This window comes from Rousettus aegyptiacus, unplaced genomic scaffold (assembly GCF_014176215.1).
Source record: "Rousettus aegyptiacus isolate mRouAeg1 unplaced genomic scaffold, mRouAeg1.p scaffold_m13_p_7, whole genome shotgun sequence".
NCBI lineage: Eukaryota > Metazoa > Chordata > Mammalia > Chiroptera > Pteropodidae > Rousettus > Rousettus aegyptiacus.
In genome coordinates, this window is record NW_023416310.1 from 55,114,152 (window position 1) to 55,186,240 (window position 72,089).

At 33.6% G+C, this 72,089-nt stretch overlaps 1 protein-coding gene and 2 pseudogenes across 1 annotated transcript; all 3 read left to right on the top strand.

Moving 5' to 3' along the window:
* Positions 1-17,888: 17,888 nt before the first annotated feature.
* Positions 17,889-18,007, top strand: LOC118606070 (annotated as a pseudogene).
* Positions 18,008-38,308: 20,301 nt separating this feature from the next.
* LOC107506439 (60S ribosomal protein L29-like) lies at positions 38,309-38,659 on the top strand. The gene has a single exon (XM_016137127.2). It carries the CDS (start codon positions 38,309-38,311, stop codon positions 38,657-38,659), a length of 351 nt encoding a protein of 116 aa, XP_015992613.2.
* Positions 38,660-62,623: 23,964 nt separating this feature from the next.
* LOC107506447 lies at positions 62,624-63,122 on the top strand (annotated as a pseudogene).
* Positions 63,123-72,089: the final 8,967 nt, after the last annotated feature.

Genomic DNA, 72,089 nt, shown 5'->3' on the forward strand with positions numbered 1-72,089 from the left:
TTAAAAATAAAAGATGTTGTTATATATTTTCAAAGCATAATCTTGCCTATTAGCATGAAGATCCCCACTTGCCACACAACCAAAAACTGTGGAGATTATCTGCTTAGGTATGCATAGATAAATTTATCTGCATAGAATGCACATGCAAAATTTATTTTTCAGTTTGTTATTGCATTGTGCTATTGAAAGTATATAAAAATTCTAATCCTCAGGTAGTTATCTATAAATTTTATAAACTCTGGTATCATGATAATTTGTCATTAAATAGCTCAGAAGATTTTCTTCCCAGTCAAGTGGTTTTGTAACTTAAAATTACAAAAATCAATAACCTACTATTTCTCTGATCAGATTATAGTCTTTAAGACAATAGAAATTATAAAAGCAGTAATTAACATACACAATGGTATGATATACTTTTTAAAAGACATATTAATTCAAAGTGTAAATCAGAAATAATAAGTATCAACATTTGAAACCCTCATTTATATTGGTTGTTAAGCTGAGACTACAAGATCTGCTATCTTATTAATTGGTGACTATTTAGTAACTGAAAATCATTAATAAAAACCCACGAAATACAGCCTTTAATTTTACAAACAATGTCTCTGAGAAGGGGCTAATATCCAAAAACTAAAAAGAATTCATACAACTCAACAACAACAAAAAGCAGTAATCCAATTAAAAAATGTACAGAGGACCTGAACAGATACTTCTCCCAAAAAGACATCCCAACAACCATATGAAAAAATGCTCAACTTCACTCTTATTAGAGAAGTGCAAATCAAAACCACAATGAGATACCAATTCACATGTATAAGGATGGTTATAATCAACAAGACAAGTAATAACAAGCATTGGAAACATTGTGGGCAGAGCAAAACCCTCATACGCTACCAGTGGGAATGTAAATTGGTATAGCCGCCATGGAAAATATATGGCATTTCCTTTAAAAATTAAAAAGAGAATTACCTTATGACCCAGCAATCCCTCTTCTGGGCATCTACCCCCAAATTTGAAAACACTTATCCTTAAAAATATACACACCCCAATGTTCCTTGCAGCATCATTCATGGTGACCAAGACATGGAAACAACCAAAGTATCCTTTGAGAGATGATTAGATAAAGAAGATGTGGTACATATATACAATGAGATATTACTCAGACATAAGAAAAGATGAAATACTGCCATTTGCAACAACATGGATGGATCTTGAAGTTACCATGCTAAGAAAAATAAGTTAAATGGGAAAAACTGAGAAACATATGACTTCACTTACATATGGATAGAAAACTGAAAGCAACAAATGAACAAGACAAACAAAAACTCAGACACAGAAAACAGCTCAGTGATTACCAGAGGGAAAGAGGGGAGAGGGAGGTAGATAAGGGTAAAGAGGGTCAAATAATTGGTGACAAAAGGAAATTCGACTTTGAGTGTTGAACTCACTGAACACAATATACATATGACATATCATTGACTTGTATACTTGAAACCAATATAATTTTAGTAACCAATGTCACCCAATAAGTTTAATTAAAAAATAGTTTGTCATATAGTTATTTATATCTTCTATATCTAAATTATCTTTGCTTTAACTTTTCAGACATAATTATGCCAATGAAATTATTTCTCACCATAATATTAAAATTTAACTAAACATTTTATCTATCATTTAATTTAATACTTTAAATTTATATTATTGAATTATCTGTGATATGTTTTGTTGTATGATATGATACAGGTCTCTTGCTGTTATTTATATTTATTTGTTTGTTTGTTTGTTTATATTTGTCCCAAGTGACATCATTAATAAACTTTTTTCTGTTTTATTTGTCTATATTATGTTAGGACTTAAAGTTTTAATAAATATAACTTCAAAATAAATTTCCACATGTGATGTTTCTTTTGGTAGAGCTTTCCAGATTATTGTCATATATATTTAGTCAGAGGAAACTAAAATAATTTTAAATCATTTTATAAAGGCATAATCATGTTTCTAAGCACTAGTGAATTACTTAGATACTTGATTTTGGTTTGTTTGTTTGTTTTTCTGTGCATTTGGAAAATAAGTACTCTTGTTAACTTGTGAAGTATTTGAGTTTTATTATCACCCATTAAAAACTATATAAAAAATTCTTCTTCTATTTTCCTTCAGATGACAATATGGGAAAAGTTTATAACCAAAGTTATTTTAATATGTCTTAAATCATATTTTTATTTTCCTGATAAAATGTTTATCATAAACTCAGATCGGAATTAAAATAAGTTTAAAGTAAAACAGCCACTTAGTCTAACAGTATTTTTGGTTGATTACAAAATAATGTAGGATGTATACTCTCTAGTTATAAATATCAGGTAAAGTTAGTTCTTACGTTTTTACTACATTTTTTCTCCCTTTTATAGCATTATAAAATGTAGACCAAATAACTAATTTTATATTTAATACCTAATCTTCCATTGTAGCAATCATTATCAGAAATCAGGCACCTACTAGGTCTCCTCTATCATTAAGAGTTGTATTCACACAGTAAATCCTCAGTAAATATCTGCCTAATGTGAATTCATGCTTAGGTTGAAATCTTATTGAATGAAAATAAAATACTTCAGAAGCTTCATACAAATGTAGTTTTAGTGTTTGCCAATGTTTTTTTTCTTCTAGAAACTAAAGATATTTCTTAGTCTTTGCACAAAAGAAATTTTCATAGAAAAATGTGGAGATATTAAAACACATTTATAGATAATTCATGTTTATTTAAAACATATTATAGTTACTTCTGCATGAATATAAAGTACCCATAATCTTGAATTATCTCTGAAATATATTCTTAAATACAAATTGGTGGAAAAAGAGAAAATATCATTAATTAGGTCTCTTCTAGTTTTTTCTTTAGTAACTAATATTTAGCATTAAAAAACTGTGTGCAAAAGAATTCAATTGAAATTTTTAATATTTTGACTCATCAAAATTGGTCCTACAATATTTGCAAGTCATAAAACTCATGGGCAGTTTTGAAATGCACTAGAAGGGAATATATGCAAGCTTTAAGTCAATGGATTAATTTGATAATTATCCTGTGGACTCTTCAGGTATATAGTTGAAGAGCTATTATCCAAAATAGCTTGATTCAATTTCTAAGCTCCTTTCTCCTCCTAAAGCCACAATTAATTTTGTGAGAAATTTCGATATTCAATGATCAATGATTTTCCAATCACTTATCAACTATTTATCTAGAATATTTTGTTCAATTGCCCTTTGTGATTCTTGAACTAACAAGGTGAAATAATAGTCCATGTCAAATTAGCTCTTAAAATGGTCAGATAAGACAAAAATAATAAATAAGGGTTTTTGAGAGCCACTTTGTCTAGTCTTTTCTTCTCAGCAGCAGAATAAACCATTATAATTCAATTTCCCTTAATTATCCTTGACCTTGATTTCCTCTTTAATCAATACTCAGCTGAATAATCTTTGTGGCCACAAATGTATCTTTTGGATCATCTTATCAATAAATGCAAGGCTTAATAAATATTAAAATGTATAAATGTCTTATTTTTAGAGTTTTTATATTATTTGTTATTATTTTATTTTAATTCTGAATTATTTTTAAGTTGTAAAAATTTATGTTCATTGGTGACGAGGCAAATGGATTTTTTTTCTAAACCTGTCTACATGAAAACAGTATGTATGAGGCTCAGAAAAAATACTCCCTGCCCCAGATTGAACTCGGGCTGCCCTCAATTCGTGATTTCAAAGGCGTACTATTTCTACTGATTTTTTTTCTCCCCTGAGCTGACTAATCTATTTTCTTTGCCATGGATCCTCACTTCCCCTGGTTAGTGTTCATCATACTTCATTTTCTCCTATTGCTTTGTCTCTTGAAAGTCTTCTTGCTATTTATTCTTTTACTTTCTAGTGCCAGTTTAAAGTTTCCATCATTTTTTCTTCTACCGGAAAACTTCATCTCAGTACAATCATTTGATAAAAAAGATTAACAGCCAGGTGTCCAAATATGAGAGATCTAGAGCTGAATTTGCTATTTAAACGACTATGCTGCTTTGTCAAGAAAATGTTCTCTCAGATTCTGTTTCTTTTCTACCTAGTGACAATACTTGTTACTCTTTTCCCAGCTCCTCAGACTCCTGGGAGGAACGATTGCATAGAGTATTCAAAAAACTATGGGCTTTTTGAATGAGAAAATCCAACTTTCAAATATCTGTTCTATTGTGCATAATTCAGATTTAATTTTTTAAAAGTGATTTTTCTGAAAAGGTAAAATTGTGACTGGCATGCAGATATAAAACTGAACACACTTTAAAACTTTTATTCTTCTCATTAATGAGGAAACCAGGAAGAATTTAAACATATGCTATGTTTGTGAATGTGTATTTGTGATGTGTGTATATGCAGACCAGTAATATAAAATGATTATGTAAGTGGAAGCAAAGATGGTTTTTCCACAGGGCAAAAATCAAGGGAAACTTTGCTCTACAGAACAAGATTTTGCACATCTATCAGTTAACTACAGCAGCACAAAGTATTATATGGTGGCTCAAAGACAATGAAAGGGTAACACCAGAAAACCTGAAGAAATGTCTTCTAGACAAAGCATAGTTTTCCACCGAAGTATACTTTTGTTCTAGAGGTGATTTTAAGCTGGTTATTTATTTATGCCTTAACTTCCTCATCTGCAAATTGTGGATTCATTATGGGAACTACATATGGGGTAATGTCCACATAGTGCTTGCTATATAGCTGAAGCTCAATGAGCAGTAATTCCTTCTCTTCCCTTGTATAAATCCAGGTTACAGTATCATAGAATTGTATGAAATGCAAAGTTAAAGATTATATAAACTTTTTCCTCACACTTTGAGATGTTTGAGACTTGCAAGAATTAAAGTGATGTGACTAGATCTTTTGGCCATCTCTAGTCGAACTTTAAGTTGTGGTCTATATATCTGATATGAATTACTTTTTAGCATGGTGAGACATTAATAATTATTTATAAGCAGGAGGGATTATTTGTATCATGTGTTACATTTATGACTTATTTTGTGCTTTCAAGTTTTTGACAATTAAGAAATCGATATTTCCTTAATGACTAGGGTGATGTTAGATGATGGGTTTCTATATAACTAATTGTGATTTGTCATTGTTGAAATTAATTTTGTTACTTCGGGGAACATATTCAGGTCCCAAGGGAAATGCATTTCATTTTTAATAACTGATTTTGAATATGGAAGGTAAACTCTGAAGTGAAATATTACTGTATCCATTTCCAATTTCCCCACACAGTGTTTCATCAATATTACAATGTTGTTGGTGCTCTTACAGCAAATTTCCATTTTCTTTGGTCTATATTCTTAGAGAATGCTTTGAAAATTTCCAATTTTACCTACCCACATCGATCCTTGAAAATAATTTGCCTGGGTGAATATTTTTTGCATATACTTTAGAATCTAGGAAACCATTAAGACTGTATCATAAGACAAGTAGTTGTACTACTTTAGGTGATTTGGATCATAAATACATCACTGGCAGTATTAAATATCATACATGCTTGCTATAAAAGCTCCATGGTCAATAAATTACATATAGGCAGTATTAATAGCGAACATTGGTCTTATTGTTTACAGTTTGACAGTATTCCCCTGAAGACTACTTGTACTTGTTTCAAAGATACCACACTCTGGCATGCAGAATTGGATGAATAAAATATATTTGACAGTGTTAAACTTTGCCAGGGTGATGATTATGGAAAATAATCAAGATTAAGAAATCTCCCCACCTTTTGTTTTCTAGAAATGGCTACTTCAAAGAAACATCCTTCCTCATAGGACTTTGATAAACTCATGTACGTCTCCCTTTGTTTCCTATTACAAAACCAGACAGAAAACCTTTTTTTTTCATTCTTTGCCTTATAAATCGTTAGCCGAACTGCTTGTCCCCACTGAGCAACAGGAACAATATGTTTATTAACCAAACTTAGGTTAAGATAGTCTTCTTTTCTCAAGTCCCCGAATTTTGATCCATCTTCATCAGCTTGAGCCATCACACAGTCCCTCTTGAAAATAAGCTGTCCTTAGGAGAAAATTTTTGCTGGTCAACTGTCTGATCATATTACACTTTCATTCTATTTTCATATACATGGGTCTTTGTATCCTTGCTTAATAAGAGAAAATTACTTTTCATTCTATGTTTGAGATGCTTGCAGATCTTGTGGTCAGAGCATTTTCTCTACTATAATAGTTCCTTTTATCCTTTTTATAATAATTCTTTTTTGAATAAAGTAGCTCCTTAATTTTTTTTTTTTTTTGGTTTGTTCAACAGTCTATTACATACCTAGGAGATAAATTTGGGTTGGTCTTCCACTGTATCATTCATGCCTTTCATGCCTATGTTCTCCTCACTCCTATCATCTTTGGGTATTATTATCCTTAATCTGATTAGGCTGGTACCTTTTCTATGCAATTCAAGTAGTCCAGGAAGGTGATTCCTATTTAAAACTTTTTTCCACTGTCTTGTTTAGTATCTGAAGTAAAATGAGCAATAGAAGAGTATCTGAATACCTTAATTGAGTCTTGATTCTGTCACTTTAATTCGTTTTGCCTTGGGACAAGTTTATTGATTTGATTGATCCTTAATTATCTTATCTAAACAAGATCATGTTAATATTATTATGTTTACCTTAGATGGTCTGATTATATATATATATATATATATATATATATTTAAAAAGGTTAGTATATAAAAGTGTTTAATCATTTATAAATCACTATACAGATGCAATCAGTTATTACTTTAGTTCCAATCATCCTTATTAAGATCAATAATTCTGGATAGGGTATGTCCTTCAGTGGCTTCTTTTGCAGTTGTATTACAGCATTTTCTTTATTTCTTTAGTTTATTTATGTATTCCTATGGATTTTTGACTAGCTACTAAATGATCGCCTCATTTATAGAGTACGGTGAAAGCCATTCAAGGATAGCAGGTCCAAGATTTCCACGGTAAGGGCAAATTCCTCTTGGGCCTTAGCAAAATAACCCTATTTTTCAAAGAAAAAAAGCATCAAATCAATAAAACTTGAGAGAGCCTGAGATTAGGAAGCTAGGAAGTCTGCATTGACTAAATGTTTCTTTATTGAGAGATGAGGGTATAGCAAGCCCTATCACCAACATTTGGAAGACTAACCAGGTGAATGGGAGTGAGATTATGTCAGAGGCCATTAGCTTTCTCTGAATATTCCATGTGCAGTGATATTGAGGCTACTAATTCTGGTCAAGTTTATGTGAAAGCTATGTTTGTGTTTTTTCAAAGCCAGAGCATTTAGGCTTTCTCTGGTTTCTCTATCCTTATCTTTCCCTTCCACAGTAATCTAGAAAGCCACATGAGCCAGATACATCATCCTCGTTACTATTAATGAAAATGTTCTATATATGGGGCTTGGAAATGCTTTGATATCACAGTATACACTGGCCTAGCTTTATCTGGAAGAAGAGGACAGATTAATATTTAAATATTTTAAATAGAGTAGCTTCCAATAATAATGGCGACATTAATACTAAAGCCTGACATAAAAAAGAACAAGAATAAAGAAAATACCTACTAAATGATAACCAGTATGATGATGTTGATGTTGATGATGATTAAGAATCAGGGAGTATGCACTTGGATATCTAAATATGGAGCTCAGAAGTCTGCATCTGATATTTGAAAGACTAACTGGAGAAATAAAGAAAAACTTGCTGCCATCTAAGATCATGGGTACATGGGTAAGAGATCAAAAGCCAACTGCTTCCTCCTAACTCTCCCCATAATAACTGGATACCAACTAGTGTGTTTAGTAGCAATGACTTCCAGAGGAACCAATTTGCACGGTTGGTCCTTTCTGCATAATTTCCTATATGTTTTTAAAAAATGTTATTCTACTCCTAAGTGAAATAGGATAGGTTAAACATTATAAGACTGAAGTTCTAGGTCTGGTGCTGGCATTTATCTAGTCTCATGTCTGGTCTTAATTTATCCGTTAAGGTCTCAGTTAACTAATTAAAGAATTAGAATTATTGATTTCTTCTCAGAAATATGACTCTAATTTTAAACTAGGAAATTTACTGGTTTATTTCAGAACATAATATTATAAAACTTCAAAAAAATAGGTCAGAGGGAGGTTCACTTCTAAAATAAAATATTTCAGATATACCTGCAGATCTGATAACTACAACATATGTGGACTCCCTTGCAAACAATAAAAAGATCTATAAATAATTATTTCTTTTTAGTGTAGCTTACAAATGTTCTATAAAAAATAAACATCAATTAACTGCCGAATTGAACAGCATCCTGTATGTGTCTATATTAAAATCAAAAGCCTTTCCATATGTACAGTACTTGACAGGAGGAACAATACTAACCAATTTCTGGATAATAGAGAATATCCATAATCAATTTTTTCTCTACAACCGTACTTGACAAGCCAATAATATTATAAATCCTTCCACACCACTCATTATACTTTAACTGAAATGCTGGTAAAGTAGAGCGCTAAACTCAAAATTTAAGAAGAGGTTACATTTTTGCATTTAACTGGATGCTTTTCTTTATATCATAATTAATAGGGACTAGAGGTTCTAAGGTCTATTAATGTTATGACATGTTGATCAGCTACAAGAGCAAAGGTTAACATTGTCACACTGTAAACAATATACCATATATGTGTATCATGTGTGTTTTTCTTTAACTACCATAAGCAAATATGGGAGCAACAACAGGCTTTTCTCTAAGTCCCAGCTAAGCACCAGCATCAATTATGAATAAAAGAAACTACAGATTTTAGTCTCCCAGTTTTTCAATCTCCCACCTTTATTAGTCAACTTGGACTATCAAAATAAAATACTACAAACTTCATGGCTTAAATAACAGAAATTTATTTACTCATAGTCTGAAAGCTAGAAAGTCCAATATCAAGATCCAGCAGGGTTTGTTTCCCGGTGAGAGGTCTCTTCCTGCTTGCAGCTGGCCACCATCTTACTATGTCCACATACAACAGAAAGAGAGAGTGAGCAAACTCTCTGTGGTCTTTCCTTATAAGAACACTAATTCTATCAAATCAAGGCTTCACCCTTCTGACCTCATTTAACTTCTTTCTTACTCCAAATATAGCTACATTGGGTGTTAGAAATCAACATATAAATTTTGGGAGGGCAAAATTCAGTTCATGGCACTAGCTATTGTGTTCCCTTGACTGAGGGTCCTGGCATGTCAGAGCAGAGAAAAGCTGCCTCTGAACTAGTTTACTTAAAATCCCAACTTAGTAATCAAGGTTAAGACATAATTTGTTCCTCCTCCAAAGAAGACCAACAGGGAACTATTCATAGATAAGAAACCATTGTGAAAGTCCTAGTGCCTCAGGTTGAGGTTGAAGCAGTCCCCCTGAACAAGAGAGACTGAGAAAGACCACACTGAAGGGTAAAAGGAAGGGCCACACTTTGATCATATTGCCCCTCCCACAAGCCAGCATAGCACCAGACCCAGAAAGGCCTCTGGGCCTACAATTTCTTCAGTAGGTGAAAGAGAATTCCAACTCCTCAGAACTGCTGAATGCTTCCTAGGCGGTTCACTCTACAGAGCTAAGCTAGTAGCCTCATCTTACTGAGGAGCTCTATTGGCAGTTCTGCTTGATTTGGATCCCCAGCCAATGGGCCATACTGCTCTGCAGGGCAGAGAAGCAAATTTGCAGTAGCACCCAACTGCTGAGCATTGCCTTTATCTCACCCTTTTAATCCCACACTTGGAGAAGCATAACCACAGATGTCCAGCAGCTACATGAAACATTGTATGGCCCACCAAGCAAATTCACAGTCACCCCCAACTGCTGAGTATAGCCTCTAGTCCTTTTCCTCTGAGAAGTTTGGCCATAGATGCCTAGCAACCATAGAACATATCCTATAACTCACCCAGGCAGGGAGCCAAAGCAGCAGGCCTGACCAACCATTGAGGAAAGCTTCACATAACCAATGACCTTGAGCAAACTCTGAGCCCAGCTTACTGTACTATACAGCGGCAGGGCCCAGCCTAAAACTCTACCCAGCAACGGAGTGTAGCTTATAGCCCTAATCAGTTATTAAACATATTTTGTGGCTTCGCTCAGGTATAAAATTCATCCCGTGACCCTGTGCATAGATGAACATAGCCTGGGGCCCCACATGACCAGTGACCCCATAAGACTATGGATCACAGCCACACCCAATTTTAGAGTACAGCTGGAAGCCTCACCCAATCATAGACCCTAGTCAGTAACCTTGACCAATAGCAAAGCACAGCCAATGACCTATTTGATCACAAAGCCTAGCAATGGTTATTCTCAACTTCAGGGCACAGCTTGTGCTGCACCATCACACAACAGTCTGAAGCTCTGTATGACCATGAAGCCTGGCTTGTGGCCTCACCTCAATATAGAATCCAAGCAGTGATACCATTCAGTCAAGGAGCACAGCCTGAGGTGTCACATGATCAGGAACAATTGCAGGGCATAGTCCACAGACCTACCCAATTGTGGAATTCAACTAGGGGCACCACTCTATCAGGAAACATAACCTGTGACCCCATACAACCACAGGTAATTGCAGAATCCATCTAGTGGTTATATCTGAATGTGGAATAGAGTCAACAGCCCTGACCAATTAGGGAGCCAAATCAGCAGCCCCTCTTGAAAGCAGAAAAAGCAGGCCCACCTAGCCATGGAACTCAGCCAGTGGCACCTCTGACTTTAGAACATGGGAAATAATCTCACCCAATTAAAGACCCTGATAGGAAGACTACCTGCCCTCGGATGCTATCAACTTATCTATCCAGTTCCTCAAGCTGAGCTGAATGGTGAAGGTCTTTCCCTAATTAAGCAAATCTATAAATCTGTGAAAGAAACCACTTACTCAAATACATAGTTATCAACACAAGGAATCAAAGTCATGAAGAATCAAGTAAACATGCAACACCAAAAGAAACTAATAAAGCTCCAATAACTGATCCTAAAGAAATAAAGATCTGTGAAATTTCTGAGAAAAAAACTCAGAATAATCCTCTTAAAGAAGTCAGTGAACTACAATAGCACAGAGATACTAAATGATACTAGGAAAGAAAGATGTGAACAAAATGAGAATTTAAATAAAGAAAATCATAAAAAAAAGACTCATACAGAAATCTTAGAGCTAAAGAATAAATGATTTAACTGAAGAATTCAAAAGAGAGCTTTAACGGAAAACTCAAACAACAGAAGAATCAGTAAACTCAAAGACAGATCATTCAGAAATATCCAGTCATAGGAAAAAAAAAAAAAGAAGAAATAATGAAAAAGACTGAAGAAAACTTATGAGACTTATGTGACACAATCAAAAAACAATATATGTATTACAGAATATTAAAAGGAAAAGAAAATGAAAAAAAGATAGGCTATTTAAAGAAATAATGGCTGAAAACATCCAAACCATGGGGAGAAAAATGGATATATAGATTTATGAGGTTCATAGAACCCTAAATAAATTGAACCTAAAAGTCAAAGAGAAATAGGAAGAAAGCAGGAAAATTTGTGAACAATACACACCAAACAACCAGTGTATCAAATTAAAAATCAAAAATGAAATAAAAAATATCTCGAGACAAATGAAAATGAAAATACAACAAACCAAACTTATGAGAGATAGTAAAAGCGGTTCTAAGAAGAATGTTTAGGTATGAATGTATATATCAAGAAAAATAAAAATCTCAAATAAACAACCTAACATTACACCTCAAGGAATTAGAAAATGGAGAATAACATAAGCCCCAAATTAGCAGAAGATGGGAAATAACAAATATCAGAATAAAAATGAATGAAATAAAAGCAAGAAAAAATTAGGAAAAAATCAATTAAACTAAGGTATTTTTTTGAAAAGGTAAACAAAATTGACAAACTTCAGGTAAACTAGCTAAGAAAAAAACAGAGAAAATATTCAAATTTTTAAAAAATTCAGTAATGAAAGAGATACTACAACTGACATTACATAAATACAAAGAATTATAAGAAACTAATATGAACACTTATATGTCAACTAATTGTAAAACCTAGAAGGAAGTCCTAGAAACATTCAACCTACCAGGACTGAACTATGAAAAACTAGAAAATTTGAACAGACCAATAAGGTGTAGGAGATTAAATCAGTAATAAAAATCTCCCGACACTCACAAAAAAATCTTTAGGAACAGATGCTTTCACTAGTTAATTTAAACAAACATTTAGAGGAAAGTTAATGCCAATCTTTCTCAAACTTTCCCAAAGTTTCAAAGTAAAGGAAGAACTCCCAAACTTATATTATGAGGCCAGCATTAACCTGATGCCAAAGCCAGATAAACACACCAAAAGAACATTAAACTATTGGCCATTATCCTTTATGAATATAAATGCAAAAATCTCAATACTAGAAAAACAAGTTTATCTAGACATTAAAAGGATCGCATATCATGATCATGTGAAATTTATCCCTGGGATGCAAGAATTAGTCAATATATTCAAATTAATGAATCTGCTTCATCACATTAATATAATGGAATATAATTTTTTTAAATAAAATGAATATGATTGTGTTGATAGATACAGAGAAAGTAGTTGACAAAATTAAACATTCTTTTATAATAAAAACTCAAAAATTGGATACAAAAAAGATGTACCTCAGTATAATAAAGGTCACATATCAAAAGCCCATAGCTAACATCATACTCAGTGGTGAAAGCTTGAAAGCTTTTTCCATAAAATCAGAAACAAGGCAAGGGTCCCTACTCTTACTACTTCTTTTCAGCATGGAACTGAAAGTCCTAGCCAAAGCTATGAGGCAAGAAAAAATAAATTAAAAACATCTAAATTGTAAATAAATAAATAAAATTGTCTCTGCTCGCACATGACTTAATTTTATATATGGAAAACCCTAAGAACTCCACCAAAAAAAAATCTTAGAACTCATAAAATGAGTTCGGTCAAGTTGCAGGATACAAAATTAACATACATAAATGTTGTTTCTATGTACTAAAAACAAACTATCTGAAAAAGAAATAAAGAAAGCAATTCTGTTCACAATAGCATCAAAAACAATAAAATACAGAATACATTTAATGAAGGAAGTGAAAAATATGTATACTAAAAACTATATGATTTTGATTAAAGAAATTAAAGAATATCTGAATAAATGTAAAGACATTATATTTAAGCATCAGAAAAATAATATTGTTAAAATGTCCATACAACCAAAAGCCATCTAGAGTTAATGCAGTTCATATCAAAATTCCAATGACAATTTTTTACAAGTAAATTAAAATTCATGTGGATTCACATTCGACTTTGAATAGGTAGAGCAATCTTGGGGCATCATACTTTCTGATTTCAAATTATCCTATAAAACTATAGTAATCAAAACAGTATGGTGCTGGCATAAGACCAGACACATAAACCAGTAAAACAGAACTGAGAGCCAACAAATAAATCCTTGTATATACAGCCAACTGATATTGGACAAAGAAGCCAAGAATGCTCAATGAGGAAAGGATTATTTCTTTAATAAATAATGCTGAGAAAACTAGATATTCACATGTGAAAATATAAAACTAGACCATTATCTTACATCATTCATAAAAATCATTCAAAATGGATTACAGACCTATATGTAAGACTTGACACCATAAAACTCCTAGAAGAATATATAGAGAAAAATTTCCTTAACATTGGTCTTAGCAACAATTTTGGGATTTGACACTGAAAACAAAAGAAACAAATGCAAAAATAAACAAGTAGAACTACATCAAACTAAAAATCTTCTGCAAAGCAAAGGATATCATAAACTAAATGAAAGACAATCTACCAAATATAAGAAAATATTTGTAAATTATATATCCAATAAGAGGTTAATATGCAAAATATAGAAGAAACATGTAATTTGATATAAAAAAAATCAATTAAAATGAGCAAAGGAACAGGATAGATTTTTTAAAAAATATATACAAATAACCAACAGGTACATGAAAATGTGCTCAACATTACTCATCATCAGGGAAATAAAAATTAAAACCACAATGAAATATCTTCTCAAATCTCTTAGAATGGCTATTATCAAAAAGAGAAGAGAAAGTAAATGTCACCAAAGATGCAGAGAAAAGGAAAACCTCTTGCTCTTTGATGGAAATGTAAATCAATGTAGTTACTATGGAAAAGAGATTCCTGAAAAAATTTGAAATAGAACTATTATATGATCCAGAAATCCCACTTCTGGGTATTGATCCAGAGGAAATAAAATCACTAACTGGAAGAGACAGCTGCACCTCTATGTTCATTACACCTTTTTACTATAACCAAGAATGGAAATAACTTAAATATCTGTCAATAGATGACCAAATAAAGAGATGTGGCACATAAATACAAATAGATTATTATTTAGCCATAAAAAAGGAAAAAAATCCTGCCATTTGTAATGATATGAATGAACCTGAAGGACTTTATGCTAAATGAAGCAAATCAGAGAAAGACAAATATTGTATTATATCATTTATCGTAGAATTTTAAAAAATAAACTCACAGAAAGAGAGGAGACTGGAAGTTGCTGGGGGCAAAGGAGATGGGGGTGGGCATGGAAAATGGATGAAGATGTTTAAAAGACAAAACGTCCAGTTGTAAGATTAACAAATTCTGGGAATATAATGTAAAGCATTGTAAGTATAGTCAACAGTACTGTATTGTGTACTTGAGAGTTACTAAAAGAGGCGATCTTAAAAGTTCTCACCCCTCTCTCAAAAATGGTAACTATATGAGTTGATGGATATGCTAACTAATTTAATGTAGTAATAATGTCACCATATATACATATGTCAAATCACCACATTGTACACCTTCAACTTATAATGTTATATGTCAATTATATATCAATAAAGCTGGGGAAAGAAGAAAAAAGCACAAATTCCTGACTTACAAAATCTTTAAACACAATAAAATTATTGCTTTAAAGCACTGAGTTTGGGTGTGGACAATAGTAACTGGAACACCTTGTGCAGTGCAGAATTTTGTAGAGGATGGTAGACAACCTTTTCCCTCCATCATAGTGCCTTTTAGCAAATGTTAGCAAGGAGTAATACAAGGCTTCCAACCTTATTTCTTTTCTGATAGTTCTCTGGAGGAGTATTTTGCAAAGTAAATTTTGGGGATTTAAATGTACAGAGACATAACCTAAAAAAACACCTAAAGATACTTTTTTCTGTAAAGAGTTAAGAAGGATGAAGCTTCTTATCAAAGCCTAAGGCAACTTATTTACTTTGGAATCACAACTTCCCATCTGTTTTTCTTCATGTTTTGAAAATTCTTGCACAGCAGACCTTTGGCCACCTTTCAAATAGCATTATATGCCACAATGGCAGAGCCATTGTTCGCTTATTGAGCATTCGTCCTATCTATCCTTCAGGATCAGGCAGGCTTCATATCTGAGTTTCTATCAATGAAGCTAACACTATTCACCTCACCTTGGTGATTCCCTGAGAACCTGCCATGCCCAAATTTCAGGCCCACCCAAGCCACTGACCGTGGCTTTTCCACATAAATGGCATGTGTTGGATCATGCTGCAGACTTTCCTAAAATTTCTCGAAGGTTCAAAACTCCCCAACAAGCAGTTTCTGACCTCAGTGTGACTAAAACTCTTGCTTAGCTGTCCCTAGCCTGGCACTGGCAGCAGCAGCCAGGCTTATTCCACAGATTAGTCTTTCCCAGAAATTTTCAAGCCCAGCACAAGTGGCAACCATCTACAGATGACTTTATAACTCATAAAAAATGACCTCAAGCAGGACACAACCAACAGCTTAACTTTGCCTGCACCAGACCCCCTCCCAAGAGGCCTCAGAACCAAAATACTCAGTAGCCATCTTCAGACCATACCAGAGCACCACTTAGCTACCACCAGAAATAACACACCTAAAGGGAAGACTCAACAGGCCCTAGAGCCCTGTTAAAGGGAATCCTGCTTTGTTGGGTCAGCCCCTGCACAACAGCTCTTCCACTATAGTCACAGGGAGTCTTATCTAAAGAGTGTACAGGAGAAGGTCCTGGGAGGTGAGGGAGATTATTGATCACTAGAGCTGCTGGAGATGTTATATAAGGAACTTACATTTACTTGTGACTCTACAGGCTGTTATCAAGTGAATGCACTTACATGAAAAGGTTAGTGTCAGCTCAAGGTCCTCTGAGGACTCTTGGCCAAATAAAATGGATGTTGAAAAAGAAATCTCATAAAGTAGCTAACTCTTGACAGGAAAAAAAATATCTTTATATTTCTTCTACTCTTCCTTAGCTTCTTTTTTTCTAAATCTCTTTTTAACATCATGGTAGCAAGTTCTTAAAGGCCAGGTAAATTATGTAGGCTTAGAGGAGAATTAACAAAAACATAAGATTCAATATTTATTCAGGAGGGGTCCACATATGTGTGGACATCAAATGGGGGTTATGATTTGCCGATAGGAGTTTTAAATACACACACACACACACACACACACACACACACACACACTAATACACAGAGTAACTTCACCTGGACTCTTTCTCTGTGCATATACCTCCCTAATTATACTATTTCAGAGTTATATATACCATTTTTTCATATTAACCAGAAAAAAGTTATGAATTAACAAACAAGAAATGCATAAATTAGTAAACTAGGGTTGGACATGCACAAAGACCTGTGATATGTAAAAAAGGCTTACTCCCCAAAAGATTGTCACAGTTGTATTTACTATGAGCAAAATCCTATGCAAAATTCTTGTTCACTATGATGTTTGAAAAACATCTAAGTTTAAAAGGATATATGTATAGTTTTAGAGTTAAATTGGTCTTGTATGAAACCTCAAATTGCAAAGGCAATCATAGCCCTCATGAGCAAGTTAATGCATTAAGAAATGGTATTGAATTTTGTATCTAACGTAATTAGTTTTTGCTAGAAATGAGAATCCTTTCCTGGAGATGCATTTGCTGTGCTGATGGGTGGAATTTATAGTGCTATATTAATATATGTAAAGCTATTTTAATGCTTATATTTATATCTTTTCAGTGATGAAACTGGATAGGAGGTGACTATTGCTTTCTAAAATGTAAGTATTTGAGACATATTATATTTATATAAGCATTATTTAGTCTCTGGCAGTTGGAAATAAGGTTTTTTCCAGCTTCAAATTATTTATCCAGTTAGATCTATCCCAAGTATTCTGAAAAGATATCTGTTACTCCAAATCTTCCAATAACAATTCAAATAATACTTCTATTAAATTCTTTTTTTCTATTAGAATAATAGAGAATGATTTTTCCTAGAATCAGCAACAACAATACAGATTGGATCAAGAATTTGGAGGTTCAAGATCTGGTCCTCTCTTTATTTTCTGTTCATTCTCAAATATATTCACAATCATACCCATGTGCAGCTACTACCAGTTCTAATCATCAGATATTCTTAACTCTTCATTTTGAGGACTCCTCAAATCTGTCTCAGCTCTGCTGCATATACAAAGACGTTAGCATAAATCAGGAAGCTTCTCAATATTTCTTGTGGAGCCAAATTTCTAAAAACATTAATAAAGATCAGAGATGACATTTGAGATGCCAGCTTTAAGGATAAAAATATTGCCTAGCCTGGGATCAAATTTTTTGGTACAAAGTCAAAGCAAAAACTTTAAGAGATGTTAGAGAGAAAATGTATTATAGAGAGTTATACAAATATCGATGAAGTTTTTAAACAAGAATACTAAAAATGTCGAGATAAAGGGGCAGAGTTTGTTCCCTAGTAGACATTGACCAGGATGATATCATTTCTTTGGTCTATTCACCACTGCTTGTAAAATGATTGAGTCTACGGCCATGCCACCCTGAATGGGCCAGATCTCGTCTGATCTCGGAAGCTAAGCAGGGTCAGACCTGGTTAGTACTTGAATGGGAGACCATCTAGGAATATCAGGAGCTGTAGGTGTTAATAAATAAATGATAGATAGATAGATAGACAGATTGATAAATAAAGTGATTGAGATGAGGATGTTGGCTTCAGAAAATTTGGGGAGTAGAGTAATATTTGTGCATTTATTGGCTATTTGAAAGGAAGAATTATAAATATGTTACTTACTAATTTCTTTTTATTCTGTCTTCACTATAACATTGTTTCTACATAATTGGTTGTCATGAGAGAACAGAAAAAGCAATAGCAAAAAATGTATGATAAACAAACAAACATACAAAACAAGGAAATTTCTCTTTGCTTCAGTAGAGTTTCTGTGCCTAAAAGGGACAAGGAAGTTGTGAATGCCATTAATAGCTCCCTCATCTCATTAGCAGAGTTATAAAGCTATCGTTTAGTTCTTTTTTTATTAGAAAACCTTGGCAGTTGGTTATTTGAAAAAAATTATTATATTACCATTTATCTAATTTATAATTAATAACTTCAATTTTATCACTTGTTAACCCATGAAAGGTAGATATTATTTGTTTTATTTATGATGAAATTGAAATTTTAGTTCTGAAACCTACAGAACTTGCCCAGAGACAGTTGGATCTGAGTCTTTCTATGAGACCACAATTTTTCTCTTCAAGATTCTTCCAATTGTAGAGTTCCTTTCGCTTTGAGTGATTTACAATTTAAAGAATCTGCTGAGTCTTTTTTAGAGAATGATATAATTTTAAATTTCTGTGGCACCTTAGAAGCTTTCTAGACCAAAATTCCACCCAACGCAAGAATAACATCCTCATTTTATCTAAGGAACGTTCTTTCATTCACATAATACTAAGTATGGTATTTCCAAAGGAAGCTTTTGTATTAAGGAGAAATCACATTATTTCACTATTACCCTCTTTTCCTGGTTCTGCTTTGTGGCATAATTTACAATATCAACAAAAAATCAATCCTTATTGCACATAAACTGTAAAACATTAATCAATGACTAAATAATTTCTTTACTTTCTCAAGCTTATCCTGCACCATCAACATGCCAATAAATCTACCCTTTGACTTCTAATCTATTAAGACCAGAGGGCATATTAGTTATTTGCCAAATAATATATCTTTCGCTTGGAAAATAGGAGTTTTATAAAATGTTATAAAAGTCATTTATCAAAATTAATAGAAATGAAGGAAAGAAGTAGGAGCATATCATGTTCTACCAAGCTCTAATATCTTGATTTCTGTCCAGATAAATTATACACACTCGCTATTTTGTAATCATGGTCTTAAATAGAGGAATTTCACCTTAATTGAGTCTAAAGTTAGAAAAGATGTGACTGCATCTTATTTTCATTCATCTTGGTCAAGTCACCTAAGTCTTGGGGAGCCTGAGAAAGGCCATATCGACAGATGCTGGGTCTGGATGAATCACTCTGAGTTTAGATACATATTAAGTTAAACAAAAACACAACGTATCACCATTTGTAGAATGCTGTGAAAGCAGTGCTTAGAGGCAAATTTAAAGCATTAAAAAAATATTTAATGTATTGAAAAGAAATATCCAAAATCAATAATCTAAGTTTCCATTTAAGTCAACTAGAAAGGAAAAAGGTAATTAAAACTAAAGTAAGTAGATGAAAATAAGTAATAAGAATTAGAGTAGAAATCAAGGAAATGGAAAGCATAAAATCAATTTAAAAATCAACAAAACCAAAAGATGATTCCTTGAAAATATTTTGATATCAAAAATGTCAATAAAAGCAATCTGTAGCTAGGCTAACAGAGAAAAAGAGAAAAAAAAACACCAGTTAATAATATCAGAAATGAAAACAAAGATATTCTACAGATATAGACATTAAAAGGATAATAAAGAAACACTATGGACCACTTTATATTCAGAATTATCAAAAAACATAAGAAGAAATAAACAATCTCAATAGACCATATCTGTTAAAGAAATTGAATCATTGATTAATAACCTTCTAAAAGAGAAAGCACCAGGCCTTGATGGGTTCACTGGTAAATTCTACCATTTAAGGAAGAAATTTTACTAATTCTCTATAATTTATTATGTGAGTCCTCAGTAGGCCACTGTTCTCAATATCTACTTACAATAGTTTTAAAACTTGATTTTCTTTAAGCATCATCTATATGAATACATTTCATGTCCTATTAAAAGAATTTCCAAGTGTGGAGGCATGACCATTATGCCTTTATATATAATTAATATTTTTACAAAAAAGTTAATATAAAATGACATAATAACAGCAAAAATAATAATAGCAGCACTGGCTTATCTGATTTTATTAGTTTCCTAAGGCTTGTGTCACAAAGTATCACAAACTAAGTGACTTAGAAAAACAGACATTTATTCTGGAGGCCAAAAGTCCAAATTAAGTATCGGCCAGCCATGTTCCTTCTGAAGCTTGTTGGAGAGATTCCTCCCTTATTTCTTTCTAGTTTCTGGTGATTTCTTGGCAATATTTGGTGTTTCATTGCTTGCACTTGAGATAAATCAGTCTCTGAGCCTGCCATTACATAGCATTCCCCATGTGTGTCTGTGTTCAAATTTCCCTCTTATAAGGACACTAGTCATATTGGATTAGGGGTCCATCCTGCTCCAGTATGACTTCGTTTTAACTAATTAATAAACAAAGATCCTATTTCCGATAAGGTCATATTCTAAGGTATGTGAGTTAGAATCTTAATATATCATTTTAGGGGCCACATATTGCCTGGTAACACTAATATTGTTTCAGGTCAAACTAATTTAGACTGCAATAACAAAGCATGAGATATATGTTGCTCACAGTAACAAAGACTTATATCTTGTTCATGCTATATGATACCATCCTGCTTATCATTATCACTCAGGGATCCAGGCTAATAAAGTAGTAATCATCTCAAAAGTTGTCAGTCACTGTGCCAAAGAGAAAAGAGCTCTGCAGGCTTTCATAGGTGACCATATTCATCAGCCCAAAAAAGCCAAGAATGTAGTAGCACAGCTTGACTAGAAGGTAGTAGAATCAGAATATCACTAATGTCAGATGCTTTCAGTCTCAAGAAACAGAATACATAGCTAATATTGGCTTAAATCACAAGGTTATTTTTAATTTAGCAAGCTTTACAGAGATTAGAAGTCAAAGGATTGATTTATTGGCATATTGACGTCATCAGGAACCCGGGAGTACCTCAGTGTCTCAGAGTCATTCTCTCTCTCTCTTTTCCAGGTGCTGAGTCAAACATCTAGTCTTTAACCAATCATCACCACAGGTGAGCTACATTGCAATAATTAGCTTGGACCCATCCTGAGGCAAGATTGTGACCACTCAAACTAAATTGTATTATTTGCAAGAACAAAGGGAGTGAATTGGTAAACTGGTGACTTGCTATAGAATTAGAGCAAATGTATGCCACAAACAATGAGGAAGTTCATAAATTTAAGCATTATCTTATAATACATACAATGAATGGCTATCTGGGTAAAAAAATCATTTTTCTTCACTTGAATTTTTAGGTTATTAAAAAATAAGTTAAATTTGGAAGTAGGTTTTAATTGGATAATATGTCTATTCAAGTATATTTAATAGTTGTTCACCAAATAATAATAACAATAATAATTTCTGTCATGTGCATAATATGTATTATGTATATTGTCATACACATTTTTTCTTGTTTCTCAAGGGAAAATGTCATAATGAAGTCAGAGAGAGGGATTTATGATTTACCTTTACCAAAAAATAAGAAAACAGATGTAAATGAATACTATGGGTAAGACTGAGGATAGACTTCTTTAATCCAGACCAATGCTTCTCCACTATCCACTGGTGCCTCTTCCTCTTGTGCTTTGTCCATTTTTTATAATAATGCATATTTTCAAGAATAAAACCCATGAGGCCAATTTGATTTATCTTTAGATTTCTTTTTGAGCCAAATCACAACTAAATTACAGACTACTATTTTGGAAATAATTGAAATTTCAAGGAATTGAACTCTATCAAATATTTTTTGTGTTTCAAATGAGAAAGTAAGATTAGATACTAAATAGTAATATAGAGGAGAGACCTTAAAATATATCTGATTTTATAAGATTTTAAATTAAAAAGACTACTGTTTGTAAAAATACATACATATGTGTGGAATTGGTGATGTGACTAGCCCTTAAGCCAGCATTATAAAGAGTTTCAACATTTTCTTTAGAAATGTCATTGTTTCACAGTCACTCAGGGGTGACTCCGTGCATTTGATTGTTCAGAACTGCAACAAAAAAACTCAAACTCCAATAAGATTTTATCATGCCGAGGCATCTCAGGGCATTTTGAAATCATATTAAAAATGAAATGCAAGTCAAACTTGAGATTTTTTTGTAATTCATGAAAGGTTGATGAGCAGGTCTCAGCCAGCATCGTGATCAATGTTAAGTGCTTGCCTGTGGGGACTGTGGCATTATCGCTAGATACCCAGCACAGTCATGTCATACAAAACAGAGACAGCATGTGTTCCTGCCTGACAGATGCTGATAAAATGGTGACAAGAATAACAAGTGACTAAAGAGATTTGGTATGCCAAAATCCTGTGTCTGGGACTATACACAGTGGTATAAACATCAGCTGCAGTGGCATGCTATGCCCTCCCCAACCCCCTAAACCAGTAGACCCTCTCATGTCCTGCAGACACAAACAAGTAGTACTGAGAGGCTGGGATTCCAGACCTTTCCAAAAGAGATGTGTAACAGGTAGAGGTGTTAGTGACATCAGGGCCTATATATATACAGCATCAAAAAGACTGAGTGTTTCAGCTATAAGAGCTAATTAGTGTTAGAAATAAAGATCCTGGCAGTTTTCAACAGTTGACAGGAAATAAGATGCAAATAAAGAAATTTAATATATGCCATAAATCCTACATACCTGCTTAAAATGTGTCTTCTGGTGTGGCTCAAAGTCCTTAATGGCTACTTTACTCACAGTAAACCCTAAATAATTATGTGTTGAATGAATTAAAAAGTTGGTTTTAAAAGAAAATTCAATTATGTTAAATTATATAGCAATTATACAGTCTATGAATATCTTATTTTTCTCTTCTTTCTTTCTTTCTTTCTTTCTTTCTTTCTTTCTTTCTTTCTTTCTTTCTTTCTTTCTTTCTTTCTTTCTTTCTTTCTTTTTTACTATCCTCTCTCACGGGACTGAAAAGGAATGAAGGAGAAAAGAAGCCATGTTTTGTGGCTGTGTTCTCAGTACAAATACCAGTGATTTTTTAGATAAAGCAAAACCAAAGTGCATAAGTAGATGTTATTTCTGGTTAATTAATGAGCAATATTTACAAAAATAAAAAAAAAAAAGAGCCCCACTCAATGACAAGGATAAAGATGGTGACCATAGACCCTGCAGTCTGCATTCTCAGATCTAGCCTGGGTAGACAACAGGTACATCTTCCATAGCTCCAGATATGAAGCAGCATTTACCCAGTAGCCACACTAGGAACTATGGACGGTCTCTGACTGCTAACACAGAATATTCTTCTGCATGAGATCTTTTCAGGTTCGGCTTTGCCATCCTGAGTACCACTGACCTTTCTCCCTCTTTATTTATTTATTTTTCCTTCTCTCCCCCCGCCGCCCCACCCCGCCCCTCTCTTTTTTTACCCCTGTTACTGTACTGGGAAAATCTTTTACTGTCTCGGGAAAGACAACTGTTCTTAACTATTAAGATTTCATTACCTTGTAGCTTTGGCTTTTGAAATAAAAACTTACTCTCCGTATTTCTATTTTATCATTTCTTTTTCTATAGTATCAGGTATCTCAGAGTTTATCTTTTTTAAGAGTGAAGAGGAATCAGGGTATAAACATTCTTATATATATATCTTACCTTCTCTCACAGTTTATTTCTCTCATTCATCATGCGACAACCACTCTGGCCTATCCTCATTTTCTTAAATATTTCAAACTCTTAGAATCCAGCACTTTATACTTTCTGTTCTCACTTCGTAGACCTCTTTTCCCTCCCCCCAATACAACTAATAACTTATCTTTCAAGTCTCAGCCGCAATGTCATCCCTTTAAAAAAGACATGACACTTAAAGTGGATTACGCCTTCCCTAAAGCTCAAATACTCTTTTTCATAGAATTTTTCCTTCTTTTATAACATTTATCACAATATATAATCATATGAGCTCGTGTACTTGCTATCTTACTGTATGTTTTTCCCCATTACCATAAGTGTCATGAAGTTAGAGACTACAAGCTATATTGGTTTGTTCAGCACTTCATAACCCAAGCTTATGACAAATAGATGCTTAATAAATATTCGTTGAAGAAACATGCAGCAAATATGGATATATCTAATATCCAATTTCCCTTTTTCACTTACTAGCAGAATCCCAGGTTTGTTTTTTTGTTTGTTTTTAAGATTCTGCTTTTATTATGTGCCCAGTTACACTACTTTTCAATATACCCTATATGAGGGTCATAGTGCAAGGTTTGCCTTAATGTAATTCGGATTATACTGAAAAAGGTCAGACTCAATCTTTTATATTTCTCTTTTGCTCACTATATTTCACTTGGAAAATAGATACAATATCTCAAAGAGAAAAAAAAAACAATTTAAAACAAATTAGTGAAAAAGCCACACTCTAAGTTTGATGGAGCTGGAAGCTAATATAGTTATAAGTCCTTTTTTTCCCATGTCTTATTTCCTTTATTTTTTTTTTTTATTTATTGGGGTAACATCGGTTAATACAATTATATGATTTTCAGGTGTACATTATTATTTGACATCTGTATATTCTTTTATGTGTTAATGGCTGCCTTGAACACTTGGTTCAGCCTTGGGCTTGGCCTCTGGAGTTCTCCATTCATGAGAAGTCAACCTGACTTACTTAAGCCAGTATAGTGAGATTTCTGTTATGCAAAATCCAATTCAAAATGCAATGTTTAGCAAAGTCATTCCATATCTAAAGGTCCTAATTTAATCATTTTGCCATTGGCCTAGATAATTTCTAAGATCACTAGTTCTAACATGAGTTTCGCTTTAAAATAAAAACATGATTTATCCAAACATCAGCATATCTTTGAATTTAAATTTTTCCTTTTGTTTTGAAAACCAATGTGATATGTGAATTTTGGAAATAACTACTATGTATAAGACAATGTGCCAGATGGTTTAATTAACAAGAATTCCTTTTTAAATGCACACGTTGTACATTTCCCCCATTTTCCATATTTTTCTTGCATTTTTTTAAGTATCAACATGTCATCAATTTAAAAGATTGTAATTAAGTATTCACGAAAACACTAAAAGGGACAGTATTCAAACTTACTTTTATGCAATCAAATATTATTTTTTTCCAGCAATTTATACTGAAACTCAGATTGTGGTAGGACAGGAAAGATATATAATTTGAGATAGTGGTTCTAAAATGCCAGTACTAAGCAAGCTATGTCCAAATTAGTTGGATCATTTCACAGTCCCATCAAATCCATATGTAGGAAAAAAATTAGCTTTCCCTAAAGAGAAGTCTAGCCTTTTTTGGATCTCGCCAGGTCTGGCTTTGATCTAGGATCGTGGCTGGGGATAGGACTCCAGATTTAAAATGTTACATTAATGTAGCAGGCTGCCTGTGCCTAACTTTTATAAGTATGACTCAACTTATTGTATTACACACGTGTGTCAGAATCCCGACATTGTGGTCCCCTAGGGCAGAAGCACACACTCCCCACAATAAAGTTGGCACCTGCTATTTCATTCTTATGTCAGCTCCTTGTGCTTTTTCAACTGAGCATCTTACCACTGAAACCTTCTCTTCTTGATTAGCTCAGTGCTCACACCTTTGTTCTTGGTTTCTGGAAGATCGATCTGAGCTTTTGAAATATCATGCCTAATAGGAGTCTTCTTTTGTCTATGGCTCTTAGTCTAATAATAATAATATGGTGAAGACTCTGGGTCACATGGCATCATTTGACCTCCTAAGGGTCTAGAAACAGATCAGTCACTTAGAAAACCAATCTTGCCTATTTGATGGGATGCCAATCAAAACTCTTGATAACAAGATTTGGGTGAACTTCCTTGGTTGACAATATTTTGTGTGTATTCTCACGCATCATTGCTGGCAGTAATTAATCCTGTCAATGAATCCATGATGAGAGGACTTCTAGAAGGTCCATGTTTGGGACTTTTCCAGGATGGGTCTTCTGCATCTCTTCCTTTGGCTGATTTTAAAGTAATATCCTTCTCATGTAACAAATTATACTACGAGTATAACAGCTTTCAGTGAGTTCTCTAAGTTCTTATAGTTAATTATTAAAATTGAGGGTCCTTTTGCAAACTACCTGAACTTACTCTTGGTATTCTAAGGGAAGGTGGTCTGTGTGAGCTTGATCCCTAACTTTGCAGTTGACATTAATTATTCTATGTCAGATAATCAGATTCATTAGGTCCAGGACATTTACAGATACCTTGGTTTGGAAATCATATCAGGAAATAAGTGTCTTAAGCACTAAGGACAATAATGTTTTTATATCAATAATCTGTACCATACATATTAACAATAGCACTTATTTATTTAATTTATATATGTAATATGTTTGTGTGTTTGTGCATGTCATAGTAGATATGTAGATGTGGTCATTTTTCTTAGGATAATATGACTGATAGATATTTGGTACCAGAAATTATAGTAGAAAACAAACTCAAAATGAGTTCTGTGACTAGTTCTGCTGCAATTCTTGGTTTTGAATGCAATGAGAAATGATGCTTCAATAACAGATGGCATACAATGACATCATAACTAATTGGAAAACCACCTGTGGTTTGCCAACCAAGTGCCTATTAAAATGGAAGTACTTTGGGACTTCAGTTAAGATGGCAGAGTTATGTAAATGTTGTGCCTGCCTTCTCTCATGTATACCTCAAAATTATAACTAAACTACAGAAAAACCTTCATTGAGAATTGCCTGAAGTCTAGCTGAACAGAAGTCCTATGACTAAGGACATACAGAAGGAGCCACATTGAGATTGGTAGAAAGGGCAGAGATATGAACAGGGCTGGTACTAAACCCATGTGTGGTTGTTAAGAAACAGAAAAGATGTCTCAGCTGTGGAGGCCCCTTCTGAAGAGCGAGGAGTTCCAGCTCCACACAAGGCTCTGCAGCCTCGGGTTTCAATACCAGGAAAAGAAGTCTCCAAACTTCTGGCAGTGAAAATCAGCAAAGATTGTGGCTGAGTGAGATGAAAGGTGGCTGGAATTTCAGATATTCCTCTTAAAGGACCCACACATGGATCTACTTGCTGACAGAATCACTTGCTCTGAGCTCCACCTCTGGGGCAGCAGCTTGAAAGGCGCCAGGGACAACAAAGATTAATTGAATTACCTACCTTCAGGATGAGGGCTGGAGGGCAGCATTCTCACAAATATAAGTGCAGGCAGAGGCCAGCGTTTCTTTGCTGAGCCTTCCTCCTACCAGTGCAGGTGGGTACCATATATAAATCTCCATCAACCTGCCTAACACTTTTCGCCTGCCCTGGTGATTCCCTTGGAACCTGCCCTACCCAACTTGAAGTCCACCCAAGTAGCTTCCAGTGGGTTTTTCATACAAACGGCCTGTCTTGGTTCATGCTACAAAATTTCCTAAAAGCACTCAATGTTTCAAAAACCCCAAACAAGCAGCTTTTGGCCTGATCATGTTCCCATACCTCTTGTTAGATAGCCACAAGCCCATCACTAGTGGCAGCCCACCTCAATTCACAGTTTAAGCTCTCCTAGGTACCTTTAAGTCATCATAAGTGGCATCCATCTACAGAGCACTCTGTAGTTCATACGAGGTGGCCCTGGGCTAGGCACAGGCAGCAGCTTGGTCTACACCAGAGACTCTCCCAAGGGGCCTCAGAACCAAGACATCTAGTGGTCGCCTTTATACCACACCAGACACTGCCCAACTACCTTCACAAATGACACATCCAAAAGGAATCCCTGGAAGGCAACAGAACCTCACTAAAGCAAATCCTACTCTGTAGAGTCAGCCTCTACACAAAAGCTTCTCCACTGTAGTCAAGGCCAGTTCCCATAGCCAATCAACTTGAGGGTCAATCACTCTCATGGATGTGCCAACAACAATAAAGGCACAACTACAATAGGAGGGCATGCACGACCCACACAGGAACACACCTGGAGTACTCGGCTCAGGTGACCAAGGACACTGTGGCACCACAGGATACTTACTATATAAGGCAGCCCTACCAAGATTGGGAGATATAGCAGCTTTACCTAATACATAGAACAAACACAAGGAGGCACCAAAATGGAAAGAAAAAGAAATGTCTCATATTAAAAAAAAGAACAAAACTCTAGAAAAAGAACTAAACAAAATGTAAACAAACATCTACCAGATGCAGAGTTCAAAACTCTAGTTATAAATATGCTCAATGAACTTAGGGAAGGAGTAGAAGAACTCAGTAAGAACTTTAAAAAGAGATTTAAAACATAAAAATAGAGGTAGAAAACATAAAAAAGAACCGGTCTGAAAGAAAGAGTATAATAATTGAAATGAAGACCACATTTCAAAGAATCAACAGTAGATTAAATGAAGCAGAGAATGAAATTAGCAATTTGGAAAATAAGGTAGCAGAAAATACCTAATCATAACAGCAAAAAGAAAAAAATCAAAAAATGAAGATAATTTAAGGGGCCTCTGGAACAGCATTAAGCGTATCAACATTTGCATTATAGGGGTGCCAGAAGGAGAAGCGAGAGAGAAAGGAATTGAAAACCTATCTGAAGAAATAATGATGAAAATCAGTATTACAAGAAATGTTAAAGAGACTTCCTTTAAAAAGGGGGGGGAGGAGATAAAAAACATGAATAATAAAATGGCAGTAGCTACACAGCTATTAATAATTATTTTAATGTAAAGGGATTGAATGCTCAAAAAAACCCAGAGTGACTGAATGGATAAAAACAACTAAACCTATATATATGCTGCCAATAAGAAACCCACTTCAGTTAAAAAGACACACACAGATTGAAAATAAAGGGATGAAAAAAATATTTTATTTCAATGAAATGAAAAAAAGCTGGTACTGCAATACTTATATTAGCCAAAATAGACTTTAAATAAGAGCTATAATAAGAAACAAAGAGGGACCTATCAACTCCACTTGTGGACATTTATCCAAAGAATCTCAAAACACTAATTCAAAAAGACATATGCCTCTCTATACTTGTCGCAATATTATTTATAATAGCCGAAACGTGGAAGCAACCTAATTGTACATCAATAGATGAATGGATAAAGGAGTGGTACCTTTATACACTGGAATGTTATCAGCCATGAAAAAGAAAAAATCTTGCCCTCTGCAACAACGTGGGAGAACCTACGGTATTATGCTAAATGAAGTAAGTCAGACAGGAAAGAATAAACAAACAAACAAACAAAATAAAACAAACCCATAAATATAGAGAACATTTTGATGATTGCAAGATGGGAAGGAGTATGGGGAGACTGATAAGAAATGAGGGAAAAATGAAGATGTGCACATCGCTAGTTATAAATCAGCAATGGGTATGTAAAATACAGCAAAGAGAATATAGTCGATTATATTGTAATAACTATGTATGGTGTCATATGTGTACTAGAAATGTTAAGGAGACTTCCTTAAAAAAAGAGAAAAAAGATAAAAAATATGAGTAGTAAAATAGCAATAACTACATATCTATCAACGAGTACTTTAAAACGATGGATTTAATGCTTTAATCAAAAGACATAGCATGGATAAGAAAACCGAACCAACACATTTGCTGCCTATTAGAGATGCACTTAAGATTTATTGGGGTAATCACTTCATAAATTATATAAATGTCTAATTACTATGTTATATATTGAAAGAAAAAAAGAAGTACCTACGCAGACCAAGTGGTTTGTGCACATTAATCAAAGGCAATAATGAGACTGTAAGGACTTGAGAGAGAGATTTTTATTTCCGAATGCAGTAGGAGGATGAAAGAAAGAAACAATGTAGAGCTCAGAATTTTAACTTTGCAGTCTAAATCACGATCAGAGGCCCTGAACGTTTCGATGGTGGCCTTAAAGTGATCTCTTAGTTGTGTTAGTAGCAGGTCCAACCTAAATGAAAACCAAATCCAAAGGTCATTTTGCTGGTGACAGATTTATAATGGAAATTGAATTCACAACCTTACTATACTTCTTATGTGAAAATAAGGGCATGTTTTAGCAACAAGTGAGAACTAGATCCTTAGAACAAGGACATCTATATATACTGGGACAACATGGAGAATATTGAATTCATGAGTCTCTCTGAGATATTATTGCCAGGATAGCAGTTTACAATCTCATATCTAAGTTCATCCTAATTTGACAACCATGTAATAACTTCATCTAAACAAATTAGTTTATAAAGGAGTGCGCGTTCTTCTCAGGATACACTCTGACAACTCTTTATTGCTTCTAATTCTGTAACTATAATGAGTTGTTATGTGACGGAGGGACAAATGCCCAACCTGATCTAAGATGAAAGGGATGTACTACAAAAAGTTACAAGATATTACTAATGCATTACAGTAAAAACCTGTGAAATATGTATGAGAATGAAGGTCAAGGGATTTAAGAGGAAGGAGTATATTATTGAATTCTTTGAGTTTATTAATATGGCTAATAATTCCAGAATTATTATACTATCTCCCATAATAAAAAAAAAAAAAAAAACCTCAAACAGCTGCTTTTATTGATTGGAAATTGACCTCAACAATGACCAACTTTCAATAAGGTTGAGATGCCAGAAGTTCCCTAGCCTAATGTAGAAGATGAAATCCAAAAGCTTGGAGAAGTAGAAGTGATGCAGTAGAGCTTTTATGTGTTGAACTGCTAACAGCCTCCCCATAAAACATACCTACACAAATATACACAAAGTCCTCAGAGAAAGATCAGTGTACTCTCTTTTTATTAAGATATTGAGAAAAAAATTAGTGTGGGGAGCTTGGTATTATTAAACGCATCTCTGGTAGTTCTTTGTAGGATGGGAATAATAGTGGAGGTGACATCATTGAGAGTGGCTCTCTGATATAGCTGACATTAATGGGATGCTAGAGTAGCAGTGGTTAAATGCCAACTGTGACGTTTCAGAGACAAGGAGAGTGATTAATGAGAAGCAAGAATGGAGATATTTTAACCTTCAGGGCTCCTTTCAATGCCTAATCAATCATGGTGCTGCTAAAAATAAAATAGATGAGAAACCCATCAGGCAAGAAAGGGTTAACTCAGTAGGCCTCTGTTGCTCAAATCCTGCACGTTCCAAGGAAAGTATATTTTCAGGAATGGTCCTTGGCTAGCTCCTGAGAAATAACATTTACCAGTTTGACCAGATGAGTTTACCCTTACAGTTTGACATTGGGCAAATGCCTATTTTTGCTATGGGAGGAGTTAAGTAGCTGAGGCCAGTCACTGTGGGTACTGCAGGGCTATTTGCCTGACCATGATAAAAAGCATGGATACCAGGGTGAGCTCCTATTTGGCAATATTTCACACATGTTGTCACTCACTGCTGCTGGAAAGAACTAAGTATGAGACTCCACTGAAAGGGGGTGCCTACAAGCTTCCCCTCCTGGACTTGTACACATCTTTCCTCATTGCTGATTTTGATCTCTAAAGTTTCTCTGTAATAAATTATAACCATGAATATAACAGCTTTCTTCAGTCCTCTGAGTGCTTCTAGCAAATTATCAAGCCTGAGAGTGGCCTTGGTGGTTACTACCATACCTATTCAAATATTACGCCATCTATATAACTGGGAAAACTCAAGATGTAGTATCTAGAAGCCTGAATTGAGTCACCAAAGAGAGTCATGGTTTCTTTCCCAGTTTTCAAACTGCATCCAGTATACTGACGGGAGCACCTTACTTAAAATGACAGCCCACTGAGGAAACAACACAGCTCAAAGTATATGTAGTAACACCTCCTCCTAGATTTTGGCGAATAATCGTATTTTCGCCATTTGTTGTGAAAACATAAATATGGAGACTGTTTAGGGATTACTAGATCCTGGTTCTGAAATTATGTTAATTCCTAGGAACCTTAAATGTCATTGTGATCCACCAGTTAAAATAAGAGCTTAACATTGAGGGAGAAAAAACAAAAGTTCCCGCATGACTAAGAAAAGATTAATTATTCTATAGTTGATGCATATACACAAATCTCCATGTTTGAGTCACCATTAGTAGCTTATTCTTCTATGTGAGATGGAAAATCTATTCATTTTAATTAGAAAAAATTAATAGTATTTCCAAAAGCACGAAAGACTTTGCTTTTCAGAGTCTCCTGCTATATAGTTAACAATGGTTATAAGGTATAAGTACAAATCACTAAGATTATATTAATTTTTTAAAAGTGCCATAGTTTCTAATAATAAATATAAATAACTTACATTTTCAGATACTCATTTTAACAACTGTACATGGATTTAAAAGAATCAGCTAAATTTGCAGATAACCTAAATAATTGCTTTTGTTGATTTTCTTAATGGAACTATGTTCACTTTGGTTATCGTTATCATTTAAAAGATGACTTCATTTTCAAGAAAGGTTAAATATGCATTTATAGACAATATAGTAAATGACTATTAACTGGAAAACAATGATCTGATTAACCAAAAACAGGAAATTTTATTAAAAATAAAAAATGTGTGAGAGTGTTAGCATGCCATAAAAAAAAAAATCAATACCGAACTAAAAATCCATAAATCTTGACTTCAAAATATATACATTATGAATTCTTTTTTCTGACCAACCATGTGGGCTAGAATTCTGCAACAACAATGCCACAATCATCAGAGATAAACCATTATCTGCTTCTGGAAAAATCACAATAAATCTCAAACCATGGTTGCTTGTCTTCATTACTCAAATTAAATGACACAATGTGTTTTTTTAATATTTATAGTTTTTTCAAAAACATTATTTTACCTGATTGTTCTCAAAATATTATACTGACAGTAAATTGTCTATTTAGATGAACTAAATCTCTGCACTTTCAGCTATTTTAGCTATTTTACTGAAATTGTGGGAAATTGTCTGCTTATGTCACACACCGTGATTTCTATCTTTCTTCTCTTTGTACATATTTGAAGTCAATTCAGATAGTCTCTTCATATTTCTTTTTTTGCATCTAATAACTAAATTTATGGGCAGATTTACTTAACTTCACACAAAAACTTATATTTGGATTTTGTTCTATAATTGTTATTCGTTTTTATACCAACACAGAACGCCACCCACATCTAGTCCCAACATCTGTTCAGAAGAAAGAAAAAGTTCATCAATTAATCTTGAAAGTTTTGTTTTTGTTTGTTGAATCTCATTGCAACCGTTCTTAACTAAAAACACTTTTATTCTACTTTGTAAAGCCCAAAACCCAAAAAAGAAAGCTTTTCATTATTTTATAATCAATTAATTGGATTTTCCTAATACATAAAATTAAAGACATTCTCTTTGGGATGAGGGGAAGCCTAGATTTATATAATATGGCTTCCTGAAATATTCAGTGTAAACAATAAAGTGCCTTTCTATATGAGTCAGAGAGACTGTACTATCTCTTTTAATGTACATTAAATGTAATATTTTCCTAAGAATTAATCTCATGCTGTGTATTTAAAATCAATACATCTTTAATTTTTATACTATATAGCTTTCCCTTTACATCTTTTACTCTAAATTCCAAAGAGCATGTAGTACTTCATTTTTGTTATCTGCCAAAGCTATCTTATGAGTGCCATTCCCCAACTAACAAGATAATGAAGAAAAAGCCGATTCTGAGTTGCCCATTGTTACCTATCTCCTCAGTTTTCCCTTCCTCATAAGTCAACCTCCATTTCGACCTAGAGTTAAGCCAAGTTTTGATGCAAGCCTTCAGTAAACAATCTACTCTAAACCCAATTTGCCATTCAACTCTGTTCTCCTTGCTCATCTCTATAGTGTCTCTGATTATGTATCAGTCACAGCAGTTAATTTTACTTCCTGTTTAAGATAATAAATAGAAGTAATCAGATTATAATTACCATAAATTCTAACTCTCAAATGTATAAAACTACCAGATTCTAACCCCACCATTGCTCCTCCCTATTACCATACAAGATGGATTTCTTTTGTCTTATCTGACACCAACAATGTATATGTGCTCCGGATCTCACTGTCCATTTTCACACAACCTCTCAAGGATTAGACCATCCACCACCACTTCCCCTCTAACATCATCCCATCTCCTCTGTTTGTGTTCCATCTCCCTATTATTTTTTCAGCACTTTAGCATCATTTCTCTTATTCTTTACTCCTAATCGTCTCTGCCCATTCTTCATTCAGTACTTCTTTCCCTAATTGCTTCCCAATAGTACTAATACTCAAACATAGTTAATTATCACTTTTTGGAAAAATAAGATTGAAAGAGTGAGGGAAGGAAGGGAAGGAAGGAAAAAATGAAGGATGAAAGGAGAAAGGAAAGAAAAAAGAAGGAAATAAATGGAAATAGAAAAAAAGAATTAAAAAAAGAAAAAAGAAAAAGTGTTAAACTTATATATACTGGTTTCATCTTGGTTCTCTTTATCTTTCACCTCAACATAAAAATTTTCCAATCTTCTGTGTCATGTAGGATATTTTTAGTTGAACATCACAGAACCTACTGTAAGTGACTTTTTCCATAAGGGTCTTATATCTCATATAATGGGTAGAGTTGCATTGAGAGGCTAAGTCAATTGCTTAATAATGTCATCGATGTTTAGGCACTTTCCGTCTTGATATATACATTCAGCAATGTCTCTCCTTTGGTCCCTGGGGGGGGGAGGGGTCACAGAAGTTCTATATTTTATAGGAAAACATAATTTATTCAGAGAAGAATTATGTTTGCGTTGGCTTTTCCTTTATATTAGGGAAGAAATCTCCCTAGCAAGCACTCACTCTTGACTCTATAACCAAAATTTGGTCACAGGCTCATACACAGCAAGGTTTGTGAAGAAGAAATGTGTATGTGTGTACATGCACACATGTAGGGGTGATATATACATTAGCTGTTGGGAAAGCAATATATATTCTTTCTCATATCTATGCTCATTTTCTAAACAGCATATATCTTGATTCTGTCCCTATCCCTACAACCTTCTCTCTTTAATTTCAAAATCAAAGCCCAGATCTCTAAGCTAAAAAACATTCTCTAGTTATCTTATTTGATATCTGAGCAATATTTGACAGAGCAGACCATTCCTTGATTACCAAAACACTTTTATTCTGTTACTTCCACCTACTGTCCAGCTTCTACTATCATTGGGTTCCTTTGCCAACCTCCTTTATAACCATTGTTAGGTGAGAAAGTTGCTTATGGCTGCATCCTAGGCCCCTATTCACTAAACTCTGTAATTTTTTTTTCTAAAAAATCTCTTCTATAATGCTTTATGTTCTATATGCCAATGGCTTCCAAATGTATATATCTGAATCAGCATGCTCTTTTGAGTTCAAAATCTCTAAAAAAACAAATTATTACTCAACATCTGATCTTAGAAAACTCTACAGAATTTTAAACTTGACATATATAAAAATTAAAGAAAAAGAGATTGTTTTCTTCAACCTTGAAACACCAGCCCAGCTGTTCAAACAAGAAACAAAAATACCACCTTTCACTTTTATATACAATCAATAGCCAGTGCAATGATGGAGATAAAATAGTTCTTAAATTTGTATTTTTCTCTGCTATTATCATTAGTCAACAAGCTTTCGTCATCTTTTATGTAGGCTACTGTCATTGTCTCTTAGCTGTTTTTCTTAAGCTCTTTTTTTATTCATTTTTTAAAAAAAATATTGAAACAAGAAAAATCATTGTGATGCAAAATCGATTGCCTGACTTCACTGACAAAAATTTTTTAATGGTTTTCCATTTTCCTTAAGAAAAAGACAAACATTTTTAACATTAACTATAAATTCCTTTATAATATTGCCTTTGCCTTCCTCTACAACTCCCCTTGCATCATTTAGCTACTCATTATAATTCTATTTTACTTCCTTCTGTTCTCAATCAATGTCTTGTATTAATTCCATGATCTTCAAATATGTTACTCTTAGTTGTGATTTCTACATACAACCCTCATTACCACTATCACCACCTATTTATTTAATACCTGTACACATGTCCAATCTCAATGAAGTATTTTCTGCTAAATGAATTCTTCCTAAAACCTCTATCTTAATTATATTCACCAGCTACTTACCACAGTAGTACTGCTCAAAACACTCCTTTGTGCTTTTATGAACTCACAAAATACTCATTTTTCTCAGGGGGCTGTAAATGAGTCCATCATATAAACAGCCAAATTTGTTATTTTTTCTTTTCCAATTTGTGAAAAATTAAAACTGACTTTTTTGTCTTTATATGAAAAAGAATTCAGGAAATTCAACTCCCCAGAAATATACAACATGGTTCACTATAACCAGTATGATGTTTGTCTTGCTATTACTCTGTTCTTAGTATATTTTATAGCAAGTGGCATAGGCATATGCTCTGTTGCATGTGGGTTCTAATAGTGGTTGTGTCAGGGTACTTAACTGGAAAGGGTAAAGTGGTTTTTCTTTCTTTCTGCTCCATCCTGGTAACCTTAAACCCTGAATCATAGTAATTGGCAGGCAAGCTTCTTGGTTCCACTTCAACTTCCCTGTTAGTAGCTCTTTTAAGCGGTTTACTGGCGAGCTCTATAACTGAGCCATTCAACTACCCTCATCTGGCCCACTATCCTGTGTAGCTCCCCATACTTTTGCCCTCACCCTTAATGCTCTACTTTACAGAAAAAGGGCAAGATGCAATTTGCTCTCAGACTCTCTGTGGAGTCCCATTGAGCTACAAGGAAGTAGAGCTCAGAGAGCACCAAGCACAGAGGGAGTATCTTCTCTGTATGGACATCACGATTTCCACAGAGGTTTGATGAGATGACATTGCCATTTTCACAGATTCTACTTTAGTCACTAGTAATTCCATCTTGATTCATACCTAATACATTGTCCTTGCAAAGTGTCATGTCATTTGTTTTTCTGTCATAAAGAAGGTTGGCTACAATAGAAAAAAAAGTGCTTATTGGTTAAATGGTAAATTAATCTCACAAAATATCATAGTTGGATAATGTATGATTACATAAATATGTTTCTGTATACAAAGGAATCACAGAATGTTAACCCACAGAAATTTTTCTTTAATGACAAAAAAACGAGTAACGTAAAGTTAACATTATGGAAGCATTTTGGGGCTGATGACACTTCCAGAAACACCTAAATCACACCATGTAAATTTTACCTTATTTTATGTAATCAAAATCTTTCTGGGCATATGCATGTATATGCACATGCACACACATGCATGTGCTTACACACACATGCACCATATATTAGTAAATATTTCTATGTGGCTTATGTTAAGAAGTTAAATAAGTAATCTTGTCTTGAGGAGGAGGTAGACTGTAGTTAGTGCATAACTCGATGAGAGGACAGACAGGGAGTTGCTTCTATCTCTTTTTCTAATTCTTCCTACAGTTCCACCACTGCACACCATTGATCACGATTACATTTAATGGGTGGTAGGGGTTTTATACACCAGAAGGCATATCCCAGCTTCCATCGTTGTCAGCTTCATAATGTGTGCAGGTTTCTTAACATCTTTATCTGTTTCTTTATATATATATTGGGAATAATAAAAGTCCCATTCAACTACAGATGTTCCTAGACTTCTGATGAGGTTACATTCCAATAAACTCACCATAAGTTTAAAATATCATAAGTTGAAATGCATTTAATACATCTAACCTACTGAACATCATAGCTTCGCCTAGCCTATCTTAAATGTGCTCAGAATACTTATATTAGCCTACACTTACATAAGCTCAGAACACGTATATTAGCCTAGTTGAGCAAAATCAAACAAAATAATTGGTTGTAGAGTATTAATTGTTTATATTCTTTATTGTGTGGCTGACTGGAAGCTTGCCCAGTATGAAAGAGAGTATTGTACCGCATAGCACTACCCTGGGAAATGATCAAAATTTAAAGTACAGTCTCTACTTAATGCTTTCACAGCATTATGAAGTTGAAAAATCATAAGTTAAATCATCATAGTCTTCCGGTCCCATGCACTTCTGGATCTGCGGGCTTCAGTGCAGACATAGCCGAGTCCAAGAACCACACCACGCATAACCAGTCTTGAAAATGGCACCAAATGGCATCAAGACACCCTGAACAAAAAGATACAAATCTCTTAAGGAGGTGGACTCTAAGTTCCCGAGCTTTGTCAAGAAGCACATCAAGAAGGGTCTGAAGAAGATGCAGACCAACAACGCCAAGGCCATGAGTGCATGCGCTGAGGCTATCAAGGCCCTCATAAAGTCCAAGGACGTAAAGCCCAAGATTCCAAAGCACGGCAGCCATAAGCTCAGTCTACTTGCCTACATCACTCACCCCAAGCTTGGGAAACATACTTGTGCCTATATCGTCAAGGGTCTCATGAGACTCTGCCAGACAAAGTCCAAGGCCAAAGCTCGAACCAAGGCCCAGAATACAGCTGCAACTCCACCTCCAGCTCAGGCTCAGGCTCTAACTCTCAAAAGTGGCCAGGCCCTCACTAATGCTGCAGAGGAGAAGTCTGTCTGTCGATGTGAGGATGTGAGGATATGAGGATGGAAGGACTGGTGTGAGCCTTGGGCTGCAGTCTATGTTGGGCTGGTGTCCTCCTGTACTATTTGTACGAATAAACTTGAGGCAGGATCTGTCAAAAAAGAAATCATAATTTAGAGACCCTCTATGTTTTGTTTATGTCTTTTTAGTTAGAAGCATATTATATAATCTGCCTATGTACAAGAGAATTTATAAAATGTAGAATGTTTTATAGTTCATTTATGAATTTTGATTTGGAATTCCCAATCTTCTAACAAAATCATGTGTTATGAGCTGAATTGTGTTCTCCTCAAATTCATACACTGAAGTTCCAACCCCTAGATTCAAGATGTACCTAAGAATGTAACCATATTTCAAGGAAAGGTTTTTAAAGAGGTGACTAAATTACAATGAAGCAACTAAGGTGGGGCCCTATTCCAATCTGACTGCTGCCTTTGTTAAAAGAGATAGAGATAGAAGGGGCTTCCGCGTAAAGGGAGGCCATTTATAAGCCAAGAAGAGAGCTCTTGAAATTAACCATGCTGACACCTTGATCGTGAATATCCCGACCCATATTTCTGTTGCATAAGTCACTTGGTCTGTGGTATTTTGTTATGGCAGGCATACATAGAAAACCAATAAGTTAGAGTTTTGTTAAGAAATGAAGGCACACACAATATAGGGTTAAAAGGAGTTCTTAGAGAAGATTGAATCAGGCCCCTTGTTTTTGCATCTGTCTGCATCATGTACTCATCATCTTCTGGGTAGATTTCTAAACCTTTCTGGTTTAGAACCATAGATTCTGGTTAAGGGCGCTCATCTACATGGAGATAATAGCGGTGCTTATCTTATTGGGATGATGATGAAAATAAAACGAGGCTTTATTTTCTTAACACAATGGCTACTTTTAGTATATTCTCCATCAAAGCTTGCATTTCTTATAACTTTCAGCATAATAGATAATTCTTTAATAATTTTTTTAATATAGTGATGAAACTTTCCAAAATCTCATACTAAAATTTACAAATTCCATATTTCTCTATTAGATCTCTAATTTAATCTGCTTATTATATTATTTCTTCACAGAAAATAGCTTATGGGAGTTTTCCTTATTTTGAAATAAATATTTGATTAAGGACATGTTACAGACATCTTTAATAAGATAAATGCTCTTCATATTAGTTTCGGTTAACTTTTTATTTTTTCACATCAAGAAGAGTAAAAATGTTTTCAAAAGTTAAAAAGCAGCAGAAAGAGTTACATTCCATTTTCCAGAAAGATAGCAACCTGTGACAAGTTTATAATCTGAACCTGAGGTTGATGCTTAATAGTGGTTGTCAGAATTGGAAATACCAGTTTCTTCCATTTCTGTAGCCACTTGAGAGAGCGAATACAAAGGATGGTACCAAATAGAGTTTGGGGCATTGAAGTGGCAATCAAACACACTGCAGGACAAATGGAAGAAAGTGATACTGTGAACTCAGGGAGAAGATGGTTCATCTATCACATAACCAGCAAAATTGCTATTTGTTTACTCTTTTCCAACTTGATAAAAGATGAAACTCACTTTTCTATCTTGCATGGGGAAGCAACGGAGGAGATTTAAAATACCCCAAATACATCATGTGGTTTGATATAAACTTATATCAAATAATTTTTTAAAAAATAAAAAAGTAATTAGAACTAGAACTCTGATTAAAATAACTTATCTAAATAATTACATATGAAGTTTTCAATCATTACATGTGAAGTTTTCAATAATTTTTCCTGCATACTAAGTACTTGAGTTCCATTGATTCAGATATCCTAGGATTTACTTATACTTTTTTGGAGAATATGAGAGTGTTTGACAATAATTCTAATTAATTATTTGTTGAAATTTTTGTAGAAATTAGCTCTCAATTGTTGGTTCAAATTGTTTCATACCTACCCGTCTTATATTTCATCTGTTGCTGCTATGATTACCAGCTCTGTGTATACATTGCCCAACTTCCTCCCAGCAAATGAACCTGGCAGAGTGTCTCCTGATGCCCCTGCTCCTTACCCCACACTTCATAAATCTTGACCCTTATGGCGGGGCCGCTGTGTTGACCCTTAGCAAGCTGCACAGTAGAACTTGGAAAGGTCAGGATTTAGAACTGGAGGCAAGCCAGATTTAGCTCTACAGTTGGTGAATCTCTATTCTAAATGTATGAAAAGTGATTTTTTCCCAAGTTTTTAAAATGCAGACCATCTGAAAGGATAGTAAGATAAGATTTTATTAAAATACTTCAGATTATTTTCCTGCAGAAGACTGGAATGTAACACCCAGGCTGATCTATTCAGCTGGTAAATTAGTACAATGAAATAGCCAATATCCATTCCGATTGGTTGACCCTCACAGATTGCTATTATTAATATTTGGAATATCGCTCTTGATATTTTTAAACAGCTTTTTGAAATATAATTCACATACCACTCAATTCATCCATTTAAGATATACTATTCAATGATTCTTGACATTGCATTCTTAATATTTTAAATTTGTGGTAAAATATATATCACAATATTTTTCATTTTAACCATTTTAAGTGTACAATCAGTGTCACTAATTATCTTCCAATGTTGTTCAATCATCATCTCTATTTTTAAAACTTTTTCATCAATCTCAATAGAAATTCTATAAACATCAAGTAGTAATTCCCAGCCCCTACTCACAGCCCCTACTTCCTGTCTCTGAAATTCCCTATTCTAGGTATTTCATATAAATGGAATCATACAATATTTTTCCTTTCATATCTGGCTTTTTTCATATGCATCATGTTTTCCAGATTCATCCTACATTGTAGCATGTATCAGAACTTCATTATTTTTATGACTGAATAATATCTGTTATATGTATATACAAACTTTTCCTTACCCATTCTTCTGTTGATGGACACTTGGTTTGTTTTTACCTTTTGACTATTGTGATATTATGCTAAAATGAACATTGGCATACACATACATCTATTTAAGACCCTGATTTTTTTTTTTTTTTAGTACAGCCATACTAATTAGTGTGAAGTAGTGCCTCATTGTAGTTTGATAACTTCTAATATCTTCAACCACAACATAAACACATTTGCTTACTACATATGTATATAGCATTGTGCTAGACTTTTCATATTATTATCTCATGTAATCTTGATACTAGAGCAATGAGGTCAGTGTTATAATGTCCATTATGTAGATTAATGATTGACTCTTTATAAAGTTATATATTTTTCAAGAGGCCATGTAGCCAGTCAATAGCATAAATGAGATTTAAATTCAGGTCAATTATGAGCCTGCTCTCTATGAAAGGAGAAGCACAGAAGTTCTGCAATCAGAAGAAATTCTCCCTTTTTACACAAATTTGAAGACTCAGGATATGAAAAAGATTCTTTAAAAATTTCCCACTTATTAATTAAAATTAATAAGTTAATATATCCAAGCATATGTACATCTAACCAATTTACATGTAAAGCTATTTACATAAAAATTAATTTACATTATGTAATAACTGCACCTGCTAAATAATTAATCCGTAAAGGTATTAAATAGAAAAAATATTTGCCCTCCATACTACCCTCTGTCTTCCACCCAAGAGATAAACACATTTTCATCATTCTTGTATAATTCTATTGGCTTAATATTCCAGCTATTAAACTGATACATATCTTGATTGTATTGATTCCACCAAAGTTTCTATTGATTCAGCACAGATCATTTCTTAGCTATATTATTAATTCTTCTATTATGCTCATTTACAGCCATAAGTAATATACTTAAACCTCCTTGTATGTTATTTGATTCAAGTCTTCATTTAAATTTAAGGTATTAGGGGTTTCTATTCTCAACCTAATTCTTAACTTTACATTGCTTTTACATTACACAATTATGCAATTATACATCTTTCTTGTTTTTATCTACAGGTCAATTCCAAAAACAATAATAACAATATCAAACATTATGACTATGTAACTATTAAATTGAAAATCCAATAGGATTGTTAGAACTATATATTAAGAATACAATCCAGTCTCTAAATCTATAACATTTTATAGGTCAAATATTTTCTTATGTTACATTTCTATTCCTACTCAAAAATCATGCCACAGTCAATTGTGCTCTATATTTTATTATTAGTTTTACAAATGACTTTTAGAGTAAAAGTTAAATCTAAAGATTAAAATTCTGTCTCTTTTCAATTTTCTACATAAAAATAAATGTTTTATTTTTAATATTAGTTATATAATCCACTTTTTAAAATTATGCTGCTTATTAAAAAGTAAAATAAAAACTTATTTTCTGGGCCTTCAGAACAACTGTAATTCTAGTTATTCTTTCATTACATTTCTGTTTTAATACAATTCCCTCGTGTATTTTATATTCTCTCTTATTTTTATTTTAATTTTGTATTTTCTAAAATATTTCTGAAACTTCAGAAATATGAGAATATTTTTATTTTTCTTTTATATTATGAATAGTCTGATTTGGCAAAAAAGCCTTCATTCAAATTTAGCCTCACACAAGCCTTTTAAAGCAGTATGTTCATTGCCTTTTAGAATCCAGTGCTGCCGGTGAGAAATATGACCTGTGTTTTGTTGTAACCTCAGGTTTTACTTGAGATTTTCTAATAGCCTTAAAAAATGCTATATTCTATCATTTATTGAGCACACATTTGAGGATTTATTGTTGTTATCATTATTAAATTTTCTCATTCAACAACTTGTTTTCATTTCAATATAAAGCTATAGCTATATATATATCCATCACGACTTTGGGAAATTATTTTTAATTCTAGAAATTATATAGGGAGATGCCAGAACCTAAAAAGCTATACTTATAAAGGCAGGATCTTCAGAAAAGTAAACCGGATAGAGGACTAAAAAAAGAAGACACTGTGTGGCTATCAAAAAGCATATTAATATCTAAAAAAAAAAAAAAAAAAAAGATGGCAATGTAAGTTCCAGTATTGATAGTTGGGGGTGAAATCATCCCAGGATGCCCGCAGAGTGTCTTAAAAAATAGTTTTGGAGGATGTGGATAAAGACAGAGCCTGGGGTGGTTATCACTCTAACAGATTGACAAAAACAAAGAAGAGACTCATGAATACGGTGTTATACAAGTCACTGTATCTTTAATTTAGGAAAAGGGACGAAGTAAAACTCAGACATTAAGACTGACATGCAAAAAGAAGACCAAGGCTCGGAAATGAAGTGAGAATCAATACAGATGCCCTAGAATAGAACATCCATTACTGTTGGATAAAGTACCTTGCTGCCTTGCCTTAATTATGAGGCTATATCAACTTTAATATCTTCTGCTTCAGGCCCCAGAGTTGCATAACTGAAATGGGACTTAGCCTACAAATCTGGATAAAAGAGAACTACAGTGAGAAGAATGTGGGGAAAAAATGACTCCAGAGGTGCTTAAAAGCACATAGGATGTAAACTGAAAATTATAGTTGCCTGGCGTTAGCATTAACAAGGCTCAAGTGTCCAAAGGTGATTCTTTGTTTGATCCATACAATAAAATTACTTATCCTGTGATAATTATTATGCTTATTCTGTTATGACTTTCTTATTTAGCCAAGGCATTCAGTAAAAATCAGTACTCTTATGTGTTCAGAAATATCTTTCCTCATAACTCCTTTTCTTTTCTTTTTCAATGGCAAGAAAGTTGGATAATATTTAGAGGTTTTCCTCCAGTAAAAGGTGCCATGAATCATAACCTTTGGAATGTACAACTCAGGAAATTCTGTCAGCAGTTACACACTTATGTAAGATTACCGGAAGTGGTACATTTCCATTTTTGAGTGCCAGAACTAACAGTCTAAAAATAGTGGCTCTATCACTTGTTGATTTTATGGTTCAGAGTTGCCTGTGTAATCACACTGAGCCTCAGTTTCTTAATCAGTAATATTGAGATAGCAGCAAACAAGTTGAAGAGTTGTCACTAATAAGGGACATACTCTTTGATTTTACTTTTCAAAAGTCTAGATACTGTGATCATAGCCTTTCATTCAACTTTAGATAAGCCTTTGAATCTGTGATCTCTCTGGATTCTGTGATGCTCTGTGGAGTATTGATTTTTTTTTTTTTTTCTTGTTTAGGCAGGGCTAATTGAATTAACTGAGTTGAACTCAAACTCTAAATTCTTTCTCCCTTATGGTAGGCAGGAGCTAAAATCTACATTCGGTTCTGCTAAACAGTTGGTTTCCTGGAGTCTGCCCCACACATGTGTACTGCATAGGTACCAGATTGCCAGACAGAGTTAGGTTTCATTTTTCAACATTGCGGTAAGAATGTAATATTTTTCCATTGGTGTCATCCGGCCCTCATGGCAACAATTGGGACCTGCACCTAGATGAAAAGTCATGAAACAGGAAAACTTTCCCCATATTTTCAGACAAAAAGCCATCATCTATAAAATTCCAACTTTTGCCTCCCTTCTAGAATTTGCCTGTATTTAGCCCCTCCACAGTACCTATAAATATTTAAATATATATGTATGTATATATATTTAAAAAAATTTTTTTATTAAATGTATTGGGGTGACATTGGTTAATAAAATTATACATGTTTCAATTGTACAATTCTATAATACATTATCCGTATATTGTACTGTGTGTGTTCTACACTCAAAGTCAAATCTCCTTTCATCACCATATATTTTGATGCCCTTATCTAATTCCTCCCCCGTTTCCCTCAGATAATCACTAAACTGTTGTCTGTGTCTATGAATTTTTGTTTGTCTTGTTCATTTGTTGCTTCAGTTTTATATCCCACATGTAAGTGAAATCATGTTTATTGCTTTTAATTGTTTTTGGCAAAATGGTGACCTGATATGAGATAATGTTCCATTACTGTAATTGACACTCCAGATTCATTTCTAATGCAAAACTTCTAAAATTTTAATTAAAATGATTACCTTTAAAATATGCATAAATAATCACTCTAGAGTATTTAAAGATAATAATATTCACCTTTTTCTCCCTTTTTATCAAAATAGATTATAATAAAAATAAATGAGCTAACCCACATTCTGACAGCAAATACACAACACCTAGCATCTAGCATGTGTAGAATTCTATAGTGACATTCATTACTTATCTTGTCTCATCAGAATTCGTCAGTGTGGGAATGAGGTCTGAGACTGAAAGACACTGATTGATCACAGCCACAAAAAGGAATAAGAGGTAACATGACTGAAAAGCACCATGACTGATTCAAAATATTTTTATACCTAATGGAAAATTTGATTAACCTTATAGCAGAAATAAGGTAGGATCATTTACCTTATCAATACACTTGTCTTTCATCTTGGGGCAGGCCTTGTTATAAAAGACTATTTCTTGAAGGTCATGTAAATGATGTCTCAGTTCTAACTGCTTTAAAAGAACATGAGGCAAAAAAAAAAAAAAAAAGACGTCAGAGACTGAGAATTAAAGTCTCTAGGAGTTACAAGCAGCTGAAAGTACTGATAAGCCTTTAATTTAGCTGAGTCAAATGACATTTGACTGGGCCTTGGTTATACTCCTTACTGCTTTATTTCTTCCTTGAATCCTTTTTAATTCGCTACTTTCTTTTGATTTTAAAAGAGTTAAAATCATTATACAAGAGTCAATTTTTTGTTCTGACCCAAATTACCACTATGAATTATGAATTTTTTGCTGCCTGTTTTTCTGGTTACCCATTTTGACCCCAATTAGAATCATATGAAATTTCATATTTAGGCTCTTATATTACTCATTATTTAATATTTTAATGTTTTTGTTATCAAAATACACAGGCAAACTCCATTTTAGGCTAATCTTATATGTAGGCACAGAAATTTTAAAAAGGGCAAATATAAAGCATTGGTGCGTGTGTGTGTGTGTATGCGCATGTGTGTATGGTTCTAATTTTAAGAACTGCTCACATTATAGCTGTACAACACATTTCGCAGTAATTAATGCTTGAATTAGTGTCCTTATGTTAAATGAAAATGTACTTAAATTTACAAAATTGGAAACAATACTGGAATGTTAACCAACATTCTTTTAAATATACGTAACATTTTCAATGTGGCTAGAATACATAATACATAATGGAAAAACTTCAAGGAAAAAAAAAAGAAAATTCTGTTCAGTTAGAAAGTTTAAAACACTTCAATATCTACTAGCTATAAAAGGTTCAAGCATAAAAGGTAAGGAATATTCTAGGTAAATTTGATTAAATATAAATTTTTTATCATAGTAGTGAGACAGAGAATTATGAACTGATAAAATTAGTAGCTCCTGGCTTCTCAGATATAAAATCACCTAGATTAGAAAATAAAGCTCAAATACCACATTCATTGGTAAAGCCATTGAGATGGGAAATTTCGGCTCTCCTAGAGACCGATGTACACTGATAGCCCTACATATCGATAACTGTATTTCTAATGCTATCATAGTTCTAATATTTTTCTGGGAGATCTTACCTGTTCTGCATCAGAGGGACCCAAAATACATTTTTTTTTAATCAGATGAACCCAAATGCCTGCAGAACACTATCTCAGTAAGTAGTATCAAGCAGTGAGGGGAAAGAGGAAAATAAAAAAACTTTATTATGTTAATTAATCTTATATTTTGACCTTTTATTTTGAATTAAAAGAGTTTAATTCAAAGAGAATATAGGAAATGCAACATTCACTGAGAATTATAATTTTTCTCTGCCTATATACAGTCATAACTGGGGTCTTTTTATTTTATACCACCAGATACTCAAATCTCATCAGATATGTCAGGTGCACATCTGATTTGTCTGGTCATTCCTTTTCCACTATGTTTATCAGTGTAGTAGATAGATGTTTTAGATAGAGAATATTGAAGAGTCAGTTAATTAGTAGCATCATTGAGGTCATGAAGGTTAAAAAAAAATAATCTTCTTGAGCCTTTTGAGTTCGACAGGGAGGAAAAGAAATGGTGGTCAGTATAAGATATTAGGGCGTGTGAGGGGTAAATTTTCTGGAGACAAAAATATCCAAAATGTGCATGAATTTTGTGGTAAAGTTAGAAAGTCGTAAAGGATAATTGGAGAAAAAAATCAATGTATTTCTTATTGATTACATCTTCCCATAGGTTTTGAAGGTAATGAGAATAATATCAAAGTATGTGATGGAAAGCAAAGTTGGGACAAATGGAAAAGTCTTCAGTGAATGAAGGTGATTGAACAGAAGGAAGTAAGAGTCAACACTGTGGATATGAGAAGATTATGGCTATGTGTCACACTCAAATTGTCTTTATTTTTCTGTCCTTCTTCAGGCCATCTCCTCTATTCATAACATCCTCTCTATAATTTATTCTGCAACTTTTTTTCTAATAGTCACAACATCCAGGTAGCCTGCCTTTTTAAGTTTCTAAAATATCTTGTGCATTTCTTTAGTATAGTCTGTCTCAAAAGGTTTTATGCATTTTTAAGTTTTATTGACTTTATAAGTATGAATGTTATAAACTTAAACTAAACATCAATTGGAGGCTTTGCCATTTCAATTTTGTATATATTCATGAAAATTTTAATTTTAATTGTTTAGTCAGAATGTGCTATTTTTAATCAGATGGACTAAAACCAAAAATAAAAAATAAAAATTTATTACACCAAATGCATAATATTAAATAAATCTTTAATTTACACTTTCAGATTATTTTGTAAGTTTGTATCATTTACATTTTTGAAGTTATTAGAGCTTAGAACTGCTTCAAGACTTTCAGGACATTATGTATTAAACTCTCCCGACTGTAATTTATTATAATTATTTGCTTCTGTGTCTACTTAACACAGTAAATGTGTCTTAAAGGTAGGCAGATCTCGTATTATATTTATCTTCTCTATCCCCTGAAAAATAATGAGATCCAGGATATATTAGAAATCTAATAAATAATTTTATTGATTGATAAAATAAACAAATGAATGTGGGCCAAGTACTATGCATACATATTTTGCATCACCACTGGTTTACCTGAATAATTTTCTTCTTTGACTTTTTCACATTGAGAATGCCTTGAATCACAAATGGTTATATGTCAATACACAGTGCATACTAGCAAGAAAAAAATAATGCTACAATTCAGGGCACTTAGAACATACCCCATATCATTAACTATGCTCTATTCAATGTAAAACATGTAATTTCTGATACTGAAAAAGCAAAACTACCTCCCTCCCCAAATCTCATTTTTATTTATGTCAGATATACAGAGCTGCAGACTAAAAGCTGAGGCTGTAATTTGGATACTAAAAGTATCTTTTCACATATCTAGTCCTGGTCCATAAGCTAACTTTTTTCTTTTTCCAGCTTTAATAAATGTACATTTCTGAGCTTATATAAACAATACAGCATAGCTCGTCAAGTCCATGACTAAAGTGGGACCAATACACTTGAATTCTTAAAGAAAATATTCCATTTATAAAGGAGATTCACAGCCTATAACAAACAACAAAGCCATTACATCTAGCTGAGGGCAATGCTAGTGAAAACTGAAGAATATGACCAATATCTATGTTTAATGGAGATAAATAAAATGGGTTTAAAGAGGTAGACAATCAGAGAGACAGGCACAGAGAGATATGCTTTAGAATACTGTAACCATGGTTTTGAATAATGTTCATATCACTTAAAATATATGGAATTTGGATCAAAGCTACTCAGATTATGTGGATCTCATATCTCATAGTGAAAGTAAATATAATAATATTAGTTTAAGAAGTTATTAAACAAGAAAGATCTCAAAGAATAAGAATGAAATACAGTTACTTGTATATATAGATTCTTCACAAATATATGATCCTAATATTAGTCCAACTACCAAGTACATTCCTTCTCCAAATAAACATCCAAATTACAGAGCCTACCTGTTTATTCCCTGATACCCTAACCATAAGGGACCAGTACTGATGTCTAATTTCTTAATAAAATGACCTCAATAGAATCACAATAATCTTTACTATTTCCTCTCATTTTTTTTGTAAATTTCTATTCCAATGAATATAGAAACATCTACAAGTAAAAGAGGCAGCTAGAAGTTAATATAAGATTGAAAGAAAATTGAGAGTTGAAATAGTTTCAACTATATGAAAATTTCTTGATATTGAGATAAAACAGTCACTTTAGTCATTCTTGGCAGTTATTGAACATTTTGGTTATATTTTGTTTGGCTTATTTTGGTGGGGGTATTTATTTAAAAAAATGTTTATGGGCTATAATGGATAGACAATTTGATTGTATGAAATACTTTTATCTGAAACTGAAGGTCAACAACTTAGAAATTCTTCGATAGACATGATCAAGACAGAGGGACATTTTTTGCTCCCCAAACTCTTAGAAAACTATAAATTAAAAATTATATGGAAGTTACTAAACCAAGAGGAGAAAACTAGTCAGCCTTGTTGAAGTAATCCTATTGATTTTTTGGCATGTTCACAAACATAACAGTATTTATTACTGAGAATAAATAGGCAAGTTGAAAATGAATTTAAATCCAGCTGGATAAGAAATAACCTTATAAGTTCATATGGAGCTATGCTATTGAAATTTCAAAAAGTATACTTAAATTGCCAGGATAATGCTACCAAAGTTTATGATAACATAGTATTAACGGTCTCAAAAACTTATATATAACATTTCCTGAAAGGATTGTAGGATGTATCATAAGCTAATTTACTTTAAACTAAGTTTAATAATTAACATAATTTTAATTTTAAAGCATTAAATTTATAAATTAATCTTAAAACAAAACATAAAGAAATATTGAAATTTCTAAAAACGTAATATATTATAAAAAATGCTTGCACAAGAACATTCATGTAAAATGAGATATTTTTAGTACCAGAGTTATTACTGTCATCATGTTTTTGTGAAAATATTTAAGAGTTAGAAATGATATTAATGATGCTAAAACCAATATTTTCATTTTACTAATTATAGCACCTAATGTAAAAAAGAATTTTTTTTTTTACAATGTCACACAGCTGTTAGAGGAAGATTTGGCTGACTCAAGAAACAACAAACACTTGGTTCCTAGTATAACATATAGGACTTAAAAAGTCACAGCTTTCTGAATATGTATAGGTAGTTTTTGAAGTCATAAGTCAAAAGTAGGTGAATATGGGATATGCACAGTCTTGGTTAGAGCATAAACTGAAGCAAACATTTTGTAGGGCAATTCAAAAGTGTTAATAACAAAAGTGTGATAATATATAACACTTTTCACTAATTTTCAGCAAATATTGGTAACAATGCCTTAACCCAAAGTACTCATATTTAAAAGCCCGAGATAAATAAATATTGTCTTTATTCTACATTTAAAGTTTGTTCCTATATATGAGTATTGGTAGGAGGCAAATATTGTCCCAATATAGAAGATAAAAGGGTAGATATTAATTTTCCCAGAACTTCGTATAACTAGTATATAAGCATGCGGTTTTGAATTAAAATGAAAATTTGCCACATACACATCTGAAAAAAATTGCATCCGAGATCTATTTGGGTGATAGAGAGCATGGGCTTAGAGTGTCCAGTGTAACAATGGTGCAATCTGCAGCATATAGTGTTTAGCAGTGAAGATGCCATCATCCTCACCACATAGTGTGTGTTGTAGTGAAAGGAAACTTCTCTCTTTTCCCCTTTAAGTTCATTGGCAGGTCTAATAACTAAACTGACATATAATAGATTAATAGGAGGAAATTAAATTTCGTAAGTAGGAGAGCCCCATAAAAATAGGAGACTCTCAAACAGTCAGGTAGTTCAGACTTATGTACCATTCTGAGCTAAGAATGGAAGTAATAGTCTGGAGCTTCAAAGAGAAGGAAGATAATTCACAGAAAAAAAAAGAAGAGTCATGCAGAAAAATCTTTCCAATAAAAAAAAAAGTGCGTGTGTATACACACACATACACACACGCACACACACACACACACACGCATATCTGATAATAGCTCTCTTCCTGGTACAGGCCCTCTATTTAAATTATTATAAGCAGTTATGGGGAAGGTAAAAAGCTCTTTCTAAGTCTATTAGATCTGCTTGTCTTTAGCTCAAAATAATCCAAATGCCAAAGTGGCACATTCTGCTCCCCCTCAGTGGCATAATTGTGGTCATGGATTCTACAGCTACACCTCTATGAGCAATATTATAGCTTTTAAATATTATATACACAAATATACACATACATATAAAATCAGCTATATTCAGTTTGGGGGCAAAAACATGAAAACCATGATGAGTTAAGGAAAATTTCAGTTTAAGTAACCACTAGATGTAACAATTCTCTGTTTGTAATTCATAATAAGCTTAATAATTAGATTTTTAAGACTATTATATAAACTTTTTAAAAGCTTAATAACTATAGAAACATGTGTTATCTGTCTTTTTTTATATCTAAGCATAATATTTTTGTCCTTTATCCAGGTTTGTTTCTAAATGACTATCCTTTTTGAGCTTCTTTAGCATATTATCATGCCTTCACATACAAAATAATTTCTAACTTAAAAAAAATTGGAAGTAGGAGAAATAAATGAGATCTATATCATCCACTGCCTCAATTTAGCTACTAGAACTCTAAGAATACATTATACCATATCTTTTAAAGGACAGTCAATAATTTCATTTGGCTATTTGGTCTACTCAGTATATATATTGGGCAAAGTATTAGCTTTCTTCTTTGTTTAAGAATCATTCGACCTTTAAGACTTGTCCCTCTTTACCAATTATATCAAATCAGCATAGTTGTTTTTTCCCTTGTTTTTCAGCACTTTCTCGATGTGTCTTTCCGTGCCCTGTGATGCAACATCAAGCAGTAAGTACAACATATATAGAAAGGGAGGTTTATGTTTATTTCTTAAATATTAAGTAACATTTAAATAAATGATGACTGTATATGTTCCCAATCTGGTAAAAAGTATAAATTTACGAACCAAAAAAGGTCAAAGATACTTAAGCAAAATAAACACACACCAAAAAAACCCATATTATATAATAATCAAATTGCTGAAAATCTATGATGAAGATAAAAATTTTAAAAGTAGCCCACCAAAATTACACTTGAAGGACAATTTAAAATTTAATTGTGGAAGGAGTTATGTCAGAAGTATGGCAGAGTGAAGAATCCCTCCTAATTTCTCTCCTTGAAATTATTACAACCTGAACAGACACAACCCAAATAAAACAGCATCCTAGCACACAAATATGAGAGATCTGCACATTAGAGCATATTAAGATGGGAAAATTGGAGGAACAGGGAAGAGGAAAGAGAAAGGAGTGGAGACTGGTGCTGAAGATCAGTGCTGCGAACACAGCCCAAAGCTCCCCGCAGGACACAGGAGAGGGAGATCTTGAGTGGTTGTTTGCACCCTTTGAAACCCACGGTAGCCCTGCCTGGGGCATTGGCATATTCCAAGCAGCAGAACCCAGTGAAAAAGGTAGAGAAAACCTCATAGTTGAAATACAGAAGGGTGATAGCTCTGTATTAGCAACCACTGTTACTAGGCAGAAAGCTGAGTCAGAAACCTGATCACATCCCCACATCCTCCCAAAGTGTGCCTGCTCATATCTTCTCAGAGTAAAGGTCTGAATCTACAGAAGGTAAGGGAGATAAGAAAGCTTAAGAAATAGAATTATCGTATATATGAAACTGTCCTTTATGTAAACTTAATGGTATCCACTCAAAAAACAAAAAACAAACAAACAAACAAAAAAACAATCCAGAACTGAGACACATAACATATAACAAAAAGGAACAGAGAAAAAAATTATAGAACACCATCAAATTAAAGTCCTAGACAGAAACACAAGGACAAAGAAACAGTGGAGACACTGAGCTACTAGAAAACAAAAGTTAAAATGGCTATAAGAAAACTTCAAAACTAAGTTAGATTTTCAACATTAAGTATGATGTTAGCTGAGGGTTTGTCATACATTTCAATATCATGGGACAATATTTCAATAATTACCCTAAAGGTAAATGGACTGAACTCACTGTTAAAAGTCAAAGTAGCAGATTGAATCCAAATAATAATAATAATAATAATAATAATAATAATAATAATAAAAACAACCATATGTTGCCTTCAAGAGCCATATCTCAGCTGCAAGAACAGATATAGACTCAAAGTGAATAGGTAGAAAATGATACTCCAAGAAAATGGCACCCAAAGCAAACCAAGGGTAACATAATTTATATATGATGAAACAGACTTCAAGATAAAAAAGGTAATATGAGACAAAGAAGGACACTTTGTAATGATAAAGGGGACAACACATCAAGAAGAAATAAGATGTATTAATCTGTATGCTCCCAATCGGGGAGCACCAAAATATATAAAGCAACTACTAACAGAATAAAGGGACTAAATAACACACTATCAGCTATGAATATATCATCTAAAAAAAATCAAGAAGGAAATATCAACCTTAAATGACACATTAGATCAGTTGGACATAATCACCATTTACAGTGCCTTTCACCCTGAAACACCAGATTATATATTCTTCTTTAGTGCACATGGAGCATTCTCAAGAATAGATCATACGTTGGGACACAAAACTAGTCTCAACAAAATTTTAGAAGTTTAAAATTATACCAAGCATTTTCTTCAATCCATAATTCTTTGAAACTGGAGATCAACTTCAAAACGAAAGCAGAAAAAAGCACAAATATGTGGAGATGAAACAACATGCACTTAAGAATGACTAGGTCATAGAAGAAATAAAAGGAGAGGTCAAGAGATACATGGAAACAAACAAGAATGAAAATTTAACATATCGAAACATTTGGGATACAACAAAAGTGGTAATAAAAAAATCCATATTATCACAGGCCTATCTCAAGAAACAAGAAAAATTCTGAATAAACATAACACTACATCTTTAAAAACAAGTAAAAAAAGAAAAAAAATGAAGCCCAAAGTCAGCAGAAGTCAGAAACATATAAAAATTAGAACTGAATTAAATAAAATTAAGAACAAAAGCACAATAGGAAAAATTCAATGCAACAAAGAGCTGGTGCTGTTGAAAGATTGATAAAATTGATGAGCCCCTGGCTAAACTCACTAAGAAAAAAGAGAACACAAATAAGCACAATCAGAAATGAAAGAGGAAAATTTAATACAGACCACTGGAATACAAAGTGACATACAAAAATACTATGAATGGTTATATGCCACCAAATTCAATAACTTAGAGGAAAATGGACAAGTTTTTAGAAATATACAAACTTCCTAGACTGAATTAGGAAGAACTGAAAAATCTAAATAGACTGATCAATAAAATTGAAACAATCATCAAAACGTCTCAAAAAGTAAAAAACCAAGACCAGATAGCTCACCAGTGAATTCTACCAAACATTCAAAGTTGATTTCATACTTACTCTTCTCAAACTTTTCTGAAAAACTGAAAAAGACACAATACTTCCTAACTCAGTTTATGAGGCCAGCATTAACTTGATACCAATACTTGATAAAGATAAAATGCACACACACGCACACACAAATACACACATATACACACACACGCACACACAAAACACTATAGATCAATATCTCTAATGAATACAGATGCAAAAATCCTAAACAAAACAAATACAACTAGCAAATCAAATATAAAAATTCATTTAAAAAAGTATACATCACCATTAAGTGGGCTTCGCTCTAGGGGCACGAGGATTATTCAAGATATACAAATCAATTAATGCAATATGCTACATAAAATTAAGGATAAATGTCATATGATCATATCAATAGATGCAGAGAAAGCATTTGACAAGATATAACATCCATTTATGATTAAAACACTTAATAAAACGAGTATAAAAAGAAAGTACCTCAATATAATAAAAGCCATATACGAGAAACCCTCAGTTAACATCATACTTAATGCTGAAAAACTAAAAATATTTCCTCTAAGATCAGGAACAACACAAGGTTGTTTGCTATCACCACTCTTATTCAATATAGTGTTAAAAGTCCTACCTAGAGCAATCAAGTAAGAGAAAAAATAAAAGACATCTAAATAGAGAATGAAGAAATCAAATTGTTACTTACTGGAGATGACATAATTCTCTATATATAGAAAACCCTAACGACTCCACCAAAACTATTAAAAACAATAAACAAATATAGTAAAGTTGCAGGATACAAAATCCATGTATAAAAATCCATAGTGTTCTTATACACTAACAATGAATTTTCACAAAAAGAAATTTAAAAAGTAATTTTTTTGCAATTGCAACAGAAAGAATAAAATACCTAGGAATAAACCTAATGAAGCATGGGAAAGATCTATGCACTAAAATCTATAAGATATTTTAAAAAATTAAAGAAGACACAAATAAATGGAAACAAATTTTGTTTGCATGGATTGGAAAAATCAACATAGTTAAAATGGCCATGTTGCCCAAAGTGGTATAAAACTTTAAAGCAATCCTCATCAAAATCCTAACGACATATTTTTTAAAATGGAACAAAAATCATCAGATTTGTATGGAATCACAAAAGGCCTTGAATAGCCAAAACAATCCTGAGAAAAAAGAACAAGTCTGGAGGTATCACTCAGCCTGACCTCAAATTATACTACAAAGTGACAATAATCAAAAGAGTGTGGTATTGACAGAAAAACAGAAACACAGAGAAGTGAAACAGGACCAAGAGTCCAGAAATAAACCTAGTATACATGGGCAAATAATTTTTGACAAAGGAGCCAAAAATATACAATGTAGAAAGAAAAAACCCTTCAATAAATAGTGCTGGAAAAATTGGAAAGCCACATGCAAAAGAATAAAACTAGACTGCTTTCTGTCACCATACACAAAATTTAACTTAAAATGAATCAAAGACTTAAGTATAAGACCTGAAACAATAAATTAAACAGAAAAAAACATAGGTACTAAACTCATGGACCTTGGATTTAGAGAAGATTTTATGAATTTGATTTCAAAAGCAAGAGAAGTAAAAGCAGAAATAAATGAACAGTACTATATCAGACAAACAAACAAAAAGCTTCTTCACAGCAAAAGAAACCATCAACAAGACAAAGAGACAACCAACTGAATGAGAAAATTATTTGCAAAAAGTGCCTCTGATATGAGGCTAATATCTAAAATACACAAAGAACTTTTACAACTCAACAATAAAAAAAAATTAAAAAATAGACAGAAGACCCAAGAAACATTTAAATGACCAACAGACATATGAAAAGATCCTTAACTTCACAAATCTATAGGAATCACTGGATGGCATTTCTTCTCTCATGGACCTGTGGAATCAAGATTCAGTAGTAAGAATGCAGCTAGACAGGAAACAGAAGCCCAGACAACATCTGTATTATAACTCCCAAAATTATTTTTATGAATAAAATTTTGATCGAGCTACTTCTCTGCTCTTAAATGCTCCATCGATGGCACTTAAATTCCAGCAGAATTGAGCTAATACTTTTACCCTGAAGTTATCAACTTTCGGTCATTGTCAACTAACTAAATTTCTCGCTGTTCTCCTTGGCTTACTATATATATGCTGGGCCCAATCCAAACTCTTCTGTCCTCAGTGCTGCATCTATTAGGATATTCCTGACTCCGTGCCTGTTATGGCTCATACCTGGAAATCCTAGCCCTCTATAAACCTCCAAACATTACTCATGTTTAAATCCATGTTCAAATTTCACCTTTTCTAATGAGATGTCAACAGAAAATAGACAACCCTTTTTAAACTCTTAGATGACTACATCTGTTTTTTTCACACAGCACAGCTCAAGTTTATTTTGAAATAAATTTTGATGTATTTTGTCATTTATGCTCTCTGGAGAGCATAAAGAAAACTCAATAAATTCACAGTTTTTCAGAGATCGAGAAGACAAAACATCAATTTGAAAGATGGGAATATCATAGTATGAGAGCCAAATAGTTTCTAAATAATCAAGCATTTTGGTTAGCTTGCTTCAAAAGGAAGAAAATGGAGCTGAGCAAAGTATAACCAGCTTCCAGTCTCTAGGTTCAAAATTTTCCGAAAGGGTAGTCACTCTACCTTTCTTAGGGTAGACTATGTCAAAAGGTGGAGTGAGACAAATAACTAATTTATATGTACTCCCTTTACATATAAAGAAAACTAAGGGGTGAGTGTTGGGGTCCCAGGACAGGCTACCCCAAAATATCTCACAATAAATTGATTATTCTGAGTTAAAGTTACTTGAAAAGCATTCAGTGCAAGAATGGCACATTGTCATCCCACGCTCCTGCCTCCTTGAGTGCTAGAAATTAATCTCCCCTTTGAAAGTATCCTCTTTGCTCAGAGAGAATGAGAGAGAGACCCTTATCTTAGAGTTAAGGAATCCAGATTGGAGAAGATTGTATAAACTAATTTGCTACTTTGTTCATTGACTACCCCAAGCCCTTTTTCTTTTTGAATTCCTGTCCTGTCAATTCTCATTTCTTTATTGTTTCTTTGTCTAAAATGTATAAAACTTTGCCTGCTTCAATAATTTCTTTGTCTATTATTTATGATCTCCCATGTGCATGTATTAAATTTTTTTTCTCCTATTAAACTGATCTTGTGTCAATTTTATTAAAATTACTAGCCATAAGAACTCAGACAGGAGATTTCCCCTTCCTTGACATGTGAAAGCTGCATCTTTCTCGAAAACACACTACTTGAAGTCTAAACTCATTAAAAGCAGGAATTACATCTGAGTTCCCTTTGTGTTCTTCATTTTGCCAACCAAACATAGTGTTTGTACCTTTTGTAGCCAATTGAGAAATGTCCATATACGGATGGACGAATGAATTTGTATCAGTGCTCTTGAAAAAAACCAGAATACGTCACTCCTTTGACATAAAAAAAAAAAAAAATTCTGATCTGAAAACAATTAAGAAGCAGCAAATGCAGGAAGAGGTCACTCTATCCTCTTTCCTTTCACCCTAAAGACTAGAGATAAAGTCTCGATACAGAAAAGAATTTTCGACTCTTATCAGCCTAGAGAGGGCACCAGAGGAATCTGCAAGCAATCCCTGTTAAAGTAATCCCTATCTTCCTAGTTTCTTTTCCGCCAATAACTACCCTAGCTCAAGCCCCTTTGTCTTGTCACAGTTTCACAATTTACTCCCCTTTTCAAATTAATATAAAAGTTATTCAGCAACAGCTGCTTCTTGGGTCTTCATTTTTCTTGTGAATGTTCCCTTGTATGTATGAGATATACACTTTAATCAACTTCTGTTTATTTTTCTCTTGTTAACCTATTTTTGTTACAAGTCCCCAGACCCTACTTAGGAGGGTAGAAGTTTCCTCCCCAACACACTCAAATCCAAATGCTTTAAAAAGCAATTTAGTAAATGTAAGAGTAGACAGGAAGTATCTACAATTAACTGAAAGCAGAGGTCCTGGCAATAAGGTCTTGAAATTAAAATAATAATATTAATAAACACTGCAATAGTCAATCAAAACGAAATGGGGAATTGATTCAACCCACAAGCCACCTACACATTAGCATTAGTTAGTTCTTGATTCAAATTATTTGTTTTTCCACCTGCCTCTTTCTAAGTAGAACAAGTCTAGAGGAAATCATTAACGTCATGATCTATATAACTGTTCTCACTCAGAGCTCACCCTTCAGTGATCTGCGATCTAAAGTGCTTTATTTCATGTTAAATTAATTTCAGAGAATATATAGACGTGAGAATATAATCGACTATTTCACATACGCATCCATATCCATATCCATACATACATTTTTTTAAAGTCCAGGTTAACGTGCTTAGGCCATTGATATCATATCATATACACTCTTGTCTCTGTCTTACCTACCTTTGTTCGCTACCAGGACTGACCCAGTAAAATGGACATGTAGGCAGACTCTGATAGTGACATAAAAAAAAAGAAACAGAAGAAAATAAATAATCAAGATTACTTTAAATTGTTCATTTATTCTTTTTTTTAATTGAGATAAAATTGATATATAACATATTGGTTTAAGATGTACAATTATATGATTAAATATCTGTATATATTGCAAAATAATCACCACAGTAAGAATAGTTAGCCTCTGTCATATACAGTTATAAAAAATTTTTTCTTCTGATGAAAATTTATAAGATCTATTCTCTTAGCAACTTCAAATATACAACACACCTTCTAACTTCTTTTGCAGGTTTGACCGAAAAACAATTATGGTGTAGTAACTTTAATTTTTCTTTCCTTCCACTGTATTTTGGATTTAGTTGTGGTCTGTTTGGAAATTCTTTGAATATACCTTTCTGATAACACAATCAATGTAGAGGATCTCCGAATGAACACTTCCCTCTCCCTGCCATTTTAAAAAGGAGGACATGTATGTCCAATATCTAAAAGACACACTAGAAATCCTAGAAAGCACAATGACATGGGTTAGCAGAGAAATAACTCAAAATATTTACCTTTGGAGAGAAAAAATCAGTTCAGGGGGCTACCAAAGCTTAAGAAACTTGAAGATAAACTAACTTTGCTTTGAGAAAAGGAGTGTTTTGTTAAAGGAACAGACAAAACCGGATGACTATTTCAATTGTATTTTGTATACCACATCTAACCCTAGCATATTTTTGATAACCATATAAAATAACAGAATATTTGGACAAAAAAGCCTTGTTAATAGTATTCGTATTAAAGGCATTTCTATAAACTTTGTCTCACCAACTTATCAAGATCTCTCAAATGAAGACTTAAAACTTTTAAGACCATACTCTGCTTTCATTTCACTTAGTAGCACTTAGCACTGTAACCGCTGAGGGCGAGGTAAAATCTAGCATCGCCCCAGGGGTGTCGGGAAGGAGGAGGAGGTGGACAGTGGAGTAAGGTGGACTGTGTCAGTTCTTCCCCACCCACGCAGCAAAGAATTGCAGGTTGGTTGGATTTAGAAAAAGTAAGATTTATTGAAAGTACATTTTAGGAGACTCCACACTAAGGAAGACTGCAACCCTGTGGAATTGAAGAGATAAAGAGATAAGACAGTACACTCCAAAGGGAGGGACGGGTTTCCAGCCAGGAAAGCTATAACAATGCAGAGGTGGGAAGATTTGTTTATATTTGGGCCCTGATAGGAGGGCCTAGATGATCCCTATATGAAGTCACCTTGACTGACAGTTGGCTGCTATATAAAGTTTTGCCTACTGCGCATGTGCTTACTTACCTAGAATTCAGTCTGTTATAATTAAATTCACGAACTTCTGGACATAGTCATGATATTATAATGATGATATAATGAGCCTGAAGTTAGGGGCAGTACTTCCTATGCATGCATTTGTAGCTGCTTTAGGCTAGCAGCTTTTATGGCCTTTGTGCTCTAGGATTTGGGCTAATTTATAACCCTAAATGGGAGATATTTCTGGGAGGTGCTTAGGAAGGTCTTCAAGGGAAATTTCTACAGTTACAGAGCTGGGCCTTGGCTCCTTGTCTTCATGCTTGCCTAACTGTCTAATACCACTATCTGATATTATATTTTTATTGGCTTGTTTACTTTTCTTATTTTTCTATCACTTTACAATGTAAGCTCCATGAGTGCAGGAACTTTCATTCTCTGTGTCTACAAAATGTTCAAGGTTCATAATAAAAGCTCAATAGATGTTTGCCAAGTGATTATAAATACAGATAAATTTACCAAGAAAAAGATGAGGGCTTCACAGAGTCCTTATGAAAGGGGAGACCCCATGAAGAAAATGAAAAGACTTGGGGTCAATCAAAGTGTGTTGTGTGTAGGATTCAACTGAAAGAGAGCAATGTCTCTCATGTGAACTGAAATAATAGAACAGCAACACAAAGATATAAAAAGGAAAACAATGACTTAGGGCAAAACTTGTACAAAATTTAAAAAGTAGATTGTTTATATTAAAAAATACAAAGAGCTCATTCATGTGTAGAGAAACAAAAATTGAAATCCCAGTAATTAAATGTAGAAAGCATATAAACTCACAATTTAAGCAAATGACTCATGGGAAATTGTACCAAATATAAACAGTAACGTAATAAATTAAAGCAATATCAAGGCATTTCATGTGCACGAAATTGGTCAAAAATTAAGAAAACACAATTTCTAAATTGGGAGCTATGGACTGATTATGTCCTGACATTCTTCTGTTGAAATCCTCATCCCCCTTTGGGCATGAGATCAGACCTTTGGGCAGTAATTAGATTTAGATGAGGTCATGAGAGTGAGGCTGATTTTTAACCAGAATATGTCATCCCAAAATATAGCTCTTTGATATGAAGCTATTATGCCAAAAGCAATAAAGAAAGAGCTAATGCAGGAAACCCGCCCCCCCCCCCCCCTTTTCTACCTAAAGGCAGGACATAGGCCTCTCTGCCTATTGACTCTGTTGACTGCTGGCTGGCTCCACTGTCGAATCTGGTGGCCTCGCCCCTGTCTGCAAAGCGCTGCTGCCTCACCACGACCACCGCCACCCGCTGCCCTGCAGCCGCCACCTCCGCTGCCTCCTGTGTTGCCGCCACCCCGGACAAGCTGTATGATTAGGCTACAATCTTCGATGAGTAAATATATTCCTTCCTGTGGTGTTCTTGGTCACACATTTCTGGAGTTTGTGAAGAGCAGTGTTGATTATTGCCAGGCACGTCACGACCTCTGTGCAGACAAGTGAACTGTAGAAATTCATTACTACTCTACCAAGAAGCCCCGGTAAGAGTGGTTAACCTGGACACGGAAGTTTTGAATTGAGATCTGCAGAGCGTTTTATAAGAGTTTTGACCTGGATCGGGTAAACAGTACACTTCCTTTCTATTGCCTCAATATTACTGGATTGAAGAATTGCTGCTGCTTGTTAGGCAATTGATTTCATATTCCATTACTTTCAACTTCATACTCAAAGCACTGAGAATTTCAAGTGAAGTATATTGAAATAGACTCAGTTTCTTTGCATCATTTCTGTATTCAATTTTTAAATTCTTTCATAAACCTATTAAGCATTTTTTTTTTAACTAAATTAACATGGCTCAAATGAATCATCCAGCTCCTGTGGAAGTCACATACAAGATGAGATTTCTTATTATACACAATTCAATCAATGCAACCTTAACCGAATTTATGGAGGAATTTAAGAGGTGTGAAGTTATCGCATAGTAAGAATACATGAAGCAACTTACAGCCACTACTCTTGTGGTGAAAGAAGGCATCCATATTCTTTATTGGCCTTTTGATGATGATACAACACCATCCAACCAGGTTGTTGATGACTGGTTAAGTCTTGTAAAAATTAAGTTTTGTGAAGAACCTGATTGTTGTATTGTTGTTCATTGTGTTGCAGGCCTCGGGAAAGCTCCGGTGCTTGTTGCCCTAGCATTCATTGAAAGTGGGATGAAATATGAAGATACAGCTCATAAGACAAAAGCAGCTTGGCGTTAAGAGCAAGCAACTTTTGTTTGGGGAAGCATTGTCCTAAATACAGCTGCGCTTCAAAAACTCCAATGGTCGCAGAAATAACTGTTGCATTCAATAAAACTGGGGTGTCTGTTGCCTTTGCCTTGGAAGTAGAACTTGAGACAAGACCTAATTTGTTGTACATTATTAGCCAACATGTTGGCTTGGTGAATAAGTCTAACGAAGCTTCCGTAGGAGTATTGGAAAGCGGTTTTACCAGGCCACAAGCTTGACAGAATTGCAACTTCTATGTTTGGGTTACAATCAATCTCTTCTGATATTTAACAAAAGATTCTTGCTGTTTAGCATTTAAAATGTACTTTTCATTTGTACCAATCGGTTTTTCCTGAAATTGTGCAGTATTATGTCTTTAAATTTATTCCCATGCCAGAATTTTATCAATATATAAGAAATTTAGAAAGATTAGGTGCCAAAATACCCAGCGTAATATTTTATATTTTTGGTTTCATATAGAACTAAAACCCCAGGAACTATGAATACTTTGGCTATTATCTGGTTTATTTAGTTGGTTTATTTATCCCTTCAGTTATTTCAAACATAGAAAGTTAGACCTGTATGGTTGTCTGCCTGCATGCCTTATGTTTACATCTCCCACATTCAGACATGTATATATCAGGTCTGCTCAAATTTTTTTTATATATATCAGGTCTTATGGTGATTATCTAATGTCTTTCTATACATTTGTTCTGTTATAAGAAGCTTTCATTTTGAAAATTTTCATTGTATAGAAGCACATATCTTTAATGTCTGCAGACAACAAAGCCTTACAGTTAATTTTAATATTTGCTCTTGGGCTGCAAAAAAAAAAAAAAAAAGGCCTGAAAAAAAGAATGGGAAGGGGCTATTAAGTATTATTAGTAAAATGTTACCTTTATCTTGTGCAAAACATGTAGAATATGCTCTTTAATTTCGTAAATTTTTTAAAGGTAGAGATGCTTTGTTATTCTGGCTAAAACAGTTCTTAATCATAAATTCCAAAATTCTTTTATTTTTTTTTCATACTTAAACTGAAGTTGTTTACCAGCTTATTTTTGTTTGAAGTGTAAATTTTTTTCTTCCCAATCTCGCAAAAAAAAAAAAAAAAAAAAAAGTAGGTTTCTGCTAATGAGTTGAGCAATCTAATATTTTATATGCCTTTTGAGCTGCATAACTTTATATTTGGGTACTTGATAATTTGTTTTATTATATAATTGATAAAATGGTGATTCATATTAATGTTAGTTCAACCATACATTTATACTGTCTGGGAATGTGTGGTTATAGTTCTGTGGGAGAATTAATTTGTCAGTGTTCACTAGCTTGTAAAAATCTAGTATGAGAGCTTAAACATCTAAATAAATAGTGAAATGTTTTTCTCATAAAAAATAATAAATAAAAAATCAACAGGCAAGATATAAATTCTACTTTTATGAGAGACTGAGCTTTGTCAGTCCAGAGATAGCACCACAGGAATCTGTACATGAACCTTAATTCCATTAGTTTCTCCTGAATATTTATCTTCCCACAATTTGCCAACCTTCTAAGGCTAAAACTACTTTCCTTTGTCCTATATTGTTCTTTGTTGAAGATGCTAACTAAGCTAGAATTCTAAGCCTCATTTGAGTTAATTTTTGGTTTAGTTTCCTCCCATGTGATGTGCACTACATCACACAAAATCCACATCCTGATGAATATCAACCCTGCTGACACCTTGATTTTGGACTTTCAGTTTCCAAAACTGTAAGAAATAAATTTCTATTGTTTAAGCCACTCAGTCTACAATATCTTGTTATGGCAATTAAAATTGTGGATATGGTTGAAGGAAAATTGAAACACGTTTAATATGATGATATCTTTATGAATCGTTAGAAACATTTTGGAAGGTAATTTCAAATTTAAGCAAAGAGAAATCCTGCATTTTTATTTCTAGGAACTTATCTAGGACATTCTGTTCCACAGAAAACAAAATAATCTTAGTACTTAGATCTAAAGATTAAAATATTGAAAAACAACATCAATGTTCAACATTAGGATAATAAATATATGAGTTGTGTTACATCAGCCTGATGGAACATTTTGTATCTTTAGAATTGTCATTATTATATATATGTGGGTCTGTGGAAAGTATAAAATGTATTCTGAGACAGAGGGGAGAATTTGGCTGACCTTGCAACTAAGAAATCTTTCAGTGTTGTTTGGAACTTCCCTGGGTTTAAAGTGGAAAGTGTTTAACAAATCAGTTTCATGCAGTGCTCTCAGATTATGGGAAATTAAGGAATTTGAGAAACACACCGAGGAAGCACATGAGAAGAACTACTGAGACGTCTGCCCCAAAGTTTCTTCTTCCCTGGTGCAGTAGCTAGAGTTTCATCAATTCTCCTTGATTTCACTATTGGCACTACTGAGTCCTCTCCCCTTGAGAGTGAGCTGGTTGATTTCTCTCATGGACTAGCTGCATTTTCACATTTCCAAGGTTTGGATTTGTGACTTCTCATGTATAAACCTGCCACTTTGTTGTCCATTCCTATAGTGTCATAGCTTATCATAGAGGTAACCAAACTCACCCTTGGTCACAGGAAGACAGGACCATGGAGCACCTAAGTCAAATTCCTCCTCAGATAATACAGATGGGGACAAAATACATACCTGGAGCATCCAGGTTAGAGAGGCGGGTAGTTTCTTTCTGTGGGGCCCCCTCTAGCCTCATCTTGCTGATCATCAGTTTTAGAGCTGGCCCTCACTGCCTGCTGTGGGGAAGTCCTGCAGCTCTATTAATCATAGTTCCTGCAATTGATTTCTCAATTGTGGCTTTTCTTCTGGATGACAGTCATTTAAATAACCATTGGCCTTTCATGTCAATAAAAAGGAATTTCAAGTAATTAATGACATAATTGTGTTAATTTTGGCAAATTTAAAATGGTATGATATGACATATCTGGAAGTTATGAAATCTTTTAAGAAAATATGCCAGAATTGGTAATTATTTTCTATTTTTTCTGATCATAGATGTGTTGTTTGTTATTGATAGGAAATATAGACAAGAGAATAAAAGGTGCCACTGAAGTCAGAAATAATGGTCTTAAAACTTTGATGTTTTTTCCTTTGTTATGTGTATTGTTTTAGATTGCTATAAATATATTTTTATTTGTTAACGTGATACTTATATATTTTTTGTTCCATTGTTTCTTTGCATATATAATTTTAATGTCTGCATCAAATTATATGTAATCATTTTAATATTTAATAGTTTTATCTACTTTTATTTAGTTTTGTTTATGCATATCCTTTATTTGTTTTATAAATAGAGAACATCTTTGCATAAATATTGGTTCATATTTTATATTAGTTTATAGAAATAAATTTAAAAGAAAAATTGCAGAGTTAAACATTAGGAATAATTTAGTTCTAATTATTGTATTGTCAAATCATTTTTTTTAAAAACTACATTTGCTCTTGGAACCTAAAATGAGCTGTCTTTAAAAGATATTAAAGAATATGATAATAAACATACAATTCTTAAAACTGGTCTGGTCACAAAGCGGATGTTTTTGGATGACATTCTGTTTAAGCTTCTTGCCTGCATAAATGAAAAATTCAGTTTGGTAGCAAATTATTGTGCATATAAGATAACAGAAAAATCTACTTTCCTTCCTGAAAGCATAATAATCTTCTTGTCATAGATAAAGTTTCCTATTTTTTATCTAAAATATCTCATTTTATTGAGCCTCTATTGTAGGAGCCTAATTAATAAATCAGCAATATACATAACAAATTCAAAATGAGTAGTCTTTATCCTGCATAGAGCCCCTGATGCACAATTTCCTTGGCTTACTTTTTAATTTAAACATGTTAATGTGACATGTTTGTCTATGAATTCAGCCACCTATCTCATACTTTCTGTTATTACCAGAGTGATTTGCACATTGATGTTACCTGCTGGCTGCTGTAGACACATGAGGTTTTGAATGTTGAGCAAGTACACTATTACTACAAGACATGTTTTAATTCTTTGTTCAGAAAATATGGTCAATGCAGACACGGGACTTTTTTTTTCTTGTAACACATATTTGGTGTTTTATGACTCTATCCTCCAAAGTTTCTCAACTTTGGGATGCTTCTACATTCAGATGGTTTTTGAAAGTATAGCAACTTTATGACCTTCCTCAGAGAAAATGTCATCACAGGTCTATAGGGTCATGTTTGTTTTAGGGATGGCCTGGGTTTCATTTGCTAAAATATGAGAGCATACATCATCTTCATAAAGTTCAGGAGTAAGGCAAAGGAGAAATTGACAAATAAACATGGTATTTAGAAGAGATTAGACATTTTCTTTTATTCAAGAAGAGTACCTATCTCTTGCAGTTTCATCTCCAACATGTAAAGAGCTTGAAAGTTGTTGCTCTTATCTTTATAACAACGACAAAAAAAAAAAGCTGAACAAACTGAAAAATCAATGACTTATGTAGACTAATCAGAGAATGGAAATCGTAGGGCAGATTAACTCTCCAAAATCTATAGGGACAGGCAAATACAGAGAACTATAGCTGAGATTAATTAACCCAAAGCAGAAACCACTATAGTGACATAAACTGATAGAAACATTTAATGATAATTTTGATAAAATGCTAGAGACTGAGTGTAGCGAGGAAAAAATTCCAAAGACCTGCACTCTTAGGTAGTGCACCAAATTTTAATGAGACTTACTTAGCTACCTTACTAGGTTCTCATGGTGAAGAGTCTAGAAAATCCTATCATATCTCTGGAAGTTGGAGGAGAGAAGTAACAATTTTGAAAGCCACCCAGAATATTAGCTAAAAAAAAAAAAAAAAAAAGGCCTATTTTCATGGGGAAGGACTTCACCAGAGCCTTATCCCAGTAGGGGATGGGCATTTACCCACAAATAATCTTGTCTAGACTTCCTGTCTCACTTAAGGGGACAGGAAGATAGGAAACTCTTATGAAGGTCACAGACCATGGGCGCAAGCTCACTAAGTCACAGACATAATCACAAGATTATACAATAAAGTCCCTCCCCACATCTAATCAACACATCAACAGGGATCCAATATAATAACAATGGATTCCAGCTAAAGAGCCCTAAGGTAAAAATTCTATTTATAAAGTTCTTGGACAAAACCAGAGACAAGCAGACTCTCGACAGGTAAAAGAAAGGCCTGTCTCTAGTCAGCAGCATTCAATTTAGTAAAGGTTTATTTTTACATTGTAAATATCCATAACAGAATTCCAATTAATTCATGTTAGTCAGTTATCCACTCTCTCCAAAATAAAATTGTTTAGTGAAAATCACCACAGAGCTTCATTGGCTCTATATTCTGATAGGAGAATAAAGCAAGTAAAAATGATCTGTCTTCGGAATTACCCAGAGAAGTAGAGAGAGATCTTGCTAATATTCTGGTTCAGCCACTATTAGAAGAAGCATAGGAATTTGAGTTTATTAAAACGATAGCTTAAGTGGAAACAGAACAGGGGATTTCTGAATTGCCTTGTTTTACACAATAGAAACACTGCTTTGTATTTATGAAGCTGTTGTGTCAGAATGGTTTGTTGAGTTTAATCCCCATACTGTATAATGTCCATCACAGAAAAGGAAGCACTTTGCAAGCTCCACTCCTTTTCTCCTTTCTCCAGAGGGCATTTTGTAAATTATAGCTTCTGCACAAGATGTAGATCCCTAGTGGCCTGCTATAGCTAGTATAGTTCCCCAAAGTGCATAATGACTCCCAAGTTGCAGCTTTAATAGTGGGGAATTATAATGAATGATGGAGGATGAAAATACCCTAGGTTTCCTTGCTTCAGGTGAGCCTGAGAGCTGGTCCTCTGATGGTACCAGATTTAATGCAGACATCATCATCTTCAGACTTGTTCCCTTCAGCTTCCCAGCATAGAAACAAATCCCAAAGACAGAAGGATTATTTACACTCATATTCTTAGAAACTGATTTGTAGATATCATTGTTCGGATAATGCCTTTGTCATAAATCGAAGTCACACAAGTACTTTTAAAATGTAAATCACTATTGAGATGTCACTATAGTCTCACCACTTAGAGGCCTAATTCTTCTTGCTAAACAAACAATGGAGTCATCTGTATATTATATTGGCCTAGGTTTATTTCTAAAAATATTGCCTGAATCACTCTGGCAAGAAAAGATGAGTCCTCAGAAAACCAGTGATTAGAGATGCTAAGCAGGCAACTATGTGTTCCCTCAAGTGCAGACACTGGGAGTTCACTGCCATTATCAGCAATGTTGCCTATAATGTTGGCAGTATCACATCAAAGCCATGGAAACATCATATGAATTGAAAGAGAGCTTTCTGGACACAAATAAGGAAACATAACTGTGACAATGTATTGTTTAAGAGATGAAAAGAGAGTTCGCCTGATTGGGCTACATTTAGGCAGAAAACTGTTGGCTTTCAACAAGCATTTCTATGGGTGACTATTTCTTTTTTTGTTATCACCAGACTCCAACCAACACATGCCTGCCTCCAAAAATGACAGTCTCAGTATCTCAGATATCTATTTATTTTCAGTGCTTGAAACTGGACCAACAATCTCAAATTTGCCAAATATTTACCCTCACTTAAGCCGTCTATCTTTATTCTGTTCACTCCCTTACATTATGCTGCGTCCTTTTTTTAATTAACATTTTTTATTCTCCAATTATATTTGACATACACTGTTATATTAGTTTCAGGAGTATAACATATTAATTAGACATTTATATAACTTATGAAGTAACCTCCCCAATAAATTAAATATCCATCCGACACCATACATAGCTTTACAACATTATGGACTATATTCCTTATGCTATACTTTACATCCCCAAGATTATTTTGTAACTACAAATTTGTACTTAATCCCTTCCCCTTTTTTCACTCCTCCCATCTGGCAACCATCAAAATGTTCTCTGTATTTATCAGATTGTTTCTGTTTTGTTTGTATTGTTCTTTAGATTCCACATGTAAGTGAAATCATATGGCATTGTGTTTCTCTGTCTGACTTACTCCATTCAGCATAATACCATCTAGGTTTATTTCTGTTGCAGATAGCAAGATTTTGTTCTTTTTTATGGCTTAGTAATAGTCCATTGGATATAGGTACTACCTCTTCTCTATACATTCCTCCATTGATGCCTTCTTATCTTGGCTATTGTAAATAATGCTGCAATGAACATATGAATGCATATGTCCTTTCAAGGTTGTGTTTTGTGCTTCTTGGATAAATACCCAGAAGTAGGATTATGGGATCAATGATGGTTGTTTTGTAGTTTAGTTGTAATTTCGATGCGGTCATGAGAAGAAGCAAGCATAGCATTTAGCTACTCTGCCATCTTGATGGGAAATCATGTTATGTTCTTGAATCTCCTTGGCCTTTGAATTTCCTTTTAATTTATATCTTTTGTGGTATTCTTTAGGACAATTATAGATTGTGACAATTGTACTTTAATTTTTAACATTTTAAAGTAAATTTTATTTATTAAAAATTTATGAAATAAATAATCCCTTAACTGTCTTCTTTCAAATTAGATCCCATCTTTCAACTGTTCCAACAAATGACTACATTTGTTTTTGATTCATTCAAAGGATTATTTTTTTTTTTAGAAGAAAACACAAATCTATACTCTTCTTCTCCTTTTATTATATAACTGATTGTTTAGCATAGAACTGTTCTACACTCGCTTTTTGGTTGATCCCATCCAGAATAATCTCTTTTGATTAACTTAGAGTTAACTAATTAGAGGCCACAATTACATCTATAAAATCTCTTAATGGTTTTTAACCCCTTAATGACTTATAACTTGGAATAATCATAGAAATGACAACCCATCACTTTTACCATATTTATTGGCTAAGAAGCAAGTTATAGGTACAGCCTACACCCAAGAGGCTATGATTACACATGGGTATAAATTGTTAGAAATCTTCTTAGAATGGTGCCTATCATGAAGAAGAGAAACTGTGGAGTCAATTGTAATTTTGAAAGAAGTTGACAAAAATCACTCTTATTACATTTTCAAGAAGCAGTACATTCCTATTTACTCCTGGCCCTCACCAGCATTGTGTGTTGATACATTTGGAATGATATCAGTCTGATAGGTGAATTAGGGATTCTCAATGTAGTTTTAATTTTCTTTCTTTTATTATAAATGAGATTCAGTAGCTTTTTATATTTTAAGTGCTGTTTATGTTTTATTTTTACTAATACTGTTATTTTTCTCCCATTTTCCTCCATAGGTTGTTAGTCTTTATCATATTTATTTGAGAATATTTTTACATAGTAGAATGGTTAGACCTCTGTTTGTGATAGGATCTGTAAACATTTCTTATAACTTTATGTTTGCCAATTTTTAAACTTCATTTATCATTTAAAAATATTAGAACTGTAGAAAAAATGTTTATTTTATATTATTGAGTTCACATTTTGAGGAGGCTTTTTTGAGTTTAAGTAATAGCTGATATTGAAAATATGGTTGTCAATATTTTCTCCTAATAATTTATGGTTGTATGATTTTATATCTATTCCATGTGTTGGGAATTTTCTAGTGTATTATTTTAACTATAGATCTACATTTTTCAATAGGCTGCGGATAATTTTTCTTTTTCCATCTGAATAAACTTCTTGTAGAAAATTATACAAGATAGCGGCATGATTTTCTTAAGATCAGACCTGTATTATGGATTCTACCTGACTTTTGATCTTAGGAAATGTGCTTTGAAACCTTGAGTCGCCATGCAAACAGTGCATCTTTCCTATCACCACCTTGGTAGTATCAACTGATGGTCATTGATGCCAATTAAACATCAATGGGAATCCCCAGTTTGGGATGCTCTGAAGGAAACTTTATTCATTGTTAATAGTTCAACTGTGGAACAGCACAGCTGTGGAATAGCTGGGTAGTGTTGCAGCTCAGTTATGAAGCAGCATGCCTATGAAACAGGATAGCTGAAACGCAGCTCTGGGATGAGGTGGCCCTGGGATGAGGCCCCTCTCCTGCTAGATAGCTCTACTCTGCTCCAGT

Bases quoted from the DNA above. Each gene is read 5' to 3' on its own strand.
- LOC107506439 (XM_016137127.2), top strand. From the start codon at position 38,309: ATGCAGACCAACAACGCCAAGGCCATGAGTGCATGCGCTGAGGCTATC.